Raw genomic sequence first — 72,089 nt, 5'->3', positions numbered from 1 at the left:
TGTGTGCAAAGTATTGTGCCCACCGGATATGCTTTTCATTGTCAATCAAGCATAAAACACCGTTTTTGCCTTAGTGTCATGCAGAACCATGAGAAAACATGGTCCTAAGTGTGTTAATCAAACAAGTACTTATCGGATGGGGGATCCACTTTGCACCCAAGTCCATTTCAATTAGGTTGAGATGCATGCAAAGTATTGTCACCATCAGATATGCTCTGCATGGTCGATTACGCATTATACACCGTTTTTCCCGTAGTGATATGCAGATCTGCAAAAAAACATGCCCTTAGGTATGTTATCTGACCAAGTACTTATCGGATGGGTGTGCCTCTTTGAGAACATTTCAATACCACCTAGGTTAAGGTGTAGGAAAAGTATTGTGCCCATCGGATATGCTTTGCATGGTCGATCGAGCATTAAATACCATTTCTGCCTTAGTGTCATGCACATCCATAAAAAAACACGCTGCTAGGTGTGTTATCCGATCAAGTACTTATGTGATGGGAATGCCACTTTGCATGTAAGTCAATTACACCTAGTTGAAGGTGTGTGCAAAGTATTGTGCCCATCGGATATGCTTTCCATTGTCGATCAAGCATAAAACACCGTTTTTGCCTTAGTGTCATGCACAACTATATAAAAACACGGCCGTAGGTGTGTTATTCAAACAAGTACTTATCGGATGGGGGCTCCACTTTGCACGCAAGTCCGTTTCAACTACGTTGAGGTGCATGCAAAGTATTGTCACCGTCGGATATGCTTTGCATGGTCGATCACGCATTATACACCATTTTTTCCCTAGTGATATGGACATCGGCAAAAAAACACACCGCTAGGTGTGTTATCTGACCAAGTACTTATCGGATGGGTGTGCCTCTTTGACAACATTTCAATACCACTTAAGTTGAGGCGTACGAAAAGTTTTGTGCCCATCGGATATCCTTTGCATGGTCGATCGAGCATTAAATGCTATTTTTGCTCTAGTGTCATGCACATCCGTAAAAAAACACGCTGCTAGGTATGTTATCCGATCAAGCACTTATGGGATGGGCATGCCAACTTGCATGTAAGCCAATTCCACCTAGTTGAAGGTGTGTGCAAAGTATTGTGCCCACCGGATATGCTTTGCATTGTCGATCAAGCATAAAACAACATTTTTGCCTTAGTGTCATGCACAACCATGAAAAAACACGCTCCTAGGTGTGTTATTCAAACAAGTACTTATAGGAAGGGGGCTCCACTTTGCACGCAAGTCCATTTCAACTACGTCGAGGTGCATGCAAAGTATTGTCACTAACGGATATGCTTTGCATGGTCGATCATGCATTATACACCATTTTTTCTCTAGTGATATGTACATCCGCAAAAAAACACGCCCTTAGGTGTGTTATCTGACCAAGTACTTATCAGATGGGTGTGCCTCTCTGAGAACATTTCAATACCACCTAGGTTGAGGTGTAGGAAAAGTATTGTGCCCATCGGATATCTTTTGCATGGTCGATCAAGCATTAAATACTATTTTTGCTCTAGTGTCATGCACATCCATAAAAAAACACGCTGCTAGGTATGTTATCCAATCAAGTACTTATCGGATGGGTGTGCCTCTTTGAGAACATTTCAATACCAACTAGGTTGCGGTGTAGGAAAAGTATTGTGCCCATCGAATATCCTTTGCATGGTCGATCGAGCATTAAATACTATTTTTGCTCTAGTGTCATGCACATCCGTAAAAAAAACACGCTGCTAGGTATGTTATCCGATCAAGCACTTATGGGATGGGTGTGCCACTTTGCATGTAAGTCAATTCCACCTAGTTGAAGGTGTGTGCAAAGTATTGTGCCCATCGGATATGCTTTGCATTTTCGATCAAGCATAAAACACCGTTTTTGCCTTTGTGTCATGCACAACCATATAAAAACACGGCCGTAGGTGTGTTATTCAAACAAGTACTTATCGAATGGGGGCTCCACTTTGCACACAAGTCCCTTTCAGCTACGTTGAGGTGCGTGCAAAGTATAGTCATCATCGGATATGCTTTGCATGGTCGATCACGCATTATACACCATTTTTCCCCTAGTGATATGGACATCGGCAAAAAAACACGCCCTTACGTGTGTTATCTAACCAAGTACTTATCGGATGGGTGTGCCTCTTTGAGAACATTTCAATACCACCTAGGTGGCGGTGTAGGAAAAGTTTTGTGCCCATCGGATATCCTTTGCATGGTCGATCGAGCATTAAATACTATTTTTGCTCTAGTGTCATGCACATCCGTAAAAAAAACACGCTACTAGGTATGTTATCCGATCAAGCACTTATGGGATGGGTGTGCCACTTTGCATGTAAGTCAATTCCACCTAGTTGAAGGTGTGTGCAAATTATTGTGCCCATCGAATATGCTTTGCATTGTCGATCAAGCATAAAACACCGTTTTTGGCTTAGTGTCATGCAGAACCATGAAAAAACATGGTCCTAAGTGTGTTATTCAAACAAGTACTTATTGGATGGGGGCTCCACTTTCCACGCAAGTCCGTTTCAACTAGCTTGAGATGAGTGCAATGTATAGTCACCATCGGATATGCTCTACATGGTCGATTACGCATTATACAACGTTTTTCCCGTAGTGATATGCACATCCGCAAAAAAACACGCCCTTAGGTATGTTATCTGACCAAGTACTTATGGGATGGGTGTGCCTCTTTGAGAACATTTCAATACCACCTAGGTTAAAGTGTAGGAAAAGTATTGTGCCCATCAGATATGCTTTGCATGGTTGATCGAGCATTAAATACCATTTTTGCCTTAGTGTCATGCACATCCGTAAAAAAACACACTACTAGGTGTGTTATCCGATCAAGTACTTATGCGATGGGAATGCCACTTTGCATGTAAGTCAATTCCACGTAGTTGAAGGTGTGTGCAAGGTATTGTCCCCATCGGATATGCTTTGCATTGTCGATCAAGCATAAAACACTGTTTTTGCCTTCGTGTCATGCACAACCATATAAAAACACGGCTGTAGGTGTGTTATTCAAACAAGTACTTATCAGATGGGGGCTCCACTTTGCACGCAAGTCCCTTTTAACTACATTGAGGTGCATGCAAAGTATTGTCACCATCGGATATGCTTTGCATGGTCGATCACGCATTATACACCATTTTTTCCCGAGTGATATGCACGTCCGCAAAAAAACACGCCCTTAGGTGTGTTATCTGACCAAGTACTTATCAGATGGGTGTGCCTCTTTGAGAACATTTCAATACCACCTAGGTTGCAGTGTAGGAAAAGTATTGTGCCCATCGGATATCCTTTGCATGGTCGATCGAGCATTAAATACTGTTTTTGCTCTAGTGTCATGCACATCCGTTAAAAAAACACGCTGCTAGGTATGTTATCCGATCAAGCACACTTATGGGATGGGTGTGCCACTTTGCATGTAAGTCAATTACACCTAGTTGAAGGTGTGTGCAAAGTATTGTGCCCATCGGATATGCTTTGCATTGTCGACCAAGCATAAAACACCGTTTTTGCCTTAGTGTCATGCAGAACCATGAGAAAACACGGTCCTAAGTGTGTTAATCAAACAAGTACTTATCGGATGGGAGATCCACTTTTCACGCAAGTCCATTTCAACTAGGTTGAGATGCGTACAAAGTATTGTCACCATCGGATATACTCTGCATGGTCGATTATGCATTATACAACGTTTTTCTCGTAGTGATATGCACATCCGCAAAAAAACATGCCCTTAGGTATGTTATCTGACCAAGTACTTATCGGATGGGTGTGCCTCTTTGAGAATATTTCAATATCACCTAGGTTAAGCTGTAGGAAAAGTATTGTGCCCATCGGATATGCTTTGCATGGTCGATCGAGCATTAAATACCATTTTTGCCTTAGTGTCATGCACATCCGTAAAAAAACACGCTGCTAGGTGTGTTATCCGATCAAGTACTTATGTGATGGGAATGCCACTTTGCATGTAAGTCAATTCCACCTAGTTGAAGGTGTGTGCAAAGTATTGTGCCCATCGGATATGCTTTGCATTGTCGATCAAGCATAAAACACCGTTTTTGCCTTAGTGTCATGCACAACCATATAAAAACACGGCCGTAGGTGTGTTATTCAAACAAGTACTTATCCGATGGGGGCTCCACTTTGCACGCAACTCCGTTTCAAGTACGTTGAGGTCCGTGCAAAGTATTGTCAACATTGGATATGCTTCGCATGGTCGATCACGCATTATATACCATTTTTTCCCTAGTGATATGGACATGGGCAAAAAAACACGCCCTTAGGTGTGTTATCTGACCAAGTACTTATCAGATGGCTGTGCCTCTTTGAGAAAATTTCAATACCACTTAGGTTGAGGCGTACGAAAAGTGTTGTGTCCATCGGATATCCTTTGCATGGTCGAGCGAGCATTAAATACTATTTTTGCTCTACTATCATGCACATCCATAAAAAAAACACGCTGCTAGGTATGTTATCTGATCAAGCACTTATGGGATGGGTGTGCCACTTTGCATGTAAGTCAATTCCACCGAGTTGAAGGTTTGTGCAAAGTATTATGCCTATCGGATATACTTTGCATTGTCGATCAAGCATAAAACACCGTTTTTGGCTTAGTGTCATGCACAACCATGAAAAAACACGGTCCTAAGTGTGTTAATCAAACAAGTACTTATCGGATGGGAGCTCCAATTTGCACACAAGTCCGTTTCAACTAGTTTGAGATGCGTGCAAAGTATTGTCACTATCGGATATGCTCTGCATGGTCGATTACGCATTATACAACGTTTTTCCCGTAGTGATATGCACATCCGCAAAAAAAACACGCCCTTAGGTATGTTATCTGACCAAGTATTTATCGGATGGGTGTGCCTCTTTAAGAACATTTCAATACCACCTAGGTTAAGGTGTAGGAAAAGTATTGTTCCCATCGGATATGCTTTGCATGGTCAATCGAGCATTAAATACCATTTTTCCCTTAGTGTCATGCACATCCATAAAAAAACACGCTGCTAGGTGTGTTATCCGATCAAGTACTTATGCGATGGGAATGCCACTTTGCATGTAAGTCAATTCCACCTAGTTGAAGGTGTGTGCAAGGTATTGTCCCCATCGGATATGCTTTGCATTGTCGATCAAGCATAAAACACCGTTTTTGCCTTAGTGTCATGCACAACCATATAAAAACACGGCCGTAGGTGTGTTATTCAAACAAGTACTTATCAGATGGGGGCTCCACTTTGCACGCAAGTCTGTTTCAACTACGTAGAGGTGCGTGCAAATTATTGTCACCATCGGATATGCTTTGCATGGTCGATCACGCATTATACACCATTTTTTCCCGAGTGATATGCACGTCCGCAAAAAAACACGCCCTTAGGTGTGTTATCTGACCAAGTACTTATCGGATGGGTGTGCCTCTCTGAGAACATTTCAATACCACCTAGGTTGCAGTGTAGGAAAAGTATTGTGCCTATCGGATATCCTTTGCATGGTCGATCGAGCATTAAAGACTATTTTTGCTCTAGTGTCATGCACATCCGTAAAAAAAACACGTTGCTAGGTATGTTACCGGATCAAGCACTTCTGGGATGGGTGTGCCACTTTGCATGTAAGTCAATTCCACCTAGTTGAAGGTGTGTGCAAAGTATTGTGCCCACCGGATATGCTTTTCATTGTCAATCAAGCATAAAACACCGTTTTTGCCTTAGTGTCATGCAGAACCATGAGAAAACATGGTCCTAAGTGTGTTAATCAAACAAGTACTTATCGGATGGGGGATCCACTTTGCACCCAAGTCCATTTCAATTAGGTTGAGATGCATGCAAAGTATTGTCACCATCAGATATGCTCTGCATGGTCGATTACGCATTATACATCGATTTTCCCGTAGTGATATGCAGATCCGCAAAAAAACATGCCCTTACGTATGTTATCTGACCAAGTACTTATCGGATGGGTGTGCCTGTTTGAGAACATTTCAATACCACCTATGTTAGGGTGTAGGAAAAGTATTGTGCCCATCGGATATGCTTTGCATGGTCGATCGAGCATTAAATACCATTTTTGCCTTAGTGTCATGCACATCCGTAAAAAAACACACTGCTAGGTGTGTTATCCGATCAAGTACTTATGTGATGGGAATGCCACTTTGCATGTAAGTCTATTACACCTAGTTGAAGGTGTGTGCAAATTATTGTGCCCATCGGATATGCTTTCCATTGTCGATCAAGCATAAAACACCGTTTTTGCCTTAGTGTCATGCACAACCATATAAAAACACGGCCATAGGTGTGTTATTCAAACAAGTACTTATCGGATGGGGGCTCCACTTTGCACGCAAGTCCATTTCAACTACGTTGAGGTGCGTGCAAAGTATTGTCACCGTCGGATATGCTTTGCATGGTCGATCACGCATTATACACCATTTTTTCCCTAGTGATATGGACATCGGCAAAAGAACACACCCTTAGGTGTGTTATCTGACCAAGTACTTATCGGATGGGTGTGCCTCTTTCAGAACATTTCAATACCACTTAATTTGAGGCGTAAGAAAAGTTTTGTGCCCATCGGATATCCTTTGCATGGTCGAGCGAGCATTAAATACTATTTTTGCTCTAGTGTCATGCACATCCGTAAAAAAACACGCTGCTAGGTATGTTATCCGATCAAGCACTTATGGGATGGGCGTGCCACTTTGCATGTAAGTCAATTCCACCTAGTTGAAGGTGTGTGCAAAGTATTGTGCCCACCGGATATGCTTTGCATTGTCGATCAAGCATAAAACACCGTTTTTGCCTTAGTGTCATGCACAACCATGAAAAAACACGCTCCTAGGTGTGTTATTCAAACAAGTACTTATAGGAAGGGGGCTCCACTTTGCACGCAAGTCTGTTTCAACTACGTTGAGGTGCGTGCAAAGTATTGTCACTAACGGATATGCTTTGCATGGTCGATCACGCATTATACACCATTTTTTCTCTAGTGATATGTACATCTGCAAAAAAACACGCCCTTAGGTGTGTTATCTGACCAAGTACTTATCGGATGGGTGTGCTTCTCTGAGAACATTTCAATACCACCTAGGTTGAGGTGAAGGAAAAGTGTTGTGCCCATCGGATATCCTTTGCATGGTCGATCAAGCATTAAATACTATTTTTGCTCTAGTGTCATGCACATCCATAAAAAAACACGCTGCTAGGTATGTTATCCGATCAAGTACTTATCGGATGGGTGTGCCTCTTTGAGAACATTTGAATACCACCTAGGTTGCGGTTTAGGAAAAGTATTGTGCCCATCGAATATCCTTTGCATGGTCGATCGAGCATTAAATACTATTTTTGCTCTAGTGTCATGCACATCCGTAAAAAAAACACGCTGCTAGGTATGTTATCCGATCAAGCACTTATGGGATGGGTGTGCCACTTTGCATGTAAGTCAATTCCACCTAGTTGAAGGTGTGTGCAAAGTATTGTGCCCATCGGATATGCTTTGCATTTTCGATCAAGCATAAAACACCGTTTTTGCCTTAGTGTCATGCACAACCATATAAAAACAGGGCCGTAGGTGTGTTATTCAAACAAGTACTTATCGGATGGGGGTTCCACTTTGCACACAAGTCCCTTTCGGCTACGTTGAGGTGCGTGCAAAGTATAGTCACTATCGGATATGCTTTGCATGGTCGATCACGCATTATACACCATTTTTCCCCTAGTGATATGGACATCGGCAAAAAAACACGCCCTTACGTGTGTTATCTAACCAAGTACTTATCGGATGGGTGTGCCTCTTTGAGAACATTTCAATACCACCTAGGTGGCGGTGTAGGAAAAGTTTTGTGCCCATCGAATATCCTTTGCATGGTCGATCGAGCATTAAATACTATTTTTGCTCTAGTGTCATGCACATCCGTAAAAAAAACACGCTGCTAGGTATGTTATCCGATCAAGCACTTATGGGATGGGTGTGCAACTTTGCATGTAAGTCAATTCCACCTAGTTGAAGGTGTGTGCAAAGTATTGTGCCCATCGAATATGCTTTGCATTGTCGATCAAGCATAAAACACCGTTTTTGGCTTAGTGTCATGCAGAACCATGAAAAAACATGGTCCTAACTGTGTTATTCAAAGAAGTACTTATTGGATGGGGGCTCCACTTTGCACGCAAGTCCGTTTCAACTAGGTTGAGATGAGTGCAATGTATAGTCACCATCGGATATGCTCTACATGGTCGATTACGCATTATACAACGTTTTTCCCGTAGTGATATGCACATCCGCAAAAAAACACGCCCTTAGGTATGTTATCTGACCAAGTACTTATGGGATGGGTGTGCCTCTTTGAGAACATTTCAATACCACCTAGGTTAAAGTGTAGGAAAAGTATTGTGCCCATCAGATATGCTTTGCATGGTTGATCGAGCATTAAATACCATTTTTGCCTTAGTGTCATGCACATCCGTAAAAAAACACACTACTAGGTGTGTTATCCGATCAAGTACTTATGCGATGGGAATGCCACTTTGCATGTAAGTCAATTCCACCTAGTTGAAGGTGTGTGCAAGGTATTGTCCCCATCGGATATGCTTTGCATTGTCGATCAAGCATAAAACACAGTTTTTGCCTTAGTGTCATGCACAACCATATAAAAACACGGATGTAGGTGTGTTATTCAAACAAGTACTTATCAGATGGGGGCTCCACTTTGCACGCAAGTCCCTTTCAACTACATTGAGGTGCATGCAAAGTATTGTCACCATCGGATATGCTTTGCATGGTCGATCACGCATTATACACCATTTTTTCCCGAGTGATATGCACGTCCGCAAAAAAACACGCCCTTAGGTGTGTTATCTGACCAAGTACTTATCAGATGGGTGTGCCTCTGTGAGAAAATTTCAATACCACCTAGGTTGCAGTGTAGGAAAAGTATTGTGCCCATCGGATATCCTTTGCATGGTCGATCGAGCATTAAATACTATTTTTGCTCTAGTGTCATGCACATCCGTAAAAAACACACGCTGCTAGGTATGTTATCCGATCAAGCACTTCTAGGATGGGTGTGCCACTTTGCATGTAAGTCAATTACACCTAGTTGAAGGTGTGTGAAAAGTATTGTACCCATCGGATATGCTTTGCATTGTCGACCAAGCATAAAACACCGTTTTTGCCTTAGTGTCGTGCAGAACCATGAGAAAACACGGTCCTAAGTGTGTTAATCAAACAAGTACTTATCGGATGGGGGATCCACCTTGCACGCAAGTCCATTTCAACAAGGTTGAGATGCGTACAAAGTATTGTCACCATTGGATATACTCTGCATGGTCGATCACGCATTATACCCCATTTTTTCCCTAGTGATATGGACATCGGCAAAAAAACACGCCCTTAGGTGTCTTATCTGACCAAGTACTTATCAGATGGTTGTGCCTCTTGGAGAACATTTCAATACCACTTAGGTTGAGGCGTACGAAAAGTGTTGTGCCCATCGGATATCCTTTGCATGGTCGAGCGAGCATTAAATACTATTTTTGCTCGTGTCATGCACATCCGTAAAAAAACACGCTGCTAGGTATGTTATCCGATCAAGCACTTATGGGATGGGCGTGCCAATTTGCATGTAAGTCAATTCCACCTAGTTGAAGGTGTGTGCAAAGTATTGTGCGCACCGGATATGCTTTGCATTGTCGATCAAGCATAAAACACCATTTTTGCCTTAGTGTCATGCACAACCATGAAAAAACACGGTCCTAGGTATTTTATTCAAACAAGTACTTATCGGATGGGGGCTCCACTTTGCACGCAAGTCCGTTTCAGCTACATTGAGGTGCGTGCAAAGTATTGTCACCATCGGATATGCTTTGCATGGTCCATCACGCATTATACACCATTTTTTCTCTGGTGATAGGCACGCCCACAAAAAAACACGCCCTTAGTTGTGTTATCTGACCAAGTACTTATCGGATGGGTGTGCCTCTTTGAGAACATTTCAATACCACCTAGGTTGAGGTGTACGAAAAGTGTTGTGCCCATCGGATATCCTTTCCATGGCCGATCGAGCATTAAATACTATTTTTGCTCTAGTGTCATGCACATCCGTAAAAAAAACACGCTACTAGGTATGTTATCCGATCAAGTACTTATCGGATGGGTGTGCCTCTTTGAGAACATTTCAATACCACCTAGTCTGCAGTGTAGGAAAATTATTGTGCCCATCGGATATCCTTTGCATGGTCGATCGAGCATTAAGTACTATTCTTGCTCTAGTGTCATGCACATCCGTAAAAAAAACACGCTGCTAGGTATCTTATCCAATCAAGCACTTATGGGATGGGTGTGCCACTTTTCATGTAAGTCAATTCCACCTAGTTGAAGGTGTGTGCAAAGTATTGTGCCCATCCGATATGCTTTGCATTGTCGATCAAGCACAAAACACCGTTTTATCCTTAGTGTAATGCACAACCATATAAAAACACGGCCGTAGGTGTGTTATTCAAACAGGTACTTATCGGATGGGGGCTCCACTTTGCACGCAAGTCCGTTTCAACTACGTTGAGGTGCGTGCAAAGTATTGTCACCATCGGATATGCTTTGCATTGTCGATCACGCATTATACACCATTTTTTCCCTAGTGATATGAACATCAGCAAAAAAAACACGCCCTTAGGTATGTTCTCTGACCAAGTACTTATCGGATGGGTGTGCCTCTTTGAGAACATTTCAATACCACATAGGTTGCGGTGTAGGAAAAGTTTTGTACCCATCGGATATCCTTTGCATGGTCGATTGAGCATTAAATACTATTTTTGTTCTAGTGTCATGCACATCCGTAAAAAAAACACGCTGCTAGGTATGTTATCCGATCAAGCAATTATGGGATGGGTGTGCCACTTTGCATGTAAGTCAATTTCACCTAGTTGAAGGTGTGTGCAAAGTATTGTGCCCATCGAATATGCTCTGCATTGTCGATCAAGCATAAAACATCGTTTTTGGCTTAGTGTCAAGCAGAACCATGAAAAAACACGGTCCTAAGTGTGTTAATCAAACAAGTACTTATCGGATGGGGGCTCCACTTTATACAACGTTTTTCCCATAGTGATATGCACATCTGCAAAAAAACATGCCCTTAGGTATGTTATTTGACCAAGTACTTATCGGATGGGTGTGCCCCTTTGAGAACATTTGAATACCACCTAGGTTAAGGTGTAGGAAAAGTATTGTGCCCATCGGATATGCTTTGCATGGTTGATCGAGCATTAACTACGTTGAGGTGCGTGCAAAGTATTGTCACCATCGGATATGCTTTGCATGGTCGATAACGCATTATACACCATTTTTTCCATAGTGATATGGACATCCGTAAAAAAACGCGCCCTTAAGTGTGTTATCTGACTAAGTACTTATCGAATGGGTGTGCCTCCTTGAGAACATTTCAATACCACCTAGGTTGACGCATACAAAAAGTGTTGTGCCCATCAGATATCCTTTGCATGGTCGATCGAGCATTAAATACTATTTTTGCTCTAGTGTCATGCACATCCATAAAAAAACACGTTGCTAGGTATGTTATCCGATTAAGCACTTATGGGATGGGCGTGCCACTTTGCATGTAAGTCAATTCCACCTAGTTGAAGGTGTGTGCAAAGTATTGTGCCCAACGGATATGATTTGCATTGTCGATCAAGCATAAAACACCGTTTTTGCCTTAGTGTCATGCACAACCATAAAAAAACACGGTCCTGGGTGTGTTATTCAAACAAGTACTTATCGGATGGGGACTCCACTTTGCACGCAAGTCCATTTCAACTACGTTGAGGTGTGTGCAAAGTATAGTCACCATCGGATATTCTTTGCATGCTCGATCACGCATTATACACCATTTTTTCTCTAGTGATATGCACATCCGCAAAAAAACACGCCCTTAGGTGTGTTATCTAACCAAGTACTTATCGGATTGGTGTGCCTCTTTGAAAACATTTCAATACCACCTAGGTTGAGGTGTAGGAAAAGTGTTGGGCCCATCGGATATCCTTTGCATGGTCGATCGAGCATTAAATACTATTTTTGGTCTAGTGTCATGCACATCCGTAAAAAAACACGCTGCTACGTATCTTATCCGATCAAGCACTTATGGGATGGGAGTGCTACTTTGCATGTAAGTCAATTCCATCTAGTTGAAGGTGTGTGCAAAATATTGTGCCCATCGGATATGCTTTGCATTGTCGATCAAGCATAAAACACCGTTTTTGCCTTAGTGTCATGCACAACCATGAAAAAACACGGTCCTAAGTGTGTTAATCAAACAAGTACTTATCGAATGGGGGATCCACTTTGCACGCAAGTCCCTTTCAACTAGGTTGAGATGTGTGCAAAGAATTGTCACCATCGGATATGCTCTGCATGGTCAATTACGCATTATACAACGTTTTTTCCGTAGTGATATGCACATCCGCAAAAAAACACGCCCTTAGGTATGTTATCTGACCAAGTACTTATGGGATGGGTGTGCCTCTTTGAGAACATTTCAATACCACCTAGGTTAAAGTGTAGGAAAAGTATTGTGCCCATCAGATATCCTTTGCATGGTTGATCGAGCATTAAATACCATTTTTGCCTTAGTGTCATGCACATCCGTAAAAAAACACACTGCTAGGTGTGTTATCCGATCAAGTACTTATGCGATGGGAATGCCACTTTGCATCTAAGTCAATTCCACCTAGTTGAAGGTGTGTGCAAGGTATTGTCCCCATCGGATATGCTTTGCATTGTCGATCAAGCATAAAACACAGTTTTTGCCTTAGTGTCATGCACAACCATATAAAAACACGGCTGTAGGTGTGTTATTCAAACAAGTACTTATCAGATGGGGGCTCCACTTTGCACGCAAGTCCCTTTCAACTACATTGAGGTGCATGCAAAGTATTGTCACCATCGGATATGCTTTGCATGGTCGATCACGCATTATACACCATTTTTTCCCGAGTGATATGCACGTCCGCAAAAAAACACGCCCTTAGGTGTGTTATCTGACCAAGTACTTATCAGATGGGTGTGCCTCTTTGAGAACATTTCAATACCACCTAGGTTGCAGTGTAGGAAAAGTATTGTGCCCATCGGATATCCTTTGCATGGTCGATCGAGCATTAAATACTATTTTTGCTCTAGTGTCATGCACATCCGTAAAAAAAACACGCTGCTAGGTATGTTATCCGATCAAGCACACTTATGGGATGGGTGTGCCACTTTGCATGTAAGTCAATTACACCTAGTTGAAGGTGTGTGCAAAGTATTGTGCCCATCGGATATGCTTTGCATTTTCGATCAAGCATAAAACACCGTTTTTGCCTTAGTGTCATTGCACAACCATATAAAAACACGGCCGTAGGTGTGTTATTAAAACAAGTACTTATCGGATGGGGGCTCCACTTTGCACACAAGTCCTTTTCGGCTACGTTGAGGTGCGTGCAAAGTATAGTCACCATCGGATATGCTTTGCATGGTCGATCACGCATTATACACCATTTTTCCCCTAGTGATATGGACATCGGCAAAAAAACATGCCCTTACGTGTGTTATCTAACCAAGTACTGATCGGATGGGTGTGCCTCTTTGAGAACATTTCAATACCACCTAGGTGGCGGTGTAGGAAAAGTTTTGTGCCCATCGGATATCCTTTGCATGGTCGATCGAGCATTAAATACTATTTTTGCTCTAGTGTCATGCACATCCGTAAAAAAAACACGCTGCTAGGTATGTTATCCGATCAAGCACTTATGGGATGGGTGTGCCACTTTGCATGTAAGTCAATTCCACCTAGTTGAAGGTGTGCGCAAAGTATTGTGCCCATCGGATGTGCTTTGCATTGTCGATCAAACATAAAACACCGTTTTTGGCTTAGTGTCATGCACAACCATGAAAAAACACGGTCCTAAGTGTGTTAATTAAACAAGTACTTATCGGATGGGGGCTCCAGTTTGCACATAAGTCCGTTTCAACTAGGTTGAGATGCGTGCAAAGTATTGTCACTATCGGATATGCTCTGCATGGTCGATTACGCATTATACAACGTTTTTCCCGTAGTGATATGCACATCCGCAAAAAAACACGCCCTTAGGTATGTTATCTGACCAAGTATTTATCGGATGGGTGTGCCTCTTTAAGAACATTTCAATACCACCTAGGTTAAGGCGTAGGAAAAGTATTGTGCCCATCGGATATGCTTTGCATGGTCAATCGAGCATTAAATACCATTTTTGCCTTAGTGTCATGCACATCCGTAAAAAAACACGCTGCTAGGTGTGTTAGCCGATCAAGTACTTATGTGATGGGAATGCCACTTTGCATGTAAGTCAATTCCACCTAGTTTAAGGTGTGTGCAAGGTATTGTTCCCATCGGATATGCTTTCCATTGTCGATCAAGCATAAAACACCGTTTTGGCCTTAGTGTCATGCACAACCATATGAAAACACGGCCATAGGTGTGTTATTCAAACAAGTACTTATCGGATGGGGGCTCCACTTTGTACGCAAGTCCGTTTCAACTACGTTGACTGCGAAAAAACACGCCCTTAGGTGTGTTATCGAACCAAGTACTTATCGGATGGGTGTGCCTCTTTGAGAACATTTCAATACCACCTAGGTTGTGGTGTAGGAAAAGTATTATGCCCATCGGATATCCTTTGCATGGTCGATCGAGCATTAAATACTATTTTTGCTCTAGTGTCATGCACATCCGTAAAAAAAACACGCTGCTAGGTATGTTATCCGATCAAGCACTTATGGGATGGGTGTGCCACTTTGCATGTAAGTAAATTCCACCTATTGCCTTAGTGTCATGCAGAACCATGAAAAAACACGGTCCTAAGTCTGTTAATCAAACAAGTACTTATCGGATGGGGGCTCCACTTTGCACGCAAGTCCCTTTCAACTAGGTTGAGATGTGTGAAAAGAATTGTCACCATCGGATATGCTCTGCATGGTCGATTACGCATTATACAACGTTTTTCCCGTAGTGATATGCACATCCGCAAAAAAACACGCCCTTAGGTATGTTATCTGACCAAGTACTTATGGGATGGGTGTGCCTCTTTGAGAACATTTCAATACCACCTAGGTTAAAGTGTAGGAAAAGTATTGTGCCCATCAGATATCCTTTCCATGGTTGATCGAGCATTAAATACCATTTTTGCCTTAGTGTCATGCACATCCGTAAAAAAACACGCTGCTAGGTGTGTTATCCAATCAGGTACTTATGCGATGGATATGCCACTTTGCATGTAAGTCAATTCCACCTAGTTGAAGGTGTGTGCAAAGTATTGTGCCCATCGGATATGCTTTGCATTGTCGATCAAGCATAAAACACCGTTTTTGCCTTAGTGTCATGCACAACCATATAAAAACACGGCCATAGGTGTGTTATTCAAAAAATTACTTATCAGATGGAGTCTCCACTTTGCACGCAAGTCCGTTTCAACCACATTGAGGTGCATGCAAAGTATTGTCACCATCGGATATGCTTTGCATGGTCGATCACGCATTATACACCATTTTTTCCCTAGTGATATGGACATCGGCAAAAAAACACGCCGTTAAGTGTGTTATCTGACCAAGTACTTATCGATGGGTGTGCCTCTTCGAGAACATTTCAATACCACTTAGGTTGAGGTGTACGAAAAGTGTTGTGCCAATCGGATATCCTTTGCATGGCCGATCAAGCATTAAATACTATTTTTGCTCTAGTGTCATGCACATCCGTAAAAAAAACACGCTACTAGGTATGTTATCCGATCAAGTACTTATCGGATGGGTGTGCCTCTTTGAGAACATTTCAATACCACCTAGTCTGCACTGTAGGATCAAGCACTTATGGGATGGGAGTGCTACTTTGCATGTAAGTCAATTCCACCTAGTTGAAGGTGTGTGCAAAGTATTGTGCCCATCGGATATGCTTTGCATTGTCGATCAAGCATAAAACACCGTTTTTGCCTTAGTGTCATGCACAACCATGAAAAAACACGGTCCTAGGTGTGTTATTCAAACAAGTACTTATCGGATGGGGGCTCCACGTTGCACGTAAGTCCATTTCAACTACGTTGAGATGCATGCAAAGTATTGTCACCATCGAATATGCTTTGCATGCTCGATCACACATTATACACCGTTTTTTCCCTAGTGATATGCACATCTGCAAAAAAACACGCCCTTAGGTATGTTATTTGACCAAGTACTTATCGGATGGTTGTGCTTCTTTGAGAACATTTCAATACCACCTAGGTTGTGGTGTAGGAAAAGTATTGTGCCCATCAGATATCCTTTGCATGGTCGATCGAGCATTAAATACTATTTTTGCTCTAGTGTCATGCACATCCGTTAAAAAAACACATTGCTAGGTATGTTATCCGATCAAGCACTTATGGGATGGGTGTGCGACTTTGCATGTAAGTCAATTCCACCTAGTTGAAGGTGTGTGCAAAGTATTGTGCCCATCGGATGTGCTTTGCATTGTCGATCAAAAATAAAACACCGTTTTTGGCTTAGTGTCATGCACAACCATGAAAAAACACGGTCCTAAGTGTGTTAATTAAACAAGTACTTATCGGATGGGGGCTCCATATTGCACGTAAGTCCATTTCAACTAGGTTGAGATGCGTGCAAAGTATTGTCACTATCGGATATGCTCTGCATGGTCGATTACGCATTATACAACGTTTTTCCCGTAGTGATATGCACATCCGCAAAAAAACACGCCCTTAGGTATGTTATCTGACCAAGTATTTATCGGATGGGTGTGCCTCTTTAAGAACATTTCAATACCACCTAGGTTAAGGCGTAGGAAAAGTATTGTGCCCATCGGATATGCTTTGCATGGTCGATCGAGCATTAAATACCATTTTTGCCTTAGTGTCATGCACATCCGTAAAAGAACACGCTGCTAGGTGTGTTAGCCGATCAAGTACTTATGTGATGGGAATGCCACTTTGCATGTAAGTCAATTCCACCTAGTTTAAGGTGTGTGCAAGGTATTGTTCCCATTGGATATGCTTTCCATTGTCGATCAAGCATAAAACACTGTTTTGGCCTTAGTGTCATGCACAACCATATGAAAACACGGCCGTAGGTGTGTTATTCAAACAAGTACTTATCGGATGGGGGCTCCACTTTGTACGCAAGTCCGTTTCAACTACGTTGACCGCGAAAAAACACGCCCTTAGGTGTGTTATCTAACCAAGTACTTATCGGATGGGTGTGCCTCTTTGAGAACATTTCAATACCACCTAGGTTGCAGTGTAGGAAACGTATTGTGCCCATCGGATATCCTTTGCATGGTCGATCGAGCATTAAATACTATTTTTGCTCTAGTGTCATGCACATCCGTAAAAAAAACACGCTGCTAGGTATGTTATCCGATCAAGCACTTATGGGATGGGTGTGCCACTTTGCATGTAAGTCAATATCACCTAGTTGCAGGTGTGTGCAAAGTATTGTGCCCATCGGATATGCTTTGCATTGTCGATCAAGCATAAAAAATTGCCTTAGTGTCATGCAAAACCATGAAAAAACACGGTCCTAAGTGTGTTAATCAAACAAGTACTTATCGGATGGGGGATCCACTTTGCACGCAAGTCCGTTTCAACTAGGTTGAGATGCGTGCAAAGTATTGTCACCATCAGATATGCTCTGCATGGTCGATCACACATTATACAACGTTTTTCCCGTAGTGATATGCACATCCGCAAAAAAACATGCCCTTAGGTATGTTATATGACCAAGTACTTATCGGATGGGTGTGCCTCTTTGAGAACATTTCAATACCACCTAGGTTAAGGTGTAGTAAAAGTATTGTGCCCATCGGATATGCTTTGCATGGTAGATCGAGCATTAAATACTATTTTTGCCTTAGTGTCATGCACATCCGTAAAAAAACACACTACTAGGTGTGTTATCCGATCAAGTACTTATGTGATGGGAATGCCACTTTGCATGTAAGTCAATTCCACCTAGTTGAAGTTGTGTGCAAAGTATTGTGCCCATTGGATATGGTTTGCATTGTCGATCAAGCATAAAAAACCGTTTTTGCCTTAGTGTCATGCACAACCATATAAAAACACAAGCCGTAGGTGTGTTATTCAAACAAGTACTTATCCGATGGGGGCTCCACTTTGCAGGCAAGTCCGTTTCAACTACGTTGAGGTGCGTGCAAAGTATTCTCACCATCGGATATGCTTTGCATGGTCGATCACGCATTATACACCATTTTTCCCCTAGTGATATGGACATCGGCAAAAAAACACGCCCTTAGGTATGTTATCTAACCAAGTACTTATTGGATGGGTGTGCCTCTTTGAGAGCATTTGAATACCACTTAGGTTGAGGCATACGAAAAGTGTTGTGCCCATCGGATATCCTTTGCATGGTCGATCGAGCATTAAATACTATTTTTGCTCGTGTCATGCACATCCGTAAAAAAAACACGCTGCTAGGTATGTTATCCGATCAAGCACTTATGGTATGGGTGTGCCACTTTGCATGTAAGTCAATATCACCTAGTTGAAGGTGCGTGCAAAGTATTGTGCCCATCGGATATGCTTTGCATTGTCGATCAAGCATAAAAAATTGCCTTAGTGTCATGCAGAACCATGAAAAAACACGGTCCTAAGTGTGTTAATCAAACAAGTACTTATCGGATGGGGGATCCACTTTGCACGCAAGTCAGTTTCAACTAGGTTGAGATGCGTGCAAAGTATTTTCACCATCAGATATGCTCTGCATGGTCGATCACACATTATACAACGTTTTTCCCGTAGTGATATGCACATCCGCAAAATAGGTAAGTTATATAACCAAGTACTTATCGGATGGGTGTGCCTCTTTGAGAAAATTTCAATTCCACCTAGATTAAGGTGTAGGAAAAGTATTGTGCCCATCGGATATGCTTTGCATGGTCGATCGAGCATTAAATACCATTTTTGCCTTAGTGTCATGCACATCCGTAAAAAAACACACTACTAGGTGTGTTATCCGATCAAGTACTTATGTGATGGGAATGCCACTTTGCATGTAAGTCAATTCCACCTAGTTGAAGGTGTGTGCAAAGTATTGTGCCCATCGGATATGGTTTGCATTGTCGATCAAGCATAAAAAACCGTTTTTGCCTTAGTGTCATGCACAACCATATAAAAACACAAGCCGTAGGAGTGTTATTCAAACAAGTACTATCGGATGGGGGCTCCACTTTGCACGCAAGTCCGTTTCAACTACTTTGAGGTGTGTGCAAAGTATTCTCACCATCGGATATGCTTTGCATGGTCGATCACGCATTATACACCATTTTTTCCCTAGTGATATGGACATCGGCAAAAAAACACGCCCTTAGGTGTGTTATCTAACCAAGTACTTATTGGATGGGTGTGCCTCTTTGAGAGCATTTGAATACCACTTAGGTTGAGGCATACGAAAAGTGTTGTGCCCATCGGATATCCTTTGCATGGTCGATCGAGCATTAAATACTATTTTTGCTCGTGTCATGCACATCCGTAAAAAAAACACGCTGCTAGGTATGTTATCCGATCAAGCACTTATGGGATGGGTGTGCCACTTTGCATGTAAGTCAATATGACCTAGTTGAAGGTGCGTGCAAAGTATTGTGCCCATCGGATATGCTTTGCATTGTCGATCAAGCATAAAAAATTGCCTTAGTGTCATGCAGAACCATGAAAAAACACGGTCCTAAGTGTGTTAATCAAACAAGTACTTATCGGATGGGGGATCCACTTTGCAGGCAAGTCCGTTTCAACTAGGTTGAGATGCGTGCAAAGTATTGTCACCATCAGATATGCTCTGCATGGTTGATCACACATTATACAACGTTTTTCCCGTAGTGATATGCACTTCCGCAAAATAGGTATGTTATATGACCAAGTACTTATCGGATGGGTGTGCCTCTTTGAGAAAATTTCAATACCACCTAGGTTAAGGTGTAGGAAAAGTATTGTGCCCATCGGATATGCTTTGCATGGTCGATCGAGCATTAAATACCATTTTTGCCTTAGTGTCATGCACATCCGTAAAAAAACACACTACTAGGTGTGTTATCCGATCAAGTACTTATGTGATGGGAATGCCACTTTGCATGTAAGTCAATTCCACCTAGTTGAAGGTGTGTGCAAAGTATTGTGCCCATCGGATATGGTTTGCATTGTCGATCAAGCATAAAAAACCGTTTTTGCCTTAGTGTCATGCACAACCATATAAAAACACAAGCCGTAGGTGTGTTATTCAAACATGTACTTATCGGATGGGGGCTCCACTTTGCACGCAAGTCCGTTTCAACTACTTTGAGGTGCGTGCAAAGTATTCTCACCATCGGATATGCTTTGCATGGTCGATCACGCATTATACACCATTTTTTCCCTAGTGATATGGACATCGGCAAAAAAACACGCCCTTAGGTGTGTTATCTAACCAAGTACTTATTGGATGGGTGTGCCTCTTTGAGAGCATTTGAATACCACTTAGGTTGAGGCATACGAAAAGTGTTGTGCCCATCGGATATCCTTTGCATGGTCGGTCGAGCATTAAATACTATTTTTGCTCTAGTGTCATGCACATCCGTAAAAAGAACACGCTGCTAGGTATGTTATCCGATCAAGCACTTATGGGATGGGTGTGCCACTTTGCATGTAAGTCAATATCACCTAGTTGAAGGTGTGTGCAAAGTATTGTGCCCATCGGATATGCTTTGCATTGTCGATCAAGCATAAAAAATTGCCTTAGTGTCATGCACAACCATGAAAAAACACGGTCCTAAGTGTGTTAATCAAACAAGTACTTATCGGATGGGGGATCCACTTTGCACGCAAGTCAGTTTCAACTAGGTTGAGATGCGTGCAAAATAATGTCACCATCAGATATGCTCTGCATGGTCGATTACACATTATACAACGTTTTTCCCGTAGTGATATGCACATCCGCAAAAAAACATGCGCTTAGGTATGTTATATGACCAAGTACTTATCGGATGGGTGTGCCTCTTTGAGAACATTTCAATACCACCTAGGTTAAGGGGTAGGAAAAGTATTGTGCCCATTGGATATGCTTTGCATGGTCGATCGAGCATTAAATACCATTTTTGCCTTAGTGTCATGCACATCCGTAAAAAAACACACTGCTAGGTGTGTTATCCGATCAAGTACTTATGTGATGGGAATGCCACTTTGCATGTAAGTCAATTCCACCTAGTTGAAGGTGTGTGCAAAGTATTGTGCAGAACCATGAAAAAACACGGACCTAAGTGTGTTAATCAAACAAGTACTTATCGGATGGGGGATCCACTTTGCACGCAAGTCCGTTTCAACTAGGTTGAGATGCGTGCAAAGTATTTTCACCATCAGATATGCTCTGCATGGTCGATTACACATTATACAACGTTTTTCCCGTAGTGATATGCACATCCGCAAAAAAACATGCCCTTAGGTATGTTATATGACCAAGTACTTATCGGATGGGTGTGCCTCTTTGAGAACATTTCAATACCACCTAGGTTAAGGTGTAGGAAAAGTATTGTGCCCATCGGATATGCTTTGCATGGTCGATCGAGCATTAAATACCATTTTTGCCTTAGTGTCACACATTCGTAAAAAAACACACTGCTAGGTGTGTTATCCGATCAAGTACTTATGTGATGGGAATGCCACTTTGCATGTAAGTCAATTCCATCTAGTTGAAGGTGTGTGCAAAGTATTGTGCCCATCGGCTATGGTTTGCTTTGTCGATCAAGAATAAAAAACCGTTTTTGCCTTAGTGTCATGCACAACCATATAAAAACACAAGCCGTAGGTGTGTTATTCAAACAAGTACTTATCGGATGGGGGCTCCACTTTGCACGCAAGTCCGTTTCAACTACGTTGAGGTGCGTGCAAAGTATTCTCACCATCGGATATGCTTTGCATGGTCGATCACGCATTATACACCATTTTTTCCCTAGTGATATGGACATCGGCAAAAAAACATGCCCTTAGGTGTGTTATTTAACCAAGTACTTATTGGATGGGTGTGCCTCTTTGAGAGCATTTGAATACCACTTAGGTTGAGGCATACGAAAAGTGTTGTGCCCATCGGATATCCTTTGCATGGTCGATCGAGCATTAAATACTATTTTTGCTCTAGTGTCATGCACATCCGTAAAAAAAACACGCTGCTAGGTATGTTATCCGATCAAGAACTTATGGGATGGGTGTGCCACTTTGCATGTAAGTCAATATCACCTAGTGGAAGGTGTGTGCAAAGTATTGTGCCCATCGGATATGCTTTGCATTGTCGATCAAGCATAAAAAATTACCTTAGTGTCATGCACAACCATGAAAAAACGCGGTCCTAAGTGTGTTAATCAAACAAGTACTTATCGGATGGGGGATCCACTTTGCACGCAAGTCAGTTTCAACTAGGTTGAGATGCATGCAAAGTAATGTCACCATCAGATATGCTCTGCATGGTCGATTACACATTATACAACGTTTTTCCCGTAGTGATATGCACATCCGCAAAAAAACATGCGCTTAGGTATGTTATATGACCAAGTACTTATCGGATGGGTGTGCCTCTTTGAGAACATTTCAATACCACCTAGGTTAAGGGGTAGGAAAAGTATTGTGCCCATCGGATATGCTTTGCATGGTCGATCGAGCATTAAATACCATTTTTGCCTTAGTGTCATGCACATCCGTAAAAAAACACACTGCTAGGTGTGTTATCCAATCAAGTACTTATGTGATGGGAAAGCAACCTACATTTTTTGTGTAAAGACTGGCATTGATAGATATCCCAAAGAGGCACACACATCCGATAAGTACTTGGTCAGATAACACACCTAAGGGCATGTTTTTTTACGGATGTGCATATCACTAGAGAAAAAATGGTGTATAATGCGTGATCGACCATGCAAAGTATATCCGATGGTGACAATACTTTGCACGTACCTCAACGTAGTTGAAACGGACTTGCGTGCAAAGTGGAGCCCCCATCCGATAAGTATACTTGTTTGAATAACACACCTAGGACCGTGTTTTTTCATGGTTCTGCATGACACTAAGGCAATTTTTTATACTTGATCGACAATGCAAAGCATATCCGATGGGCACAATACTTTGCACACACCTGCAACTAGGTGATATTGACTTACATGCAAAGTGGCACACCCATCCCATAAAGTGCTTGATCGGATAACATACCTAGCAGCGTGTTTTTTTTACGGATGTGCATGACACGAGCAAAAATAGTATTTAATGCTCGATCGACCATGCAAAGGATATCCGATGGGCACAACACTTTTCGTATGCCTCAACCCATCGGATATCCTTTGCATCGTCTTTACTATCAAAGTGGCATTCCCATCACATAAGTACTTGATGGGTGTGCCTCTTTGGGAACATTTCAATACCACCTAGGTTGCGGTGTAGGAAAAGTGTTGTGCCCATCGGATATCCTTTGCATGGTCGATCGAGCATTAAATACTATTTTTGCTCTAGTGTCATGCACATCCGTAAAAAAACACGCTGCTAGGTATATTATCCGATCAAGCACTTATGGGATGGGCGTGCCACTTTGCAAGTAAGTCAATTCCACCTAGTTGAAGGTGTGTGCAAAGTATTGTGCCCATCGGATATGCTTTGCATTGTTGATCAAGCATAAAACACCGTTTTTGCCTTAGTGCCAAGCACATTTGTAAAAAAAGACGGTCCTAGGTGTGGTATCGGATCAAGTACTTATCTAACCAACATGCCACTTTTCATGCAAGTCAATAACACCTAGGTTGAGGTGGGTGCAAAGTATTGTGTCCATCGGATGTACTTTGCATGATATATCACGTATTAAACTCCGTTTGTGCCTCAATGTCATGCACAACCATAAAAAAACACGCTTTTAGGTGTGTTATCCGACCAACTGCTTATCAGATGGGTATACCACTTTGCATGCAATGTAATACCACAATTGTTGAGACTCATGCAAAGTATTGTGCCCATCGGATATGCTTTGCATTGTCGAACAAGCATTAAACACTGTTTTGGCCTTAGTGTCATGCACAACCGTAAAAAAACACGGTCCTAGATGTGTTATTCGACTAAGTACTTATGGGATGGGCACGCCACTTTGCATGTAAGTCAATAATACCTAGGTTGAGATGTGTGCAAAGTATTGTGATGATCGGATATGCATTGCATTGTTAATTAAGCATAAATCAGCGTTTTTGCCTTAGTGTCATGGACAACAACCAATAAAAAACATGGTCCTAGGTGTGATATTCTAAAAAGTACTTGTCAGATGGGGGAGCCACTTTGCAAGAAAGTCAATTTCAACTAGGTTGATGTGCGTGCATAGTATTGTGTCTATCGGTTATGCTTTGCATGGCACACATTATACACCATTTTCCCCCTAGTGTTATGCACATCTGTCAAAGAACACGCTCTTAATAGATACATTATCATACCAAGTACTTATTGAATGGGCGTTCCACTTTGCATGGAATACCATACCACCGCTTTTGAGGCACGTGCAAAGTATTGTGCCCATTGGATATGCTTTACATGGTAGATTGAGTATTAAATACCGTTTTTGGCCTTGGTGTATTTTTCAAACACGATCCTAGGTGTATTTTTCAAACAAGTACTTATTATATTATTATCAAATAATACAAAGCTAGATGTATTCAAATACAAAGTACTTATTAAATACAAAGCTAGATATATTATCATACCAAGTACTTATTGAATGGGCGCACTTTGCATGGAATACCATACCACCGCTTTTGAGACACGTGCAAAGTATTGTGCCCATCGGATATGCTTTACATGGTAGATTGAGTATTAAATACCGTTTTTGGCCTTGGTGTATTTTTCAAACACGATCCTAGGTGTATTTTTCAAACAAGTATTTATCGGATGGGGATGCCACTTTGCACACAAGTCAATACTGCCTAGGTTGAGGAACGTGCAAAGTCTTGTGTCCATTGGATATGCTTTGCATAGTCGATCGCACATTATACACCATTTTGTTTCTAGTGTTATGCACAATCGTCATAAAATACGTTTGGAGGTGTGTTATCCGAACAAGTACTTATGGGATGGGTGCACCACTTTGTATGCAAGTCAATATGACCTAGGTTGAGGCGTGTACAAAGTTTTGTGCCCATCGGAGAAATGTAGATGCGATAATATTAGAAAATTTTCGGTATGTGTATATGTGTGTGTGTGTGGCAAACAATTTTGATACAACAAAGTAAACACCTAGTGCACAAATTATGCACTTCATACCTTGACTAAATAAGCTTGTTGATAAGCTAATACTTTTTTTATAAATATAGTAATGTTATAGCAAATTTTTTGCAAAATATACAAAGTGTTTCATATATGCTCGATCCTCGTATTTCGGAAGTGCTTAGCAACAAAGAAGAAACCATAGAGGGTGTTTGCAAGTGGTTGAAGCACGTTCCTATGAATGACGCACGAGTTATTTTTACAGCATATTATGAGAAGTAAGCATCAAACCCTACTTGTTTTTTCTATTGCATTGCTAGAATTGTCTCAAACACAGTAATTATTCTTTATTGATAATGCAGCTCACATTGGAGTCTGGTAGTCGTGGACATCTTTGCGAAGAAGTGCTTCTTTGCCAACTCAATGACATCCGTCCATGGCACTGTGTTAGAGTAAGTATAGACTACACTTGTTGTCACTTCTTGACATGTAGATTGATATGCAATGCACATATTCGCTGTTGTTATATGTTTTGATGTGCAGATCAGCTCGAAAATTAGTAGGTGCTATCGACACAGTAATGCGGCAATGTGACTTGGCACAATAAATAGAGTATATAACATGTCAGGTATCACATCAAGAGAATAGCCACATCTATAATTGTGGATGGAGGGTGGGCTACAATTGCTTTTTGGTACTTGGTCAAATTTTTGAGATACAAAATGACACCACACTGTCAACATATACGGATTTGCATCTCTATGCATTTATAACATGTACCATTCGAGCAATCATTAAGGGCGACATTATGGACCCTCCCACAAGGCAAATAGATAATGGCTCAGAGGAGTAGGACATTTCCTGCTATAAACCGTCAATCTTTTATTCCATTTTCTCCCATATCTGTGGTTGTCTCATAGGATTGTGAGAGGAGCCGCCGATGGTATTACTAGAGGTGGCTCAATCAAGGCTATAATAAATGGGCTTGTGGTAGATTTGGTGACAGTATGACTGTACGAAGACAACTTTTTTTTGGATTATTACATTCTGTGATAGCTATATATTAGAGAGTTATTCATATCAGATGCATCTAAATACTAAGGTGTAAGATAAGTGCTTTCTTCCCACTTCTTCCTATGAAACTTTTTTAAACTTTAAGGCATTTGTGGGGCATCTATTAATGACATAATTGGGAATATGCACTACCTCTATCCAAGATATATTTTGGCGTTTTAAAAAGGTACCTAATTGTCTCCACAAGATGCTAGTTATTTGTTTCTATCACTCCATATTCCCTAGGAAGTATATGCATTAGTGAATTCTTTTTGACTCTTTTTCTACAAAATTCAAACAACTCTCCTCTTCCTTGGGGTTATTTGTTTCTATCACTCCATCTTCCCCAAGAAGTATATGCAAATTCTTGCTTGACTCCTCTCTTTCTACAAAACTCAACCAACACTGAGTCTTCCTTGGGGTTTCTATTTTATTGCCATTTAAATAGTTAATAACCAAGCATCCATGAGACTTGAAAGCAACCTACATTTTTTGTGTAAAGACTGGCATTGATAGATATCTATTGATAGTTATTGTGTGATCTCAAGTTCAAACAATGATGTGCGTTTCATGGAAGATAAGTTGGATGGGACCAACTATCCCATATCAAAGTAAAAAATAAAGGATGCATAATATAAAGCAAGCAAGTATAATTCTTATTACTCAAATAAAGAAATTTTGGTTCCATCACATATTGAGTGTTAAGACAACACTGAAGTGTCCAACAATGTAAGAATGTTACAACCAAAGAGTTTGTTGTGCAAGCTCTTCACATGAAGGATGGGGAATCCATCTAGTCTCTCGATAATATTTAAAGTGATAATGGTGCAACTTTATCTTTGGCTCTTATTAAAATTTTTGAAGACCAATGTTGGTCTATTTGCTTTTCACTATATCTTCACGTTGCAAGAGTCACATGGCTAACTCTAATGGGAACAATGTATACATTTGAAAGCACTAGGACATAATTAGCATGATTAGGCTTTCACCTTGTATGGTAGAGGATGTGGAAGAGACAAGAATGCAAGAGGATGATCACATGATAGAGGATAATCACATGAAAATGTGTGCAAAGCCATTTCTTGGGATTAGAAATGCCTCCAAATGCTTCTAATGAATTGATATAATTTGGGTGTGTATTAATATGCCTCACATGAGAAATGTATTGTGTAACACTGATGTGGTCTTCAACCTTGTCTACAAGAATCCTTCACAACTTGGCTCCATTGAACTTGGTTTTCTTGTGAAGTAGGCACTTGGGGCTGAGTGCACCTTGCTTATGAACAATTAGGGTAGCAACTCATTATGGCATTTTGAAGATATTGTAGACTTCCAAAGTAGAAAATGACTCCATGTACATATACAAGACTAGGAGATGGATGTGCCAAGCTCTCATGTGTAGCATGAACACTTGAGCAAGATACAATAGGATTTACAAGTATTACTTATATTATATTGCTAGTGATTCGTAAACTTTTGTGGGAGTATTTGAGGTTTAGGGCTCTAAACTTAATGAGACTTTGTAATCATCTACTAGATAACCCATCCATAATTTCTAGCTCTTCATAACTTAGTTTGGATTCCAAAACTACAAGATACACAAAAATTAGTCTTTTTGTGCCATCATGATCCAAGAGATGTAGTGGTTCAATGGTCCTCCAAACCACGTCCTTTGGATGAGAGTGAAAGGCCATTTGGTATCCCTATTGGAGAATGAGTCCATAGTGGCAATCCATGGTGCTAGTAGTGATGAGAGCAAATTTTGGCTTGTGTGAACCTAGGTTAAGAATGCAATATGAAGGTGAGACATGGTTTGAGAGTAGAGTTTTATAGTTTTTTAACCATTTGTAGAGATATTCTAAAAGCTCTAGAAGGATTGCTTGTACAATATTGCCAGTGATATGGAAATTTGTGGGACTATTGGGAGGGTTGGGGATTTAAACTTGATAAGACTTTGTAAGAACCTACTGGATATCCCATCTAAAATTTCTAGCTCTTTAGAGCTTAGTTTGGATCCTAAGTATGCAAGATGCAAAAAAATTAGGGTTTTTCTACCATCTTGATCCAACAAATGTTGCAACAGCCCAATGGCCCTTCAAATTGAATCCAATGGGAGGGTGCCTTACACTACAATGGTAGTGTATATACACATTTTGGATGAGTTTAACAAAATTTGGTATCCTTGTCCACGATGGCAATCCATGGGTGCTAGCAATGAGAGTAGTCATTTTTTGCATATTTGAGACCTAGGCCAAGACCTTCATATATTTCCTTTGGTCTTATTTAATAGATTATAAAGTGTTCATTCTAACACATTCTAGAGGGTACATGAGGTTGGAACTTTAGCCAAGACAAGTGCATGAGGTTGGCACTTTAGCCAGGACAAAATTTTCATGGTTACTAGTAGCAATTTTAGGCATGGCTACAACCTAGGCCACTTTCTTTAGGATGAGACCTAGATTGGGAGTTTGGTTTTGAAGACTTAAACTTGTCTAGAAGTCTCTTTCATAGCTTGTATCTGCCATTGAGATCGGTTTTTTGGCGAAGGCAGCATAGCACTACCTATATGATTGAAGTGTGTTTTTCACTTGCTTCTAACAGAAGGATATTCTTAAAGTTGTCCTCAAAAGAATACATTTACAGAAAGGGATTTTATAATTTCATGAAAATCTACAAAAGGGGTAATAATGATTTCTAGAAAGTGGTTACATAGGGCTTTATAAAAGAGGCATTGAATGCACGTGATAGAGGAATCTTACACTAAGTGACCCCCCCGAGATATGTCGATGGAGCTTCCACTCTTGACTACTCCTTGTGGGAGCAATGCATAGCACGAGTCGTCCACAAGCTCAACGGTGACTCACATGTCGTGGGGTAGTTGAAGATATGTCGACGGAGCTTCCACTCTTGACTACTCCTTGTGGGAGCAATGCATAGCATGAGTCATCCGCAAGTGTCACTCAAGCGGCCTCCGGATTATTGCAATGTGGTTTCGCACGAGAAAGAGGGAAGGGAAAGAGGAAAGGGGGAGAAGGAGGAGGAGGAAGAGAAGAAGGAGAAGGGAGTGAAGGGGGATAGAGTGACAACCACAAAGGCACTACAATGGAAACAAGAGAACACCCAAAACACTCTCTTGGAAGAGAAGAGGGAGTTTGTATTCAAACTTGTGCAAACAACAATGAAGACCAAAGTCAAACTTTTGGCCTTTTATACAAGTAAGCTTTTGAAGGGAGGGCCAACCCTTTTCCTTTTTAGCACTCTCCCTCACTTTACAACCATGGGCTCTTGGGCTCGTAGGGCACCAAGGCATATTGCTCTTCTTATCGACTCTCCCTCTACTAGCGGAAATAGCACTTGTGTTAACCATATTAAAGCGCTTGGGACAAACCTAGTATTAGGAGGTGATCCTGACAAGTTCCCAAATAGTGCTTGTGTTAGCCTCGCCACTCCTAGGCTCAGGTGATTTGGGGTTCAAACTCCCTGGGTACTCTCACACCTTCACCTATTTGGGGTTCGAACCTCATGAGTGCGGCTCAAAACTTGGAGTGATGAGGCTAGGCTTCCCTAAGACACTTAAAGGTAATCCTGAATGTTACTAAGAAGCCTTTTCTTCAGAATATTTGGAGACTCCCTAAGCTTGAACTGTCTTCTTTCATGGCTATTTTCGTTGGCATCGCTATTTCCCTTGGATGTGGAGCTAAATAGTGCAAGGCGCATACACTTTGAAGTATGCATCTCCTTGTTCCAACACCTCCTTATTCCAGGCGGGGGTAGCTAGAACGTACCACCTGTGCACGTTTCCTGGAATCTTTGGACTTTTAGGCGGGCTTGGGGTATTTGCGGATAAATTCCCTGAGTTTGAGCTATACTCCTTTCATGTGCACATTGCTTGTAATCATTGACTGTGGTGTATTTGGGTATCAAAATCCCTTGAGCTTGTCCTGTTGAAGTAGATCATTCGGCTTGGTCACCTTTATTCATTGATTACCCTGCATTTGGCGGTTGTACTTGTGGATATTAACAAGGTCTTATAGGATAGAATCCAAATTTGATACATATATTAATTCTGATAAGACCTTTAAGTATTTTGGATTGCCTTAAATACATGCCCCTTATAGTCTATTTCACAATTGTAGCTATGCCCTTTTTATATTATTCTCTTGCAAGAAAAGATTACGGATTCTGTACAAATACAAATAAAGTTCAGGATATGATAAATTGTTTTGTTAGAAGGATTACATGTTAGCCGGTAAATATTAATATTTTGGTTAGCTTTCTCACACACATGCTTGGATTCACATTAATAATCATAACTCACAATTCCTATAAAACAATTCTAAATAGAAAGAAGATTACCTTGAAAAAGTCACCATGTTTTCTTGATTATCCCAAAATGGGCTATCTATCAAGATGGCATGGCATTGATCAAAGGCCTTTTCTTCGGAATATTTGGGGACTCCCTGAGTTTGAGCTGTCTTCTTTCATGGCTATTTTTGTTGGCGTCACTATTTCCTGTGGATGTGGAGCTGAACAGTGCCAGGCGCATGTACTTTGAAGTGTGCATCTCCTTGTTCCAACACCTCCTTGTTTTGGGCGGGGGCAGTTGGAACATACCACTTGTGCACGTTGCCTGGAATCTTTGGACTTTTGGGCGGGCTTGGGGATCAAACTCCCTTAGTTTGAGCTATACTCCTTTCGTGTGCACATTGCTTCTAATCATTGACCGTGGTGTATTTGGGTATCAAAATCCCTTGAGCTTGTCCTATTGAAGCACCTTTACTCATTGATTACCCTGCATTTGGCAGTTGTACTTGTGGATATTAATAAGGTCTTATAGGATAGAATCCAAATTTGATACATATTAATTCTAATAAGACCTTTAAGTATTTTGGATTGACTTAAAGACATGCCCCTTATAGCATTTGCTTTGTTTTGTTCTTCTCTTTCAAGTGCTAGTTTAGTGGATGTTGAAGGTTTGTATTGATATGCCAGTTGGTGTTGCTTGCTACCGACATAAATCTACAGCAAGTTTTCATGTTTTTTCTTGTCCACAAACTGTCTGTCTGCCTGCCATGTCCATGTAAGCCTGCCTGACTGCATCAGTAAAAACAGCCACCCTTTTCTTGAAGATTCCAAGTAGTCCATTCTTTTTACTCTGGTTCATTCGTGCTCGTGCTCGTGCTCATGCTGTACTGCATCTGCTTGCCACTCCTCTACTGCATAACAGTTGACATGAAGCTGCCTCTGTCCCATTTTTTTGCCACTAATCTACTGCAACGCTGCCCCATTTCTTCCACAATGTTCTACTGATGATTCCAAGGGAAAAATGACCATTGAATCTGCAGGTTCTTTCCTAGACCTGGCTGCTGCCATATCCAAAGTAAATCACCATGCTTTTTGGTCATGTTTCTTGCTATTGATCACTTCTTTCTGCCCCAAGTCTTCTAGTTGCAATGACAGTATCCATGACCGGTTCCCTCTTTCGATCTCTCCTCTTCTTTCTCTGAATTTTATTGAGGATTATTTGCTCGAGGCTTCTCCACTTTACCATGGCTCTATCCGCATCCTCTCTCCCCATCAACACTTGGAGAGATACTCAGGGTCTGGGTTCCCAACCCGACAGACAAAAAAGCAACTCATTTTGATGCAAGAAGGGCTTTGGTAGTTGGTTTACTATGATCCTCGCAAAACTCGGCCTAACCTGGTGCTTTCTACCTTGTATCCTCTGTATGATCATTGATGCTGACCTCTATAATCAATTCATAGATCTTGGCCGTGCTAATCATGATAGTCTTATAGTTTGCTAGGTCCATGGGGTCTTATGCTGTATGTATTAGGGCAATGGTGCTAGAGAGCTAGTTGGGAGGAAGTCCGACACATGCAAACTCATGCCATGAAAGTGGCAAGGGTGTCAATCCCATGGATTACATACTCAGCTTGTAATCCATCATGATTCCTTGACCACCCATTCTTCAAACAAAATACTTTCCAAACCAGGCTTTCCTGGTTTTTTGAACCACATGGGCTTGGCCTGGGATGCATTTTATCCGACAGTTTTCCAGATGTCGAATACTATTGGATGGAACATTCCATGTGCTAAAGAGGGTGGTGGATATGGGTGTAGGGATTTGCGACAACTCTGGGTGTGACAATGGGATCTAGAGGCCGGGGTGGCCAATGAGACCAAGGAGTGAAACTATAGAGGACCGAGGGAAGGGGGGAGGACGTGAGCAAGGGAGGGATGTAGGCAAGAGGGGTGGAGATCAGAGGAGAGAGTAAGGGTGGGGGAGGGGTAGATGAGATAACTACAAGTGAGGAGGGATGTGTCATGGGGAGTGGAGATAGCATTGGCATGAGGATGACATTGGTTGTCTTTAGGCAGGTAGCATTGTGACATAAAAGAGAAATCTGGCCTCTCATGAAGCCACGTGTTATTATTTTACATTTATTTTTGAAAATTTCTCTTTTTTTTATAAAGAACAAGAAAATCTCCCACTTTCAACGTAACTGTTCGTGTGTCCGTTCCTTCTTTGTGAGATGTGTTAATTTGTAGAGTGGAGAGCTTGACGAAGCTCCAGCTATGGAGGTCGCTGCCTTTTAGAGTGGAGAGCTCTCATTTTGCCTTCCTTTCTTCCTCAATTCCTTCGTTTTTCCCACCTTCCTTTCCTTCCTCTCTCTCCCCTCCATCCCTCTCCCCCTCTCCCATCGATCTTTGCTTCCCTCATCCCCCCTTTCTCCTCCCTCCCCGTATGACATTCCCCTCCCTGCCTGCTTGTTTCATTGCTGGCCTTTCCCTCTTCCTCTCTGCCCGTATACCTGCTCATTGCAATTGCGCGACTTATCGGATTTGTTCTCTTGCAGGTTTCACCCATTGCCACTTCTCAAGTTTAACGCGTTTGGATCGCCTTGCTTTGGGGCTCCTTAATCAATTGCTGGAAGCACAAAACGGCTTGGCTTATCTCCCGCGCATGCTCGGCAATCTGGAATTACTTCTGGCGCGCAAAGACGAGGAAAGAGTCCGCATTTTTGTGTCGATGGATCAACGATCGACCAGAAGAAGCGTGTCCTTTGGGGTTTTGCGTTGCGACTGTTCTGGCGATGGAGACAATCTCAGCAATGTGGGCAACTCCCCCACAAGTGAGGACGCGAGAGCAGGAAATGCTCACCGGAGGCGTCGCAAGAGTAAAAGCAGGAAAACCCAATCGTTGCATCCAACTTTGGACTTGCTTAATTCAAAGGATGAGGAGAGACCCTCATCTCCATGGTCTCCACTCTCAAACTTGGAAGGAGCAATCCTAGGATCTGATCAAAAAGCTCTCTGTCAGAGTTCCTCGTTTTGCTCCGAGCCTTGTACGGTGGTGCCGGGAGATCATGTTTTCAAGGTTAGTTCTAATTGGGATAGGCAGTTATCAAACGGTTCTCTACCTTCTTCTTACAAATCGCAGGAAGCTGGTGATGTCGTTTTGTCACAGCTTGAACTTTCGCAAGCATGCAATGGGTCCTCAAAGCCCATACACAGTGAACAATTTGAAACTGCCGACAGGCCCTTGGCTTCCTCTTGCGGGGAAGATAAAGTCTGCGACAAGTTATCGTCGGCGGAGTGTCCACAAGCGCAATTAGGGTGTCCTCGCAACTTTTCTGCTGTTTTACCTGATGATGAAGCTAGAATTTCAGGAGTACTTTCTGCTGTTGAAGTCTCCACGAGTCAGGCAAATCCTAGTTGCAGTTCTAATGGGGATGTCTTGCAGGATAGTAGACAAGCTGCGGGAGAGTTACTCTCACCAGGTGCCTGCTTTGTATTCCATCTTTCTTGTCATGGGTTGCACCCTTAACAAATCTTTCTTCTCTTTGCGTCCTCTTTTGCAGGTTTAAGCCTGGAAAGTAACAGAGCCATGGATGGTGGCAGTGCCATTTGGTCAGTGCCCAGGTCAGAGCTGAGACAGCGCATTGTACGTGTCTTGGAAGAGGAGACTTGCAGATCTCAAAGCAACGAAGATCCTCTTCCCAAAATTGGGGATGAAGCTACCAGTAACGTTTCTTCTGAATGTACTAGTACTAGAATTGATACAAGGGACGGCCAGGGATGTGAGCGCAATGATCGAACTCCTGAAGTACCAACTCGAGTTTCAATTGTCCATCATGGGACCCCTCAACTCTTGAATTGGGAGCAGCTGATGGCAGCTAACTCTTCCTGTGAGTTTGTTTTGGATGCTCCCCATTGTTCATCAAATCGAAAACATCCGTGTGCATACACTTGAGCGGAAAGAGAGCCAGGGGCGAATACAAGCAGAGGGTTTTTCCATATATAGCATGCGCAGTCAGAGAGAGAGAGAGAGAGAGAGAGAGAGAGAGTGAGATCATTGCCATCCACAGAAAATCCATAGGGACCAAACAGAGTACAAGGTACTTAGATCTAAAGGGAGAGCGTAAGCTTTATACATCGACTGTACAATCTTAACACGTGAGGGAGAGAAAGAAAGATGTATTAACGTAAAGACCCTTTGCAGAGTACTAAGCACTAAGCTAGAACAAAGTAGTACTGAAACTCAAGATCAAAATACATAGCCCGGAGAGAGAGAGAGAGAGAGAGAGAGAGAGAGAGAGAGAGAGTCTATTAATGCCCATGGGAGACCAACAGGTCAATGGGACAAAAAAAACCCATGTAGTACTATCTGCTTAGGGAGGGCCCATAGCAACTCCCAAGTATTGGGAAACTCCGTTTATTTAGAGTACCTTCATAAAATCTGAAAACATTATTGGCTATACATCCCATTGTAGGAGTAACATCATCTTTTTTTGTAAACCAATTTTAAGGAATTAGAGCCAGGTCTTCCTCATCCTTTGTTCATCATCCAATTGTGTTTTATTTCCTTCTCTAGATTGACACCCGACTTTCTTTTACAATGAAATTTCTGCTTCAGATCCTCCAGTGGGCCCTTTACACGCTTCTTTAGTGCTCTTAGATCATCTTTGGGCGAGTGTTTTATCTCCATCTTTTCAATTCCCCGTTCTACTTGCTGTCGAAGAAGCAGAATTGCATCATCCGTGGAAATGTTCAGTGGTGAAGCTAGGATGATAGCGTCTTCCCCAACTTTCCATCCAAGTTTGGCTTCCACAAATAGAAATGCCCTGCTGTCTAGCCCTCCTTGAAGAATGCATACACCATATGTTAGATTCTCACTGTGCCCACGTGTGAGCCCCCGATTTGAGGGGACAAGGGGCAGTGAGTGGTAGGAGGGCTAGGGAGCGAGACCCAGGCCGGAACTGGAGGGAGGATAGCATGGGATAGCATGGCAGATATAGGCGACCAGCACACGGGCTGGTCGCAGCCTACAACAGCAGGTATAAGGGGGCCTTAGGCGTCACATGGAGGCTCCAGCAGCAGCGCAGACTGGCTGCCCAGGGCACCCTTATATAGGGGCTTGTGGCAGGCCAAGTCGTCCCAACCAGGGCCACTGACCAGGGCCAACCCTGGTCGATTTATAGGGCCCATGTGCATCCAGTGTGGATATAGCAACCTATGACTGTACAGAGAATGCAGATCACGTAACAAAAGGGACCAAATGTAAAGCTTGTCGAAAAGCTTTAAACTTAGGCCGCGGAAGAGTCTTAGTGAATAGATCTGCCAAGTTGTCCTTAGTGGGAACATAAGACAACTTGATGTCACCACTGACCATCTCTCTCTGACATAATGATAATGGACCTCAATGTGCCCCCCCAAGTGTAGACTACATTTTGCAGTCCCACAAGGGCATGGAAGATGTCTCATCAAAGATGACATCTCTATTGACAATCACCCTCCTGTTGGAAGGCTCATAAAGCCTGTAGCCCTTACTCTGTGCACTGTATCCCAAAAATATACATTTTATAGCCTTATCATCCAGCTTTGTCTGCCTCTGTGAAGGCACATGTGCATAGGCCAAACACCCAAAAGTACGCATATGAGAAATGGTTGGCTTGTGTCCTTTCCAAGCCTCACAGGGTGTGATTGTTTTCTAGGCTGTGTACCTGCCTACAAGCCCTCGCCATGCTATGCCATCTGTCCGGGATACCCTGCCATGTGTTGCTTGCTGCCTAGACCCTCTCTGCCATGAGGCACCTCTGGCCAGGCCTAGACCCAAGGGCTGTTGCCCTTGCCATCCATCCTGCACAGTCTTGCCATCTGAGGCAGCCTCTGAAGCTCTTCCAGGTATGTCTTGAATAGTGCTGCCCACATGACAGCCTTGCTGCTGTCCATGTTGCAGCCACCTCTTCTTTCTTGGCTGTGAGGTGCTGCCCATGTGGCAGCCCCTTCCCTCTCTCTTTTCTTTTGCCCACATGGCAGCCATGCTGCTGCTCATGTGTCAGTCTCTCAAATCCTAGGTTCACCCCCCCCATGCTCTCCTCATATGGGGCTTACAAATGGGGAGGTGACCTTTCCAACATATTCATGTTGTGTTTAGACATATAATGTCGGGTTTACATTTGAGTTATGATCTAGTGGTTTTGACATTGTGCTTTTTTTGGAATAGATATTGCAAAGCAAGACAAAGGCTTCAAGTGCCGATACTAAAATCTCAAAAGTAGACTATAGATGTTGCCAAAGGCAAGAGAGTGACTTCAAGTGGTGGTGGTCATAGCACATCCAACAAAAAATGTAAAGCCACTAAAGAAGTGTTCAATGGATGCAAAGTCCCAAAATGGCAGTGGTACCTTGAGAAGTGGTAGATAATATAAAGAAGATCCATCTATTTGTGAGATGGTACTACAACATTCAAAGATGTAGGTGCAATGACCAGAATGACAAAAGATGGAGTTAATATGGAAAGTGATAAAGCCGTGTTTGTTAAAATGTGATTTACAATGTATCACCTATCACCTCTTTCCTATGAAGATCCAAGACACACAAAGGGAAAAAAAAATTCAATGGTGGATAAATCGGAGTGGAATGTTGTTTTGAGCTCCATACCAGTAATTATCTAGTATCCACCAAGTGGCTCCCAATCTTCACCTTACATAGCAAATAATTACTCCCATCTAACTTGCCTCCCTGGCGAAGTTGGCAATTCAAATCATGAAGCCATGGATCTGAAGAAACTGGGAGTAACAAATTAAAATGACACCACACACTGTAACCAAACTCAACAAATCACACCTGACTGAATTGGAATCGACTTTCTTTTTGCAATGCACCTTCTTCCTTCAAGTGTAGTAAATAACTAACATAGATCCCTTGGGCTCCAAATATCATATCAGAGATACTAGATCAGCATATACCAACGCTGTCCCTGAAATGGAATGAAAGGTTCCCATTGATCACAGGACTCTCAAATCTCCCTCAAACACACATACGCAGTTGTAGATGAAGACACAAATTTGGAGCACTCAGCAATGTATGCAACAGAACTTCATGACTGTAATCCTGAATATGTGAAACATCAATGTTGAGCTCCAAGTGGACAGCCTCAAAGCTGGCCAAAAGTTCTGTTCTAATTGAGCAGTTCTAATTGAGCACCAAAAGTGGAATATGGTCCAGCCCCTACGTAACATGTTTCCTCCCTTCTCCACATGCCTCTAGAGGGCTTCAGTGGCTTGAGCCTCCATAATAGATGAAGTGAATGGGAGAAATCGGCCCCTTTGTAAGTGAGGAACCTTCCCATCCTGTATTTGGCCACCTGGTCCTCCAAACAGGGCCAACCAGGCCTCTAGCTGGGCCAACCTTTGTCCCCATATGCCAACCTACCTACTCCCCCAGACCGACCTGGATATGGCCGACCCAAAGTGGCTCTTCCACAAGGGCTTCGATGCCCTACTTAAGCCCCATTTGGCCCTTGCATGCACACAGCCCCTTCCAAATAGGGGTACAATTGCTTCGTCTTTCCCCTTCTAGAATGGAAATCGTACCTTGTCGTCCTCATCAAGCAACTTTGTTGAGACTTTCTAGGGGAAGGACTGGTAATATATACTGAGATTCACCAGAGCCTGGAGAGAAGGCTATCCATTATACATGGGTACACTTGGATGTCAACATACTGGTTAGAGCCTGCATAGATGGAAGAGTGCCAGGGTCAGGTGGGGTGGCAGTTCTTCTCTGCTCACACAAGGCTGGCAGATATGCCTATGTGGCAGCCAGATCTGTAACAGGTCTCCCTCCCCATGGCCGCCTATGGAGCTGCACATATGGCAGGCACCCGTGCATGTAGATCTGCCCATGTGGCAGCTTGATCTACTACGTGGCAGTCCATGTGCTTCCCAATTGGCAGCCCCAAACTCTTAGCTAGGATTTGCCAGGGGTCGAGCCTCTTTGTCCTCCTAGTTTGGGGGCTCGCATGTGAGAGATTGACCCTTCTTTCCTCAGTTCAGACAACAGCTATGCAGCAAGGTCTTCACTTAAGTTAGTTTGGAGGGAGCAGCTTGCCCTTCAATGGAACTTTGGACAAAACCTTTTAACTTCAGCATTTCACAACCAACCAAAGTCTCCAAATGTGGCCAGTGTTGGGGTGAAAGCTAATGTCACTTTGATACACTATTAAGCTTTGATTGTTTGATTCAGTTCATTCTGGATTCTGCAATCCCGCTATACAAACATGCACAAGTGTCTAGAATCAAGCGTAGTCTGCATGCTTTTGAGATAAGTTGCATACAAGAGAAGTCACTGTTCATGAGCATGGGAAACAAATACTTGTTTAATAACGATGCTAATCAGATTCTCATCTGCCAGCATCGTTCATCCATAGACATATGTACACACAAGATTATCAAGCTGTGCCAAAGGCTCTTCAGCAGGCCAATGGGGCAAACTGAGCCTTCAAATCCTACGAACCCATCTCCCTAAGCAGTATAGCATCCCCCCCTTGCCACCCAAAAGTATAATTTTAGCATAGTGTGCAGAACTATTCTTCTCTTTCCCCTTCTTGTTCATCCTTGAACAGCACTTGTAGGAAAAGAATCAATATTATTGTGCTTCCTATGTATAAATATATCCAAATGACGACTTAAAGCTCAGATTCTTAAGAGAGATCGCCCCCATGCGTGAATGCATATAACCAGGTCAATCCTTAGCAAGTTATTAATACACATTTTTGATTACTCATGTAACTTGAATAATACGGCACAAATCCAATAAAAAAACAAGAACTCAAAATGCTGAGGAGTTATCCATAGCATTTTATCAGATACTTTAAAAGACCATAGTGTCATTTAAGTTTAAAATTTCCTTTAAATAATAAATGAATTGGAATGCCCATACGTCAAACCTTTTCCTTTTTTTCTAGGTTTCCCCACTCACCCACATGCTTCATGCCCGACAGGGGTATCAATATCCCCAGCAGGACAAAGAGTTGAGATATTCAACCATGTAAAGGTTAAAAGTCATTGCTCCAAATGATCCATTGATGTGCCACCATGGTCTCTTTCAACGTGATCAACCAAGGAGATAGGATCTTGAAAACCCCTCCCACACTTTGGACATAAATCAACAATTTGCTGATTGATACCACTCTTGGCTGAGCTATGAGCACTTTCAACGTGTTGAATCAAAAGTGATACCATGGAAAATTGTGCCCCACACTGAGGACACACCTCTATGGATTTGGATATGGGTGGTCTAATTGCTTTGGATCCCTGTCCAGGTTTCTCTGATTGGCCTTTATTGGTCATCCCTCCCACTGCATTTAGCATGCTAGTGGTAAGAGTATTAAATTTACTTACACCAGCCTCTGCAGAAGATCGAATGGTTGAGGCTGCTGATTGCAACCCTGTTCGGACAGCATCTACTGACGAAGTCGAACCTTGTCCAGGTACAATGGAAGCTCTTTCTCTAAAAGATTGTACAAAACGATCTGCAAAAGAAGGTCCTCTTTTCCCTGTTTTTGCCTGCCTCTTGCAATCATGATGTGGACCAAATCGGTGTTTCAAACAGACCTCCTGCTTACAGTCTTTGCACACCATTTTATTAGAGAAAGTAAGACTTTCTCTGCAACCACGTACAGGACATCGAGGTTTTTTATGTACTCGTGCATAATTGCTTGGATCACAATTCATTCTCACATGTTCCTCCCATGTAAGATTGGGATCTTCGTTTGGCACTAAGCGAACTGCCTTGGCGCAAATGGGGCAAACTAGAACAGTAACATCTTTGTCCATTGCCTTTGAACAATGGTGCTTACTATACAAGCGATGCTCAAGACAGAAAACCTGCAAGACAGAGAGCGGTAAGAATGGATAAAAAATGTCTAACAGCTAGGGGTCAAAACATAACATTTTACAGAGATCTTCCCCACACAAATTGATACAGTTCTGATCTGGAGCTCGCCAAGGAAGATTAGCGTGCTGCGTCAACCTTTTGGATCGAATGCCAAAGATACTTGGAAAGTACAAGGAAACTAAAGTGGAATCCCAAGTGACATCCTTTAAAAGGCTAAAAACTAACATTGAAGAAAGAGAGAGGCATTGTCAAACTCTACCAACATATAATTTACTTTATAAATATGAAAAGGTCACTTATAAAAAGGAGAAAACTTTCTTCCTACTTTAGCATAGAAAACAAGAAAAGACGATTACAAATGAGTTTCTCTTCATGACTATTCATCGATAAATTTCTAGACGAATGGAACCAAATCACTTCTCAATATATTTCAAAGATGCAATATTGTGTATATTGTGGTAGAATAGAATTTAACACAGGTTCTTTTACAAAGTTAAAATCAATAATATCAGTACTAGAATCAAGTATAACACCATACGACTTATCCAATACGTTCATAAGTTTGCATGTAGAAAATGGCCTAGGACATAGATAAAAAATGGCTTGTAAAGCATGCATAGATAGTTCATTCAGAAAGTTGTACTCGGTTTCCTATGATCCAGATTGTTTACAGAATGTATTAGGTGCAGATATATTTCAAATGCAAATGCTTTCTATAATCGATATATCCCTAAACATTTCTAAAGGTGTTACATCTTTAGCAATAGGCATACTACAAAGGAGATTGATGTTGGATAATCTACTAATATGTTGGAATCGCCAACAAAGATTTTGTACTAACTCAACAAACTTACTATCAACAACGAAACACATTCTAGCGTTTAACTCTAGAACAAATCCCATATTTAAAAAATACTTGACAATTATGAACGACCGCATCCAAAACTAGGAGTAAGTGTTCTTTCTTCAGAAGTTATTTCTGATATTCTTGAAAGACACTCTGCTGACTCCTCTCTCCCATCTATGCGCCAAAAATACCTTCGTGAAAATTGTGTTTCTATAATGCATCCTATAGATACATATTGCGGTCATCTAAGTGTCATGGAAAACTTGACCTACTCAAATTGCAAGCTTACATAAATCTATGTTATAAATTCACTTTATAAATTAAGTCAAAATAGAAAATATTATTTAAAAATTTCTAGGAAATAGCACTAAATTCATTTATACATATTCTAGCTCAATACAGCTACCTGCCCGAATCTAATTGGTGCTATTAGGACTTAGGACTGAAAGAGCAGATTGTAGTCATAGCCTTTTGTGCTTTGCCAATACAACCCATCATGGAGCACATATCCTTGTTTTGGTCGATCTCCTCACAAGATGGTGCCAATGATGCCATCGTGTCGTTCGCCAAGACAGGTCGCCTGGGTTTGTTTTTAGAGGTAGAGGGTGGGCGGGACTTGCTCATTATGAGCTTGCCACTTCTAGGTGGGAGGAAATTTTGAATCAGTGTTTTCAGATTTCTATTTACTAATGTTGACAAAAATCCATTAAAGAGATCAACGTCAAAACTTCTATCAATGAAAATTTGCAAAAAAGATCAGTGTCTAAACTTCCGTCGATGGAATTCTGTTGATCTCATGTTTTTCTTCTTGCACTTGAGAGCGTGAATCAACTGTTTGCTTCAGGGAGAGCTCCTATTCAATATTCTTGCATTTTTTGCATGTTCTCCTTGTGTTACTTGTGCTCATTCATCGTCTTCTGCTGGTTGTGGAAATTTTGGATTGCTCATTGAAGAGACCTTTATTGCCTTGAATTGTTTGTCTTAGCACATCTGTCGCTCAAACTTTTCAAGTTGTGTGTTACAGCATGCCTGCTGCCATTCAAGAGAGACAATATGATAGAGCACAGCACGCTGTCCATTACAGCACATCCATTGCCTTAAGAGGGATGCTTGAGAGAGATGCCATCAAAGACATTCACCATGGTTCCTCCATCACAATACGTCCATTGCCTTGAAGAGATGCCTCTGTTGTTGGGAAGGACACCTCCCCATCTGTAAGCCCCCAAATGAGGAGAGCATGGGGGAGGGAGACCTAGGGCAAGACATGCCCAGAGAAAAGACAGAGAAGGGGCTGTCACATGTACATCATGTGGGCTGCCATGTGGGCAGCACACCTCAGAATGTACCTGGAGCCATTGGTGGCTGGAACAGTGGTGAAATACCACGTGGCAGATCTGCGTGGACAGGTCGCTGATGTCAGCAATAGTACGACAGCCTGCAAAACGGTATGCAGGTGCTGAACAGGTGGCAGACTGGCAGGGGCTTCAGGTGGGCTATATGCAGCTAGATATGGCGCAGCAAGAGGAGCTGTGGTGGCCATGGTAGGCTAGCCACATGGCCTTGGGACTGCCCAAGGGAGGAGCCTTATGACCAGACCTAGTTGAGGGATGTTTCATTTGGTATTAAGCCTCTCTAAACCATGTTGAACTTAGGCCTCTTGCATTGAGGTGTTGATTCGATTCTAGCGCTAGAGAAAGAATTCCTATATGGATGAAATTCTCGCTTGAGGAACGGGTTATGCTAGAGACGAATTCTGAAATCTCCCTTCAGGGTTGAGATTTCACTTGCGAGTTCAGAATATTGCTATGTCTAAATTTGTTGGCTGCATATACTAGCTTCTTGCTCATGGATTCATCCAATAGGAAGCAGAGGTGAACTTGCTGGATTGGGGAAATCAAGCAGCTATCTGGCAGTGGGAGTTGATCTCCCTGGTGGTGGGATGGCAGCACAGTTCAATTCTCCCATTTCCTGCAGGTTGAAGATGTTGGGGAAAGCCTAGATAGACTCGTTGCAGGTCTACAGTGCAGCGACGGAGCTGAGACCAGCAGTCAACGATGCGGAGAACTATTTTGGCAGGGCCAAGATAGACTATAGATGGCGTACAAGTGTCCCAAGAGGGCACCTAGTTTGTGAGGCAAGCTGGGATTGCTATTGTGAGCTTTGTGCCCAGAAAAGCCAGGCAAGATTGGGAGGAGGATGGCATGGAGTAGCCCTGCTTCTATTTTGGGAGATGCCTTCTCACCAAAGCTTGCTCTTCGAAGAATAGGACAGAGAAGTGACTTGCAAGTCACCCTATCTCTATTTGGAGCAACTTTGATATTTTAGAGAATCTAGAAAGGAGACTTGAGCTACTTCTAGCTCATGGCTGTTTTTAGACTCTCCAAGGAAGGCAATCAGCCCACTTTTGCCATAGCCCATGTGTGGAACTATCTCGCAAGACAAATCTGCCTCTAGCCCTATCTGGCGCCAACCATCTCTCTCTCTCTCTCTCTCTCTCTCTCTCTCTCTCTGTGGTGAAGTATTCTTACTGTTTGCAGCCCATGAGTTTGCTTTTATCCGCCTAAATTTAAAGCAAAGTGCTTTAATGGCTCATGTGCTATATCTGGCTCACCTAAATCTAGACCTGGGGTCTAAAGAAGGGCTGGGTTTCTTTTACAATCCAAATCGGAAGGTCATCCGCTATTCAAAGTGGGATGAACCCGAACTACAATCAAGAGGATTAGAGGCGTATGTGATAGCGCCAAGGCTGGTGAATATTGTCTTTCAGCCATCTGCTCCATGTGCCCTGCCTCTTCACACTCCTTTGCTCGATTGGACTGCCAAACAGCCGACAGCCCACAGCCGCTCTTTTCCTACGCTTTGGGACTGCTGAGAGAAGTTGCCTCTGTGAAGATAGTGGGAGAGAAGGAAGGAGTCTCACTTGCGGCTTTCTCACATACACAATGGGGGAATATACACAAAGGTGGAGGCTAAAAACAGTTTTCCTCTTCTTAGTTGTGTAAGTCAAAAGAACTCTAGTACAAAGAAATAGAAGAACCCTATATATGGGTCTCAAACCAAACTCAGCTAACTAAGGTGGCATACTAACTAAGCCACGAACTAGAGTACATAAGGATAGCTGTCATCCAGCTATTATTCATGGGCGGTGTACCAATCGCATCTGCAGCTAACAAGTCAGTGACATAAATGCACAACGGTCACCCTGGCATATCACGAGTGGAGCTCGATATCTCAACACTCCCCCTCGAGCTCAATCCCAATTCCTGCACACCAAGCAGGTCTCTAAACTTGCGCAGCTTCTCTGCACCCAATGCCTTCGTGAAAATGTCAGCTACCTGATCCTCTGTGCTGACATAAACTAGACCAATAAGACCTAGTAAAACCTTCTCCCGTACATAGTGATAATGCACCTCAATGTGCTTTGTTCTAGCATGATAGACTCGGTTATTTGCCAAGTGTATACTGCTCATGTTGTCACAATAAATGACAACTGGCCCATCTGTGGACTGATGCATATCATAAAGTAGCTTATGCAACCAGCTACCTCACATGCAGCCATTGCTGCATCCCTGTACTCAGCCTCTGTGCTTGACAAGGCAACTGTAGGTTGTTTCTTGCTGCTCCAAGTGACTGCAACACTCCCAAAAGAGAACACATATCCACTGGTAGATCGTCTATCAGAAATACTACCAGCCCAATCAGCATCAGTGTATCCATGCAACTGTATCTGAACCCCAGTCTCATAAAATAGTCCATACTGCAATGTGGACTTCACATACCTGAGTATGTGTCTAGCCGCATCCAAATGCGGTTTCCTTGGGGCTTGCATAAGCTGACTTACCAATCCAACAGCATAGCTCAAATCTGGCCTGGTAATAGTCATATAAATCAAACTTCCTACTATGCGTCTGTACATAGTAGGGTCTTCTAGAAGCTCACCTGCATCTGCGCTCAGCTTGACATTATGCTCCAAAGGAACTGAAATAGGCTTACAGCCTGTCATCCCATATTTGGCCAGCATGTCCAATCCATACTGCCTCTGCAAGAGCCATATCCCACTTGGTGATCTAATCACCTCAATGCCCCAGAAATAACGCAGCTCTCCCAAATCCTTCATCTCAAACTTCTGCTTCAATAGCATTTTCACATGAAGTATATCTTCATCACTATCACCTGTGGTAATCAAATCAACATAAATGACAAACATCATAATAGCTTTCTTTGTTTTTCTCACATAAAGTGAGAAATGTGCCTTGGAAATCTGAAATCCAATAGTGACAAGATACTGTCCTATCTTGTTAGACCATGCTCTAGGTGCTTGCTTCAAGCCATACAAGGCTTTCTTCAACCTGCAAACAAACTCAGGATGAACAGCATGAACATAATCTGGTGGCTGCTCCATAAAGACCTCTTCTTACAAATCACCATGCAAGAAGGCATTCTTTACATCCATTTGATGTAAAGACCATCCCTGTGATGCAGCCATAGCAATGATTGCTCTTACGGTTGCCATCCTTGCAACCGGACTGAATGTTTCTTCATAATCAATGCCATATGTCTGTGCATATCCCTTGACAACTAATCTTGCCTTGTATCTGTTCACAGAACCATCTGCATTGTGCTTCACCTTATAAACCCACTTACAGCCAATTGCATTCTTGTCTTTAGGCAAAGGCACCAATTCCCATGTAGCATTTGCTTCCAAGGCATCCATTTCTTCATCCATGGCTTTCTCCTATTTTTCTTTTCCCATGGCTTGCTCAAAAGTTCCGGTATTACTTTGACCATATAGGCGTAGTGAATGGCTGTAAATCCATCATATTTCAGCCTATCCACAGGATACATAGCTCTGGTAGACCTTCGCAAAATAGGCTCACTTTCAGGTGCTCTCAAAACATCCCTGGTCTTCCTTACTCTAGGTGTAACAACAGAAGGAATACCCGACTCATCATTAATGCTCTGTTCAGAGCCATTGGATTTACCATCCACATAAGAGTGACCTGCATTCACATCAAACATGGGCTGATCTACCTTCTCTTTTCCTTTTCATGATATCTGCATACCACTATCTGCATTGCTTTGAGGAGATTCTCCTGATCTCAATCTGCCTGTCCATGGCGAAGTATGTGAACCACTGCTAGAGGACACTGCAGGTCCACTAATATTTTGTGATTGTTGCTGTGAATTCTGTGGAGCATTACCATTTTGTGCATCTACATCATCAATCACATTTGCTGGTTTATACCAGCTGCTCATCTCATAAAAAATATCTCTGCTCACTGTAAACTTACGAGTAGAAGGGTTATAGCATCTATACCCTTTCTGTTGCAGAGAATAACCAATAAAAATGCACTTCTCAGCTTTTGGATCCAACTTGGACCTCAACTCATCTGGCACATGAACATAGGCAATGCAACAAAAAATTTTCAAATGAGAAATATCTGGTTTCCTACCAGTATACATCTCCTCTGGCGTCATGCCATGTGATTGCTGCTATGAATTTTGTGGAGCATTATCATTTTGTGCATCTACATCATCAATCACATTTACTGGTTTATACCAGCTGCTCATCTCATAAAAAACATCTCTGCTCACTGTAAACTTACGAGTAGAAGGGTTATAACATCTATACCCTTTCTGTTGCAGAGAATAATCAATAAAAATGCACTTCTTAGCTTTTGGATCCAACTTGGACCTCAACTCATCTGGCACATGAACATAGGCAATGCAACAAAAAATTTTCAAATGAGAAATATCTGGTTTTCTACCAGTATACATCTCCTCTGGCGTCATGCCATGTATTGCTGCAGTGGGAGTTTTGTTCATTATGTAAACTGCTGTAGCAATTGCTTCAGTCCAATAATAATCTGGTAGGTCTTTTTCATTTAGCATGGCTCGAGATACCTCTCCAATATGCCTGTTTTTCCTTTCTGCAAGTCCATTTTGCTGTGGGGTATGACTGCGTGAATATTGTTGCTTTATGCCATGCTCCTGCAGGAACCTTGCAAACTCATTTTAGAGGTACTCTCCCCCTCCATCTGACCTTAGGCATTTTATTTACAGGCCTGTTTCTTTTTTAACCATAGCTTTAAAAGCTTTGAAATGCCCAAACACTTCACTTTTCTTTTTCATAAAATACACTCAAAATTTTCTGCTGTAGTCATCAATAAAAGTGAAAAAATAATGATAGCCTTCAATAGATGCAGCTTTAGTAGTCCACACATCAGAGTGGATTAATTCCAATGGCTTCTTACTCTCCTGAACATGTCTAGGAAATGGTTTCCTTGCCTGTTTTTCAAAGTGACAGGCTTCACATACCTTATGCATTTCTCCAACCTTGAATTTAGGCAATCCTGCAATAATATTTTGGGCCTGCATTGATTTAAGTCACTGTACATTAACATGACCAATGCGTTTATGCAAGATATCAATATCTGCAACTACACCAGTCCCATGTGCAAACATTGCTGCACTTAATTCAGACATGTCCGCATCCAATGTAAACATCCTGTCCTTCTTCTTTCCTTTTGCTATCAAGCGACCGTTATTTTTCATATCCTCAACAAAGCATCCATGAGAATTAAATCTGACCTGCAAGCCCTGCTCAACCATTTAACCAACAGAAACCAGGTTCTTGGTGATATTCGAGACATGAAATACATCAGACAGGTATTTCCTTTTCCCATCCTACATAGACAAAGGAATTTTACCAATCTGCACAATAGGATGTGCAGTATCATCACCAGTCTCCACAAATCCTGGTCTTTCCATTTTCCTTGCATCCTGCATTCATTCTGCATGACCTGTCATGTGGTTTGATGCACCTGAGTTAACATACAACACATCATTGCTTTCTTCTGCACTTATCACAGAATTGGTCATGTGCTGCACCATAAAAAGATGCTCATTTCTATCATCACCGTGTCTACTAGAAGATGCATAATTCCCTTGCTGCAATTTTTCATTTATGATGTCATTCTGCTTTTTATAGCAGTCTTTAGCCATATGACCCATTTTACCACAGTAGTAGCATTCAACATTGCTGTTTGTATTTTGGCCTCTCTGCCATCCACCACGACCTCTTTGGCTCCCTCTGGCTCTAGAGTTACCACGTCCTCCTCTATAGGACTGATTTTCTTGAGTTTGCTACATATTCTGATTTCTACCATGGCCTCCAGATCGGCCTGCTCTACCTCTACCTCTACCTCTACCTCTACCTCTACACCGTGTCTACTAGAAGATGCATAATTCCCTTGCTGCAATTTTTCATTTATGATGTCATTCTGCTTTTTATAGCAGTCTTTAGCCATATGACCCATTTTACCACAGTAGTAGCATTCAACATTGCTGTTTGTATTTTGGCCTCTCTGCCATCCACCACGACCTCTTTGGCTCCCTCTGGCTCTAGAGTTACCACGTCCTCCTCTATAGGACTGATTTTCTTGAGTTTGCTACATATTCTGATTTCTACCATGGCCTCCAGATCGGCCTGCTCTACCTCTACCTCTACCTCTACCTCTACCTCTACCTCTTCCAGCATTTGAGTAGAAGACAGTTTCTTTTGAAGTTCCTCCTGAAGAAGATGCACCACCATTTCTCTGCTCTTCAGAAATTAGAAGAGCAAACAACTCCTCAAAATCAAAAAATTTTTCACGGACGGCAATGGATGTCCGGAACTGTGTATAATCCTTTCCTAGATCATTCAAGGTCACAGAAACTAAATCATCATCTTCCACTGGCGACCCAATGGAAGCAAGTGCATCTGCAATTTTCTTCACCTTCATGTGGTAGTAATTGATGCTCATATTTTCTCTCTGCACATTGTGCAACTCCTGCTTGAGCTCTGCATTTTCCTGGCTTGTGTATTTGTGCTATACATTTTTGTCAAAGTATCCCATGCCTCCTTTGGCGTACTTGCATCCTGAATATGCACAATCATAGAATTTGAAATACTGATAGACAGCTAGTACATAACTTTTCTGGCTCTCTCATGCCATTCTTTAAATGCCTGCATTTCCTATTGATTGGGAATATTAGGAAGAATTGGTTCTTCTTCATTTCCTGTAATGAACTCCCAATAACCTTTTCCCATAAGGAAATTCGTCATTCTAAACTTCCATGCTTGGAAGTTGTTCTTGTCAAGCTTTTTAGTGACAATCTGTGAAAGAGTATTAGACGCCATTACAGAACAATGCAAAATATTCTGTCACTGCAAAAAACACAGCTTCTGCCTCACAAGGGCAAATCTGCAAAACTGACAAAATTGGTATTTGACCACACAGTCACTTCCTAGTGACGATTTTGCATCAACAGGCAATAAGGATGATTCTGTAACTCCCAATATCTCTGCGCATAGGCATACGATGCAATTTCTGTGGTATTTTTTCACCGACCTGTAGAGCAGTGGTCGCACTGCAAAAACAGGGCCTTTTTCTCAGTGCTTGCGGAGAACTTCCGCCTCCAAAACGGGCCTCGAAATGGCCTCGAATCAGAAAAATAAAGTCACCAAGGGCTACGTCTCCTCTTGCAGCATATACTGTCCTCTCGCCACACCGCGAAGGGCGTCTCAATATGAGACAATGCACTCTTGTACTTTTCGGCTGTGCTATCTGTAGAGATTTGCTCCCAAACTCAAAAAAGGAAAGCAACATTGGTCCTCTTACCAGGACACTGTATACTTGGTTTGCTTTCTTGAGCTCCTTACAACGAACCAGGCTCTGATACCATGTGAAGATAGTGGGAGAGAAGGAAGGAGTCTCACTTGCGGCTTTCTAACATACACAATGGGGGAATACACACAAATGGGGTAATATACATAAAGGTGGAGGCTGAAAATAATTTTCCTCTTCTTAGTTGTGTAAGCCAAAAGAACTCTAGTACAAAGAAATAGAAGAATCCTATATGTGGGTCTCAAACCAAACTCAGCTAACTAAGGTGGCATACTAATTGAGCCACAAACTAGAGTACATAAGGATAGCTATCATCCAGCTATTATTCATGGGCGGTATACCAATCGCATCTGCAGCTAACAAGTCGGTGACTTAAATGCACAATGGTAACCCTGGCATATCACAAGTGGAGCTCGATATCTTAACAGCCTCTCTGATCTGCAGAGAAATCAAGTGGTAGCAGCACTTGCTACAGACGCTTCAACAAGGTGGTTGTGATAGTCGCCTTATTCTCAAGGACTGTTAGCTACAACATTAAGGCCTTTGTCCACTTTTCTTGTTGTACTAGAAGAGCAGGAGTCTCCGGTTATGTATCACCTGGAACTCTTACGGATGAAGGATGTCTCTTGGATTTCTATGGAGGCTGTAAGGATTGGCTGCAGTAATAATACTCCTTTGCATGAAGTTGAGTATGATCTGACTCCATGATGTCCTGATGAGTTAATTATCGACTTGGAGAGTTTTTTGTGGTGGTCTGGTAGTGCATGAATGCATCCATGATTAGAGTTCCTAATGGAAACTTGTGATAGGTATTTCCACCTTGTTCCTTATAGTAACTCTCCCTTAAAACATCCCGGTCCCTTTGCAAATTTACCTCATCTTGGATGAATCAGCAGCAGTGAGAAAGGCTCTGACAAGGAGAAGTTGAAGTGAAAAGCTTATGTTATGAGGTCTTGAATAATCATCCACCATCTTTGATTGGTAAACCTCATCTTGGATGAATCAGCAGCAGTGAGAAAGGCTCTGACAAGGAGAAGTTGAAGTGAAAAGCTTATGTTATGAGATCTTGAATAATCATCCATCATCTTTGATTGGTAAACCTCAGGTGGACTGTATTGTTGGGTAAACCGCCACTCTATAGGGTGGAGAAAGGAGTCGGATCTCTTTTTTTGGAAAGCATGTAATTATCTTTTTGCCACTTAAATTTTAATTACTTCTTTCTGTTTTGCTATCATAAAATATTTCTCTGTGTGTTTTCTACTTTGAGATATTTTTCTAAAAGAATTCTTGTGCTTATTTCTAAGTAATGAAATATTGTCTGGTGCTCTGGAATTATCTTGAGTGTTTTACGAAGTCCAGATTCTCAACTATTCAATAAGTCCTTGGTATCGGATATCTTGATTGTGAGTTGTCCAAGTATGTGTCTTCCTAACGACATTTGTGTGTAGATGGGGCTGCAAGGTATGGCACATGTAATCTTACCTGGGATAGACTATGGCCGAAACTCTAGTTCGGGCTTGGTCTTTAGATACATCACTTAGGTGATTGGATTACTGTTGGAGACTTGGACCTTTACCGGTGGACAGAGTCGTCTTTCGAGTAATACTTTCATAGGCTATGTTGTTCTGGAGTGTGGACTCACTCGAACAATAGCAGAATTGGAAAGGTAACTTCTCAAACTCATTTCATCCAGAGTATAGGAGAGAACGTGAGTACCATAGAACTATGAATTCCTGTATCCCTTGCCTGGATTTGGCGACAGGGGATGTGTGCAATGCTTGCTACTCTGTGCGTTAAGAATATTATTGTTCTTTCCTATTGAAGAAATAAGAAAAGAATTGGATCCTTGGGATACGATCATAGGCAACTCTTGAACAAAGTGAGCCTTATGAGGATTCTTAGTGGTATGGGACACTGTAGATACTATTATGGGGACATCAGAACTCCTATAGTGGCAGGGCATTCAGAACCTATACCGATGGGTCCGTATCTGGTAAGAAAAGATTCACTTTTGGTGATGTGTTTCACCTCAGGGGTTCAAGGATGGAAATTATTTTTTGCTAGATACCATGGAGTATCCTGCATGCAGCTATTGGTGAGTGTGTAAGGCCAAACATACCCAATAGGCTATTTTCTTTTGTCCTAGGGCAGCTAGGTAATCAGTGACCGAAAGCTTGCTTTTCAGCAAGAGAGTCACTTTTAACTTTCTATTCAGAAATTTAGGGCTATGGTTAATAATAGCTTAGCCAGTGGTCTCCTATCCTGGACTTATACCAGTATAAGTCTTGTTTTTAGAGAAGGAGAATATTATGTCCAGGATTGGACATAATTAGGCTATGGGGTTCACTAAACCCTAGCCCAAGCTGATCTAGATCTAGGAATATATCTACGGTCAACCAGGGTTAAGAATAACCTAAGGCTAGGATCTAAGGTAGCAAACGTGGGGTCGAGATCACTAGAGATGAGCTAGCCTACTATAAGTGGGGCATCAGCTTGATTTGTCGAGCTGTGTCCTCTAAGCAAGGGCAAGCCTAAACTTGGCAAGTGTAACCTAGAAGCATGCGCTAGGAATAGCACGCTAAGTATAGGACCTGAGCTATAGATGGCTAGGTGCCTAGCCTATAAGTATAGGCTAGTGGCTCAGTATAGCATATAAGTATAGACCAGTGGCTCAGTGACAAACGTCCTGAGGAGTGTGCTCCTCAGTGACCAGGACCTGCTGGCATGAGAGCAGCAACTAAGAGAAAGGGCTTGTGGTATGAGACGAAAGTCTGGACTATGAGGTTGACTAGTTCTATCCGGTGGTTTAGACCTCTAGCTCGGGGGTGGCTCGACGTACTGACTATGGCTAGGAGGTGAGATGCTAGCTTTAACCGTTATGGATTGGTTGCGTTGGCCCATAGTTTGTTTGTTTTTTTTGAGTTCATCTATTTTAGAGCACGATCCTGGATACCTCACCAGGGTCTAGACCTGGTTGAGGGATGTTTCAATCAACAAATTCAAGTGCCTAGCAATCTTTGTCTTCCCTCCTGCCTAAACAATCTCATTCATTTCCTCCTACAAAGAAATATAGAAACATGTCCCCAAGCCGACGTCCTGTCTCTGTCTTCTGGAATAAAGTACAAAAGTATGATATACAAATTAATGTATCCAATAACAAAAAAATGCTTGGCTTCATCCATGTGCCTACTGATCTTACACCCCTTCCCTGACTTTTGACCGAAAGAAAAGAGCCAATAGCAATCCTTGGGGGCACTGTCATGTCTTCCAAAGGAAGTGTAAAAACCTGAGCCACAATTTTAACATCGAAGGGCATAGTCTTCCCTTGCACCTATGAACCAAAGGAAGTGTGAAAACCTGAGCCACAGTTTAAACATCCAAGGGCATAGTCTTCCCTTACACCAAAGGAAAAACCTGAGCCACAGTTTCAACATCCAAGGGCATAGTCTTCCCTTACACCTAGGAATATACTTGGTGTGATACAAATGCAAGAGCTGTTATTTTTCTTTAGGATTCTTCAAAACACGCTTCCACGCGAGAGAAGCAAACTCAAAGAGACGAGTTTGTTTCAACCAGTTGTTGTGTGGCTACTAATGGGCTAGGACTAAAACACTGGGAGAATCAAACTCCGATTGCTTGGCATGGTCATGAACTCAATGGAAGAACTCGCTAAGGTAAGAAACTCTAGCCCTATGTGAGACTACAAAAAGACGATCTCAAGGAATAGAACGACTCTCCTCCATAGCTAGCCCTTGCGAGAAAATGCTTGACACAAATCATCACACCAGATTGCGAATGGCCATCTGCTGCAAAGTTGGTGTGTGAGCCACAAATGTCTCCCACCACTTCACCCCTTGGTGCATCCTCTTATCATCCTTTGCAATTGCCCGAGAAAATGTGCCAGACATGAACTTGTATCTAACTCATCAATTAAGATTCCATGCCTATCAACTTCAAACTTCCTCTATGAGAGTAAGTCAAAACATCAAGTGACTGCGTTCGAGCGAGCCCAAAGTTCGAGCGATGCTTGTGATGAACTTTTTCTGAACCTATAGTAGCAATAGTTTTTTACTAGAAATGGTTGAATCTACATGACCATATTAGAGATTGTTCTTACTTATTTTTCGTATGATTCTTGGCATATAAAGATAAAACCTACTATTGGGGATAACTGATAAGTCCATACAAGTCAGCAATGATTCAATGAATACAAACTGAAATCTTATTGGCAACATACAAAGAGAAAACCTATTATTTGATAAATAATAAATCCATGCAAGTTAGAAATCATAGATACAAAATGGGAAATGTTGCAATGTCTACACCTCGAGGTAGTCACTCAAAATTATGTAAGGTAGCACGTGAGTTGAATGGGTTTCTTTATTTTGTGGACTTAATACAAACAAAAATAGTCCCATCCATGATATAGAAGCTCCTCCTATAAAATTCCTTCACAAAAAACTATTTGTAGTAGGGATGTTTTTATCGAAGCTATGCTCATATATTAATATAAAATTTTGGCAAAACTTTTCAAGCTCCTTTTTTTTTATTTCACAATATCAGTCGAATTTAGTACCTTTTAATATATTTTCTTTTAAACTTTGAAGAAAAAAATGTAAATCTTGTTGGTGAAACTTTACTTTTTGTTACATAGAAGTTTCAAATCCTGGTGAATGTTTCCAACATTTATTTTTATTAGGGCATACATACTTTCGATGCCAATATAAAAATTTAGATTCATAACAAAACTAACTTGAAAAAATCATCCATGATTTGTAGCTCATCGATTTCTATGCTACCCATATGATATGATCCACTTTGTACACAAAATGATAACATGAATAAAATGTTTAAACTATGGAGCTAATAAATTATTGATCACCTTATGACCATGATGCTAACAAAATATGGACCACCTTCATATGTCCATGACCATGTATATACTTGTGGGAGGGAGGGAGAGAACCAAGGACCCGAACTCTATATGAGAAGAATTTAAGAAAATATAAGAGTTTGATAAGGTTTAGCTCTGATGAAACAAAGATAAGTACAGACTTTTTAAAGTTGTAGAATTTAGGCACTTTAACATGATAAATGGAATCATTCATATCATTTCGATCGTTTTGACTACAAACATGACCATATTTGGAGTTTGATTGACCAAGTTATGACCCAAATAAAATTGGCAGAAGGAGCCTCCCAAGAGGCCGCGATATCGTGGCCTCTTGGGAGGCTCCTCCTCCCATTATCTTTTGCCTTGAAAATGGAAATTTCACAAGAAAAACACATTCTCTAACCCCTTTCTTCGACCCCTCCTTCTTCTTTGACCCTTGAAAAAACATTGCAAAACATTTTTAAAAAATTGTTGTTTGTATGTAAGGCAATTGATTCCTCACAATATCATAGGTAGTACAACAACTGTAAAAGTCAGCAATGCATGCTACTTTTTGAACATAAATCATCACACTAGAATGTTAATTTTATGAAAGTGCTCGCTCGAACTGTCACCTCGCTCGAATGCAGTCGCTCGAATTTTGGTAATCCTCCCTCTATGACATCCATCCACCCATCATGCACCTCCTTATCACCATCTGGATTTTTCTCTCTCCAAATAGGATGGAGAACAAAAGCTGCTGCATGCAAAGGAGAGTGCATCATATCCCATTTATTCAACACAAGGCTTTCACATTAGTCAACTTTGAGGAGTCTATTCCAGCCATAGTTTGAATCTTCTCCACCATTCGATCTGTGAGCTCATATACAAGTCCCATGGTAGCCCCTTCTCTATCAGCCAAACGAAGGATCTTCAGAATAGGTGCACATATCTTCACTATGACTCTTGCTTCCTGCCAGAATGATGCACCCGATACAATGGAAGACACCTGTTGTGCTTTCAAGGTGTGTGATACATTCTTCCTACAGTACTCATCACTCACAACCATATGACGCAATCCATTGTAGACTCTCTCATCTAACAAGTTTGCTAACATGATAAACATGTAAGCAAACGGAGTCTGTGTAGGTCTTGCTGAAAGATCTATACAATGCCAACACAGTGTGCTTTCGAGTAACAAATGTCACAATCATGTTGGCATGTGCTAACAATGGCTTCACCCAAGCAAGCTGCCCAATGTCCTCAAACAAGAGGTCAAGGCAATGACATGTGCATCTAGTGTAAAATATATGGGGCCACTCCTCCTCTATCAAATTTCCTACTCGCACACAGTTAAATGCATTGTCCATGCACACCTGCACCACATTATCTGGCCCAACATCAAGAATGGCATCTTTTAATATCTCAAAAATGTATTCTCCTGATTTGTACTGCCCACTAGTGTCCACAGACTTCAAAAAGGAAGGAAGCTCCACTCAAAGAAAATTAGAATTGGAGGACTACCAGACAATTGGCTTGTAGCTAAAGCTACTAACAGTGAGACTTTTGAAAGAATCAACAAAGCTCTACCAGGAATTGATTGGGGACATGCAGATTTTGGGGTTATTCAGAAGCTCACGGAATTCTTACTTTTAGCACAAGAGAAGAAAGGACATGGATTCTTCGACAATCCAACAAGTTAAAAGGACTTCTAGTGTGAATTGCAGAGGAGCTTGCAAAAACCAAGCTAAAAGGTAAAGCCTTAGAGCTTGCAAAGGTGAAGGCAGCTAGAAAAGAAGGCAAATGTGCTATCTATAGAGATGGCAAGGCATTGATTAAAGAATTCAAAGCTAAACTTAAAGAATCTCAGTCTATAACTAATGTATGATCTTCATTTGCTTTATCTTTTTCATTCTTTTGGTTTCAGTGAACCAGATGTAATCGGAACGTCAAGTTATACCTATGTCATTTATGACATATGACATAATATAAAAACATTCTTTCTTTGCTTGAAAAAAAAAAAAAAACTACAAATGCACCTGCAAAGAAAATGAAGCTGAAAGGAAAGTGCCTCTGACTACTCTGTGCAATAACTGCAAGTTGTGAAGATAGTGGGAGAGAAGGAAGGAGTCTCACTTGCGGCTTTCTCACATACACAATGGGGGAATACACACAAAGGTGGAGGCTGAAAAATAGTTTTCCTCTTCTTAGTTGTGAAAGCCAAAAGAACTCTAGTACAAAGAAATAGAAGAACCCTATATGTGGGTCTCAAACCAAACTCAGCTAACTAAGGTGGCATACTAACTGAGCCACGAACTAGAGTACATAAGGATAGCTGTCATCCAGCTATTATTCATGGGCGGTGTACCAACCGCATGTCTTATTAGAATTAATATGTATTAAATTTGGATTCTATCCTATAAGACCTTATTAATATCCACAAGTACAACTGCCAAATGTAGGGTAATCAATGAGTAAAGGTGCTTCAATAGGACAAGCTCAAGGGATTTTGATACCCAAATACACCACGGTCAATGATTAGAAGCAATGCACACGAAAGGAGTATAGCTCAAACTTAGGGAGTTTGATCCCCAAATACCCCAAGCCCGCCCAAAAGTCCAAAGATTCAAGGCAACGTGCACAAGTGGTATGTTCCAACTGCCCCCGCCCAAAACAAGGAGGTGTTGGAACAAGGAGATGCACACTTCAAAGTACATGCGCCTGGCATTGTTCAGCTCCACATCCATAGGAAATAGTGACGCCAACAAAAATAGCCATGAAAGAAGACAGCTCAAACTCAGGGAGTCCCCAAATATTCCGAAGAAAAGGCCTTTGATCAATGCCATGCCATCTTGATAGATAGCCCATTTTGGGATAATCAAGAAAACATGGTGACTTTTTCAAGGTAATCTTCTTTCTATTTAGAATTGTTTTATAGGAATTGTGAGTTATGATTATTAATGTGAATCCAAGCATGTGTGTGAGAAAGCTAACCAAAATATTAATATTTACCGGCTAACATGTAATCCTTCTAACAAAACAATTTATCATATCCTGAACTTTATTTGTATTTGTACAGAATCTTTTCTTGCAAGAGAATAATATAAAAAGGGCATAGCTATAATTGTGAAATAGACTATAAGGGGCATGCATTTAAGGCAATCCAAAATACTTAAAGGTCTTATCAGAATTAATATGTATCAAATTTGGATTCTATCCTATAAGACCTTGTTAATATCCACAAGTACAACCGCCAAATGCAGGGTAATCAATGAGTAAAGGTGACCAAGCCGAATGATCTACTTCAACAGGACAAGCTCAAGGGATTTTGATACCCAAATACACCACAGTCAATGATTACAAGCAATGTGCACATGAAAGGAGTATAGCTCAAACTCAGGGAATTTGATCCCCAAATACCCCAAGCCCGCCCAAAAGTCCAAAGATTCCAGGAAACGTGCACAGGTGGTACGTTCTAGCTACCCCCGCCTAGAATAAGGAGGTGCTGGAACAAGGAGATGCATACTTCAAAGTGTATGCGCCTTGCACTATTTAGCTCCACATCCAAGGGAAATAGCGATGCCAACGAAAATAGCCATGAAAGAAGACAGTTCAAGCTTAGGGAGTCTCCAAATATTCTGAAGAAAAGGCTTCTTAGTAACATTTAGGATTACCTTTAAGTGTCTTAGGGAAGCCTAGCCTTGTCACTCCAAGTTTTGAGCCGCACTCATGAGGTTCGAACCCCAAATAGGTGAAGGTGTGAGGGTACTCAGGGAGTTTGAACCCCAAATCACCTGAGCCTAGGAGTGGCGAGGCTAACACAAGCGCTATTTGGGAACTTGTCAGGATCACCTCCTAATACTAGGTTTGTCCCAAGCGCTTTAATATGGTTAACACAAGTGCTATTTCCGCTAGTAGAGGGAGAGTCGGTAAGAAGAGCAATATGCCTTGGTGCCCTATGAGCCCAAGAGCCCATGGTTGTAAAGTGAGGGAGAGTGCTAAAAAGGAAAAGGGTTGGCCCTCCCTTCAAAAGCTTACTTATATAAAAGGCCAAAAGTTTGACTTTGGTCTTCATTGTTGTTTGCACAAGTTTGAATACAAACTCCCTCTTCTCTTCCAAGAGAGTGTTTTGGGCGTTCTCTTGTTTCCATTGTAGTGCCTTTGTGGTTGTCACTCTATCCCCCTTCACTCCCTTCTCCTTCTTCTCTTCCTCCTCCTCCTTCTCCCCCTTTCCTCTTCCCCTTCCCTCTTTCTCGTGCGAAACCACATTGCAATAATCCGGAGGCCGCTTGAGTGACACTTGCGGACGACTCATGGTATGCATTGCTCCCACAAGGAGTAGTCAAGAGTGGAAGCTCCGTCGACATATCTTCAACTACCCCACGACATGTGAGTCACCGTTGAGCTTGTGGACGACTCGTGCTATGCATTGCTCCCACAAGGAGTAGTCAGGAGTGGAAGCTCCATCGACATATCTCGGGAGGGGTCACTTAGTGTATCACGTGCATTCAATGCCTCTTTTATAAAGCCCTATGTAACCACTTTCTAGAAATTATTATCACCCCCTTTGTAGATTTTCATGAAATTATAAAATCCCTTTCTGTAAATGTATTCTTTTGAGGACAACTTTAAGAATATCCTTCTGTTAGAGACAAGTGAAAAACACACTTCAATCATATAGGTCGTGCTATGCTGCCTTCGCCAAAAAACCGATCTCAATGGCAGATACAAGCTATGAAAGAGACTTCTAGACAAGTTTAAGTCTTCAAAACCAAACTCCCAATCTAGGTCTCATCCTAAAGAAAGTGGCCTAGGTTGTAGCCATGCCTAAAATTGCTACTAGTAACCATGAAAATTTTGTCCTGGCTAAAGTGCCAACCTCATGCACTTGTCTTGGCTAAAGTTCCAACCTCATGTACCCTCTAGAATGTGTTAGAATGAACACTTTATAATCTATTAAATAAGACCAAAGGAAATATATGAAGGTCTTGGCCTAGGTTTCAAATATGCAAAAAATGACTACTCTCATTGCTAGCACCCATGGATTGCCATCGTCGACAAGGATACTAAATTTTGTTAAACTCATCCAAAATGTGTATATACACTACCATTGTAGTGTAAGAATAGAGGATCCAAGGCACCCTCCCATTGGATTCAATTTGAAGGGCCATTGGGCTGTTGCAACATTTGTTGGATCAAGATGGTAGAAAAACCCTAATTTTTTTGCATCTTGCATACTTAGGATCCAAACTAAGCTCTAAAGAGCTAGAAATTTTAGATGGGATATCCAGTAGGTTCTTGCAAAGTCTCATCAAGTTTGAATCCCCAACCCTCCCAATAGTCCCACAAATTTCCATATCACTGGCAATATTGTACAAGCAATCCTTCTAGAGCTTTTAGAATATCTCTACAAATGGTTAAAAAACTATAAAACTCTACTCTCAAACCATGTCTCACCTTCATATTGCATTCTTAACCTAGGTTCACACAAGCCAAAATTTGCTCTCATCACTACTAGCACCATGGATTGCCACTATGGACTCATTCTCCAATAGGGATACCAAATGGCCTTTCACTCTCATCCAAAGGACGTGGTTTGGAGGACCATTGAACCACTACATCTCTTGGATCATGATGGCACAAAAAGACTAATTTTTGTGTATCTTGTAGTTTTGGAATCCAAACTAAGTTATGAAGAGCTAGAAATTATGGATGGGTTATCTAGTAGATGATTACAAAGTCTCATCAAGTTTAGAGCCCTAAACCTCAAATACTCCCACAAAAGTTTACGAATCACTAGCAATATAATATAAGTAATACTTGTAAATCCTATTGTATCTTGCTCAAGTGTTCATGCTACACATGAGAGCTTGGCACATCCATCTCCTAGTCTTGTATATGTACATGGAGTCATTTTCTACTTTGGAAGTCTACAATATCTTCAAAATGCCATAATGAGTTGCTACCCTAATTGTTCATAAGCAAGGTGCACTCAGTCCCAAGTGCCTACTTCACAAGAAAACCAAGTTCAATGGAGCCAAGCTGTGAAGGATTCTTGTAGACAAGGTTGAAGACCACATCAGTGTTACACAATACATTTCTCATGTGAGGCATATTAATACACACCCAAATTATATCAATTCATTAGAAGCATTTGGAGGCATTTCTAATCCCAAGAAATGGCTTTGCACACATTTTCATGTGATTATCCTCTATCATGTGATCATCCTCTTGCATTCTTGTCTCTTTCACATCCTCTACCATACAAGGTGAAAGCCTAATCATGCTAATTATGTCCTGCTGCTTTCAAATGTATACATTGTTCCCATTAGAGTTAGCCATGTGACTCTTGCAACGTGAAGATAGAGTGAAAAGCAAATAGACCAACATTGGTATTCAGAAATTTTAATAAGAGCCAAAGATAAAGTTGCACCATTATCACTTTAAATATTATCGAGAGACTAGATGGATTCCCCATCCTTCATGTGAAGAGCTTGCACAACAAACTCTTTGGTTGTAACATTCTTACATTGTTGGACAGTTCTGTGTTGTCTTAACACTCAATATGTGATGGAACCAAAATTTCTTTATTTGAGTAATAAGAATTATACTTGCTTGCTTTATATTATGCATCCTTTATTTTTTACTTTGATATGGGATAGTTGGTCCCATCCAACTTATCTTCCATGAAACGCACATCATTGTTTGAACTTGAGATCACACAATAACTATCAATAGATATCTATCAATGCCAGTCATTACACAAAAAATGTAGGTTGCTTTCAAGTCTCATGGATGCTTGGTTATTAACTATTTAAATGGCAATAAAATAGAAACCCCAAGGAAGACTCAGTGTTGGTTGAGTTTTGTAGAAAGAGAGGAGTCAAGCAAGAATTTGCATATACTTCTTGGGGAAGATGGAGTGATAGAAACAAATAACCCCAAGGAAGAGGAGAGTTGTTTGAATTTTGTAGAAAAAGAGTCAAGAAGAATTCACTAATGCATATACTTCCTAGGGAATATGGAGTGATAGAAACAAATAACTAGCATCTTGTGGAGACAATTAGGTACCTTTTTAAAATGCCAAAATATATCTTGGATAGAGGTAGTGCATATTCCCAATTATGTCATTAATAGATGCCCCAAAAATGCCTTAAAGTTTAAAAAAGTTGCATAGGAAGAAGTGGGAAGAAAGCACTTATCTTACACCTTAGTATTTAGATGCATCTGATATGAATAACTCTCTAATATATAGCTATCACAGAACGTAATAATCCAAAAAAAAGTTGTCTTCGTACAGTCATACTGTCACCAAATCTACCACAACCCCATTTATTATAGCCTTGATTGAGCCACCTCTAGTAATACCATCGGCAGCTCCTCTCACAATCCTATGAGACAACCACAGATATGGGAGAAAATGGAATAAAAGATTGACGGTTTATAGTAGGAAATGTCCTATTGATATACAAATCTCCCAAAAGTTTCCAAAGTGGTATCTTTGGGGTTACAACTCTTCTTGAGATTACCACTCAGCTCAAAACATCATTCCTAAAAAATTCCCTTATACAAATGTCAAACTTGAAAACATATGATTGACCCCAACAAAATAGAACAAAGTAGCTATCAAGTGCCAAAAGAATTATCTTCCAACATCTTGACACTTCATGTGGTTTTCGATAGATGGCCTATTCATGCAAAACCTTGCTACAACACATGGAAAAGCATAGACTAAGAACCCATTTGTTGCAAGCATTCAAACCCTTGCTATAATACAAATTGAAACATACCAAAAAGTAGTACTCAAATTCTACTAGCCAACCTTGTTGTAATAAATCCCAAGGTATAGTGCTCGTGCAAAACCTTGCTTTAATAAATTTCAAGATCTAGTACTAGACCCTTCCTTTGCCGCATGCTAAGATATAGCACTCCTATAAAACCAGATTTGCCAAATCCTGTTAAACCCTCCTATGCCCAACATAGCCAATATGTAGTAACAAAACATGCTTTGCCATATGGATACAGAACCACTATGTACCAAGTCTGAATCCCATCTCAGACTATGTATCCAAAATGCACTTCACGAAGCTTCACTTGTATGACTCCTCCTGCAGAAGTGATAAAAAAGGACCTCCATCAAGAAAATCTATTCCAAGCACAACTGGAAAGCTTCTTGTATAGTATATAGAAGTGCAAGGAAGAAGAACCCACCAAATGCTCTTAATGCCCCATCACAAAGTCATTGAAAATATTCCACTTAGTCTTGTCTAATTCATACTTCTGTGTATTGTAATCATTGGTGAGGTATGGGGCTGCTTGGGTCAGTCGTGAGGTATGGGGCTGCTTGGGTCGGTCCATTTTGGGGGCTCTTTGGCCCTTAAAAGAGAGCCTCATTCCATCCACTTGAAGAGCACTTTGGGAGCAACTTGGAGTAGCACGAGTCCAACCTAAAGGACCTATCTAGGAGCAGGAAGTTGTTTGGAGAAAGAGGTGTCAGAATAGGGCTGGAGATGACAATCAAGGGCTAGAACATAGCCAAAATGATGGTGGGGTATTGGCAATTGGTCTGCACCTTGTAGCCACCTGTTTGGGGATGTTATGGGCCTGGGCCACTGGCAACATGCCACATGGCCAAGAGGTTACAAAGAGGCCTGTTTGGGTTGGCCAAACAGGGCCACTAAGAGCCAACCAGGTCGACCCTCATAGACCAACAAAGTGACAATTCTCAGTCATTTGAGCCTCCCAATCTAACAAAGGGAGAACTTAGAATAGTGTAACTAAACAAAGTGCTCCCTCTCAAACTACTCATCTAAGGAACGTCAAACAATGCTCACCATTCTCTCACAACTCCGCTTGGCATCTATCATAGAGGAGATAGTGTACACCAAAACAAGATCTTGCCACCCAAATCATCCCCTTTGGTATACCCAAGGCAAGAGCGGAATGTAATGTGAACTTTTGAGCCAAGAGCAAGCCTCAAGTGACCGCAAGATTGATATAGCTCCCTGCCCGACAGCAAAGGGATATAATTTAATTTGATTAGAAAGACACTCTCAAATATTTTGCAAAAACAGTAATGCATTGCACTATAATGAGAACTAGCAGATCATGGTAACTCAGTCAACTTGCAAGAAACTTAGATTTGTGGAGGATGAGCAGAAGACACATCTAGACAATGCACTATAGTAGATGAGAAGTTACCTAAAGACTCACCTGAAATTCTAGCAGTGCAGTAGACGAGAGCGAAGATAATGCAACCAAAAGCCCATGAAATTCTTGGATTTCCCAATCTAGGGCACAGGTTCTACCTCCCAAGATCTTGCAAAAGCTACCTCTTCATGGAAATCCTTGTACTGGATGTCTTATAGTGCAAAAGGAATTCTCAGATTTGAGTGCCACTGCCTCCATCTTCATAAATTCTAGCTCTCCATTGCCATTGCAAGGCTGTGGAAGGGTGTTTGCTCTCCTATGTCTACCAATAAAATCTAAAATATGAACAAAAGAGAGATGCTGGGTAGCAACAGATCGCTTGTAGCCCATCACCATTTGGATGGGGTTGGAGAGAGGAGGAGAAGGGAGAGTGCAAAATTGCTAGTGATCTCAGGGCGGACGTAGTAGGAGGGACGGACGGGTGAAGAGGGAGGCAAAGGGTGAGAGGGGTTAAGAATCGGGATGGTAGGCGGGAAGGAAACAAGTCAAATTTTAAAAGCTTTCCTTTTATTGTAAGGATTTTCATGCAAGAGGTCGCGTATTTTTCTAGAATGGCCTTGTGATCCTTTTGTATAGAATTGCATGCCACTTGATTGTGTAATTGTACATCTTGCTTGCTCTTTTTGGCCATTGCCCTACGGGTCATTTCATAGTACATGCAAGGAGACATGTGGTGATCTAAGATTGCTTGCTTGCTTTTTATTCTTTCTACTTGTTAGAATGATTGTGCGGTCATGATTTACTATTTTCATGCATGCCAAGTAGTAGTCGGCTACTTTGGCTACTTTTTAACATATGGTATATATTTTTACAATGTTGTTTATACTAGGAATGTAGTTGTGTTTGTTGGAAGTGTCCTAAATGTCTTGTACAAAACTTGCTACAAATATGAGGAAGTCTCTTGGCAATCACACCTTCAAAGCAAATAAGATCTACTACCAATGGATGTAGTAAATCTTATTGCCAAGCAAATGTCCCTTCCATCCACATAATACTTGAGTATTAAATCAATCATGTGGAAAGAGCATGCATCTTGAAGAGACCATGATTAATATGAATATGTTTATAGCCATGTCTTGGAAATGTGTTGGTATCAATAAACAATTGGTCCTCTCCACAATTGAATGTTGAGACAAGAAAGATATTTGACATATGTAATGTGAATGCTCCAAAATTGATTATCAAGGTATTGAGGCGACTGTTGGGACTAAAGATAGAAAAATAATCTATACTTCCCCCACAATAAGTTTGCATACCAGGATAATCCCAGGGCTTGCACTTATTCAAGAGACTTTATCATTTGATAATTCAGGCTTTAGAACTTGCTCTTGGCAAGGTAAGAGAAAATTGATTCAGTTCTTCATTTGTATGGATGAAATCAAAATCTTGGCAAAGGTATGTGCTTCTGCAAGAATATCCTTGGCAATGCAGGAGCCAGTAAGTTGGGTAAATTGTGAACCAAGTAGTATGAAGGAAGAATTACATTTCTGCTAGAGATAAGAGCAATGAATGAGCTAGGGATATGGCTTAAAGTGGGCAAATTGTGAAGGAGAGTCCTCCACTTTGTAATTTTTCTCATTCTTGTGTTGTTTTAGAGCCATGCACAAGGGACCATCATGATGAAATACCATGACCATGACCATTCCTCCAAAAATTAGCCACCAAAATGAGTCTTGTGAGAATGTATTCATAAACACTATGCAAAAAGTCTCACCTGGAGGTGGATTCAAAGACTTGAGGAGACACTTGATATCCACATCCATGCCTGGTTTCTAGGAGTCTAGAGAGATGCAAGAGGTGCTTGCAAGTTTGGAGAGATGCAGAGGCTACATAGGGGAGAGGCAACTCCAATGTAGTACAATTGACACCCAAGAAAGATAGGGGACATTTCTTGGATTCTTTTTCTTTTCACAAATTTTAATAAACATTGTAATTTTCGCTCCTCTTTTTTTTCCCTCTCCTCCTTGCAAGGATGCTCTTGGACCTATCAATCCTAACCTTCCTTCTCCTCATGTAGGTCCTTAAGCCTCCTCCTCATTTTCCATTGAGTCCTATCCTTTTAATTACACATATGACCACCTAATAAGGTTGAAAATCATGTTGTGAAAAACTTAAAGAATGAGAGAAGTGAGGATTTATGTGAGGAAGGGGCGAGGGGAAAACTCAAATGAGAGCTTTTGAAAAGAAGATCTTGCAAGGGATCCGCAAACCCTAAATTTGCCATTTTTGGAGTTTCTTCTTGTAGATAGTGATATGCAACATTTTCTTGCCTCTATAGTGCTTTATGCATGCAACTTCTCTCATTCTCTCTATCTTGCAATATGAGGTATTTTTATGGCTTTGGATTTGGAGGCAAGAAGTGAGCAGGCTTGAATCTTTCATCAAGAGGTCTTTCAAACATGCCTAGAGTACTAGTTGTACTTTTTCATCTTCTATTGATGCAAACATAATATTATAGGCCCAAAATGATGATGGTGCTCAATTTCTTCTATCACTTGACCACCACGAAGAGTCGAAGAATTTTGGGCAACCTTTCTAAGGAAAACAACATCCAAGTGTCACACTTGACATGGTTAGAATTGCACGCCATCAACAACTTGAAAACCAAGAGTTCAATGTCTTTGGTGCTAATGTAGAAATTAAGATTTACTAGGTACCCCTTCTCTATTTGATCAAAAGGTTGGCTTATGTAGGTGTTTTGAAGACTTATAGGATGTCGGGGATAAATGCACCCTACCTTTCCCAAGGTGAACCCCCCCAGAGATACCTTCAGTCTTTAGAAGTTAGACTTCAATGGTCACTAGTGACTTAGTCTTTAGGATGTTCATATTTCCTAGGATCCTATCATATTGTGTTATTGGGCGTATTAATAAAGTATAAGCAATATTCATATCACACAAAATTTTCCCAAAAAGTTACACTCCTCTAGAAGCCTATCTTTTTGTGATAAGGGCAAATGTTAAAACTGGCCTTCTATAGAAGGCCCTAATTTTTCTTTCAATTCTCTTGAAAGGCAAATGAGCTTAATAAGGCTGCCTCAACTTGCAAAAATAAATCTTGAATTATTGTTATTATAATAATAATAATAATTATTTGCCTAGCCACAGTCACACCTAGCATGATAGATTTTAGTAGTGTGGAATACTTCGCATGCCACCAAGTTCTCATACTTATGCACAAGAATGCTTAATACATTTGAGTAGTAGAGTATAATAGTTTTTCCATCATCTCCTAAGAAGTATCAACCTTAACAAATAGAGAAAGATGAAAAACTATGGTCAATATCACTAGGTAGTTAAAGTTATGTTGAAAGCTAGTGGAATTGTAGGTCCCAAAACATAAATCACTCAACCCAAATGTCCATGTTTCATGTTGCATGTTAGGAGCTTCTGAAACTTTTTTAATATAAAACACCCTTTTGTATATTAAGCTTTGGGCATTAATTTAATTCCTTATGTATATATATATATATGTAAGTAATGGAATTAATAAAAACCCATCTGTTGAACTCATGTGATAGGGTTACATATGATGAGTGACCCCCCCCGAGCGACATATCTTCAACTACCCCACGACATGTGAGTCACCGCTGAGACCACACCACATTTTTGGCACTGCTGTCAGGAATAAAAGGTATGCTTTTGCATTTGCACTTGTCTCCCTTCAATATCTACCCATTGCACAAGTTTTCAAGCTTAACTTGGAGCTTGTTAGTAGAGTTGTAGGAGAGAAGAGAGGTGGAAAGAGAGAGAGAGAGAGAGAGGACGGAAATTTATTTTTTCATGTAGGAATGTCATTTCTTAGCTTGGGAAGCTTGTTTTGGTTGCTTTTTGGTGTTTCAAGTTGATAGGAATGTAGCATACTTGATTGCTAACGTGTTTGTGTAGGCTAATCACCTCAAAAAACAACAAAACTAAGGATTTTTATCAAGTTTTGAAGTAGTTTCATGTTCTAGAAGTTGCCTTTTCTACGTTTTTGGTTTTTTACTTCCAAAAAGTGTTTGTTTTTAAGTTTTTTCTCATTGAGTAGGTAGATTAGGTAGTGTAGCACCCCCCCATCACAAAAAAACAGGAACAGAAGGCTGCAAAATCTTCAAGAATCACCCAATCTCAGTCAGTGCAACTGTGACTGGCTTTCTTGCTGAGTCGACACTGTAGCATATCACACCAACCAGATTCCCCGCCAACCGATGCATTAATCGGATCTCGCCAGTCAAACGTTCTTGACCTAGCACCATAGCACTTCCCCACTGACCTAACCCCTGACCATGGTCTATCTCGCTGCCTGAAGTTAATGCTTATCAGAGTTACTTCCGCACCAATCTGACAGGTCGGTGACTGGTGCTATAGTGGTTCCCCATTGACCGTTGCTATTTTACTATCCTACCGTCGGTGCGATGAACCTACCCCTCTGTCAGTTGTAACCGTTCCCTCCCGCTGTCGCGTTACTACATCGCACCGCCCATCACTGTGAAATCCCGTCGTCCGGTGTTGTCCGTGCACTACGCCGTCGTTACTATATGATCCCGCTGAGTTATTTTCTCACCAATGCGGTGTCATCCATGGGTATCCCTATGCTCATGGGGATAGTTCATCCTTCAAATCGCACCGACCACGTGGCACCTATTTCCCCACCAATCGTTGCCATACATCCATCGCACTGCTCAATGCTATTTCCTTATTCCATCAATCGTCGTGGAAAGGGTACGCCACCGCCCATCGCCAAAACCATATTACACTACCGTTACTATACCCGTAGCCCACCAACCAGCTCGTAGCATGGGACCAATGCTACCGTGCCCCAAGACCCCCACCTCTGGGAGTCCATTCCTACCCATCTCTACTGGTTGCACCAATGAATGTAGGCATGGGTACTTCCATCCCGATGCCAACACCAGCAACTACATGGACCCCACCACCTAGGCCTAAGGCCAACCCTGCAACCCGTCAGGCCCACAACCACACCACCCCCTCTAGCTACTCAAATGGTGTTGATTGATGAGGCTATCTGTATTTTGGTAAATGCCCTAGGAAGGGGGGCAACACCACCTCCACCTGCACCAGTGTTCCTTGCAGGGATGGCAAATCCCTCGAGGAGCCATCCCATAGCTATTTCCAAGTTGATGACCAAGTTCGTTGGGGAAGGAGTCCCGGTCTCTAACGTGGAAAGGTTTGAGCAGATTTGTGAAGCTCTTGGTGCACTAGGCGACCTTGAAATGGCCAATGCATTCCACCTTAGCCTGGACAGCAAGGCAAGTCAATGGTATAGAGCTCTCACCCTAGAGGAAAATATCAACTGGGAGACATTGAGAAAGGATTTTATTGTGGGATTCACTCCCAGCGACCATAAATGGAGCCCAATCAACCAGCTGTATGGGGTGAAGCAAAACAACAAAGAATACCTTAGGGATTACATTGCGAGGATTGAGCACCTCAATGCCCACTGTGAACCCTATGAGTGAATGAGTGACGAACGACTGTTGCCACACTTCCTTATCGGGTTAGCAGACCCAAAGCTGCACAACCATCTCATGTTGATGAACCTCACCTCCTTTGATCTATGCAGCAAAGTGGCCATTCGTATATGTGACAACATGAAGGACAAAGCGGATTCAGATAAGGCCTTGGCCCCCTCTGAAGTAGCCCCATCAGTTAGGTCCTCGGGTGTAGAGTCAAGTAAGAATGTCAGGACGATCCTTGTATGAAGTAAGAATGCCAGTTTAGGATGTGGCATGGAGCATCTCTGTCCCATGAGAAGACCAACCACTCCACTCACCTCGCCAAAGAGCACCTACCTCAATCTGCTTAGCATTGAATAAGGCCATGTGGCCACCGTGCCACTACAAGTCATTACATGGATGCAAGATAAGGCACCCTGATTAGGTGTCCATCCAGGATAGTTTCGATGAGGATATAGCTACCCTTCCCACCTCCTCTGCTTTTGAACAGTCCTCCATCCACCCTGAGGTACCTCCACTTCCAGAAGTAGACAAACCAATGTAGGCTCAGGGCCTAGCACCGGCTCCCACCTACAAAGACACCTACCTTGACCCAGTCTTAGAAAAGCAATACGTAAAGGATGCCTAGGACTTGGTGCATGAGTGCTAGGATAAGTTCAAGCATCGATTGAAGGCCAATAAGGGATCAGATACCATCCATCCATAGTCCACCTGATGGGGCATCAAGGAGAAAAATGTCTCAAGGTCCCAGAAAGAGTGGAGGAAGAAGAACACCTCAGCTTGGAGCAATCGAAAGCTCTAGATCTGATGTAGAAGATGTTCCAAGAGGACCCAGTGCTGCACAACCTCCAAGATGAAGGAGACCTGCATGGCTTTGATGACATGTTATCCATGGAGGAAGAAGCTTCATCAAAACCCTACAATAGTGATGGGTTGGCTGCCTTCCTATCTATAGAAGTGAAAATGCCGATCGTGTCTCTACTAAGAGGCATGATCTATCTAATTGGATGAACAGGCCGTTCCTACCTCCAGCCCCTGCCAGCCCTAGGCCCAATGAATCAATGCTAGATAAGGGGTAGAACCTACCCAAGATTCCCATCAACAAGCTAGGCCAGTATTTCGAGGGGGATGACACAAATGCCTCAATCCCCATAGTCTACCAAAACCAGAAGGTAGAAGCCATCCTAGATGGGAGAGCAAGAGTGAGTGTCTACACCAAGGAATGCTGGGAAAAGTGGGTAAAGCCCACACTCAAGCAGACCCATCTGGTAGTAAAGCTAGTAGATGGAGGAACCACTCAACCTCTAGGAGTACTGACGGGCATAAACATTAAGGTTTTTGGATTCACGTACCCTGTCTGGTTCGTGGTCATGGACTTCACATGACAGTTCGGGTATGAAGCTATCCTAGGCAGGCCATTTTTGCAAATGTCCGAACTCGTGCATGACTGGCGTAATGATAATATCTACTTGCGGGGCAGAAGGAGCAAACCATGAGAGTGGACCTACATACCTACAAGGCCCACCCATTTTTAGGACACCTATTTGTTGCAGAGTCTGACACCACTGCCCAAACCACCTTCGTAAAGCTATTCCAACCCTGTGACAAGGGAGAGGATGAGAAGGAGTCTGATGACTTTTGGTATGCACCTCTTCCCGAGCCAGAATTCTCGCAGAACTGGATGCAGATCTTAGCCAACATAGATGTCCCAAAAAGAGTAGGGTTTCAAATCACCGCCCCAGAGCTCGAGGGTCTCTGACCCCAGTAGTTCCCTTAAGGATGTTCAATATGCTCAAACCACAAGAGGTAAGCAAGGGAGCAATAAGGGTAAAATCATATCTTCACTAGCTAACCTACATAGGTGCCACGACCGCCCACCATGAGTTTTCCTCTAACTGGGAAAATAGGTTGAGTAGGGTAACCACCGCCCTCGACTCTATAAGTACAAGGGAAGAGCCCCCTTCAGGTCCCAAATATTGTGTATCCAAAGGCAATCAAGGACCAAAAAGTCCACTACCCAAGTAGAAAATGAGAAGGAGTTTGAGGATAAAGAAGACCTATGACAAGTGCCAGCACACTATAAGGCCTATACTATTCAGGATCGCAAGATCTTATATCAACAGGCCAAAAGAAACCGAGAGGATGGTTGTTCTCAAGGGTATGATGGACCAGCCCCAGTCAAAGAAGTAAACTTAGCCCCGAAAGGCCAGGACCCACAACCCATATTTGTTGCTGATGACCGCACTTCCAATGAGGATAATGCCTTAATAGCTCTCCTACGGGAATTTAAGGATTGCATGGCATGGGAGTACACGGACATGAAGGGAGTACCTGCCGTAGTAGTGCAGCATACAATCCCCATGATGGATGATGCTAGGCCCGTGCGGCAATGCCCCTATCCTATGAATCCTAAGTATGCACTCATAGTGAGGGAAGAAATCCAAAAACTCATAGATGCAGGATTCATCTAAGAGATCGAGCATACAGATGCCCATTGTGATAGTTCTGAAGAAGAATGGAAAAATCAAAGTATGCGT

The 72,089-nt window shown here is 41.8% G+C and overlaps 2 protein-coding genes across 2 annotated transcripts; one reads left to right on the top strand and one right to left on the bottom strand.

Annotated features, from left to right (window-relative positions):
* Positions 1-34,062: 34,062 nt before the first annotated feature.
* Positions 34,063-35,616, top strand: LOC147888542 (uncharacterized). Its single transcript, XM_087392460.1, has 2 exons — positions 34,063-34,095; positions 34,177-35,616. Exon 2 carries the CDS (start codon positions 34,203-34,205, stop codon positions 34,566-34,568), a length of 366 nt encoding a protein of 121 aa, XP_087248586.1. The 5' UTR covers positions 34,063-34,095; positions 34,177-34,202; the 3' UTR covers positions 34,569-35,616.
* A 3,872-nt stretch (positions 35,617-39,488) lies between these two features.
* LOC147888541 (zinc finger AN1 and C2H2 domain-containing stress-associated protein 16-like) lies at positions 39,489-42,882 on the bottom strand. The gene is made up of 2 exons (XM_087392312.1): positions 42,772-42,882; positions 39,489-40,485 (listed from the first exon to the last, which is right to left on the bottom strand). Exons 1-2 carry the CDS (start codon positions 42,880-42,882, stop codon positions 39,661-39,663), a joined length of 936 nt encoding a protein of 311 aa, XP_087248438.1. The 3' UTR covers positions 39,489-39,660.
* Positions 42,883-72,089: the final 29,207 nt, after the last annotated feature.

Source organism: Dipteris shenzhenensis, chromosome 21 (genome assembly GCF_047967505.1).
Source record: "Dipteris shenzhenensis isolate YYH24624 ecotype China chromosome 21, Dip_SZ_1.0, whole genome shotgun sequence".
Taxonomy (NCBI): domain Eukaryota; kingdom Viridiplantae; phylum Streptophyta; class Polypodiopsida; order Gleicheniales; family Dipteridaceae; genus Dipteris; species Dipteris shenzhenensis.
The sequence above is the reverse complement of the archived record's forward strand: the minus strand, read 5'-3'. Positions and strand labels throughout refer to the sequence as shown.

Excerpts from the sequence above, each read along its gene's own strand:
- LOC147888541 (XM_087392312.1), bottom strand. The coding sequence starts at position 42,882 with ATGGCCACCACAGCTCCTCTTGCTGCGCCATATCTAGCTGCATATAGC. Across the intron at positions 40,486-42,771 it reads ATACCGTTTTGCAGGCTGTC|GTTTTCTGTCTTGAGCATCG; the intron begins GTACTATTGCTG and ends TCTGTCTTGCAG.
- LOC147888542 (XM_087392460.1), top strand. The coding sequence starts at position 34,203 with ATGGATGGTGGCAGTGCCATTTGGTCAGTGCCCAGGTCAGAGCTGAGA.